The 66,656-nt window shown below is 44.6% G+C and overlaps 5 protein-coding genes, 1 long non-coding RNA gene, 1 other non-coding gene and 1 pseudogene across 10 annotated transcripts; 5 read left to right on the plus strand and 3 right to left on the minus strand.

The window, feature by feature from the left end:
* Window positions 1-4,874: 4,874 nt before the first annotated feature.
* Window positions 4,875-5,013, plus strand: LOC120663166. Its single transcript, XR_005670388.1, has one exon. It is a non-coding gene; the product is annotated as a small nucleolar RNA Z247 (small nucleolar RNA).
* A 4,065-nt stretch (window positions 5,014-9,078) lies between these two features.
* LOC120662710 lies at window positions 9,079-13,853 on the plus strand (annotated as a pseudogene).
* A 484-nt stretch (window positions 13,854-14,337) lies between these two features.
* LOC120660977 lies at window positions 14,338-19,405 on the minus strand. Its single transcript, XM_039939647.1, has 4 exons — window positions 18,547-19,405; window positions 17,633-17,762; window positions 15,439-17,556; window positions 14,338-14,899 (listed from the first exon to the last, which is right to left on the minus strand). Exons 1-4 carry the CDS (start codon window positions 19,311-19,313, stop codon window positions 14,522-14,524), a joined length of 3,393 nt encoding a protein of 1,130 aa, XP_039795581.1. The 5' UTR covers window positions 19,314-19,405; the 3' UTR covers window positions 14,338-14,521.
* A 109-nt stretch (window positions 19,406-19,514) lies between these two features.
* Window positions 19,515-22,570, plus strand: LOC120660978 (protein WHAT'S THIS FACTOR 1, chloroplastic-like). 3 transcript variants are annotated; one of them, XM_039939650.1, is made up of 4 exons: window positions 19,515-20,897; window positions 21,211-21,273; window positions 21,468-21,574; window positions 22,120-22,570. In XM_039939650.1, exon 1 carries the CDS (start codon window positions 19,584-19,586, stop codon window positions 20,814-20,816), a length of 1,233 nt encoding a protein of 410 aa, XP_039795584.1. In that variant the 5' UTR covers window positions 19,515-19,583; the 3' UTR covers window positions 20,817-20,897; window positions 21,211-21,273; window positions 21,468-21,574; window positions 22,120-22,570. The 3 variants fall into 3 exon arrangements, with proteins under 3 accessions (XP_039795584.1, XP_039795582.1, XP_039795583.1); XM_039939648.1 differs by lacking the exon at window positions 21,211-21,273; XM_039939649.1 differs by lacking the exons at window positions 21,211-21,273; window positions 21,468-21,574.
* A 1,321-nt stretch (window positions 22,571-23,891) lies between these two features.
* On the plus strand, window positions 23,892-25,164 carry LOC120660979. The gene is made up of 2 exons (XR_005669778.1): window positions 23,892-24,830; window positions 24,923-25,164. It is a non-coding gene; the product is annotated as an uncharacterized LOC120660979 (long non-coding RNA).
* Window positions 25,165-31,509: 6,345 nt separating this feature from the next.
* Window positions 31,510-42,460, minus strand: LOC120660980 (pentatricopeptide repeat-containing protein At1g76280-like). 2 transcript variants are annotated; one of them, XR_005669779.1, is made up of 16 exons: window positions 42,191-42,460; window positions 42,046-42,100; window positions 41,900-41,957; window positions 41,320-41,510; window positions 41,112-41,219; window positions 40,230-40,412; window positions 39,238-39,649; window positions 38,977-39,143; window positions 38,329-38,424; window positions 37,641-37,820; window positions 37,219-37,446; window positions 36,195-36,338; window positions 35,518-35,706; window positions 35,269-35,388; window positions 34,163-35,181; window positions 31,510-31,713 (listed from the first exon to the last, which is right to left on the minus strand). XR_005669779.1 is itself a non-coding variant. In XM_039939651.1 (15 exons), exons 1-15 carry the CDS (start codon window positions 42,202-42,204, stop codon window positions 34,729-34,731), a joined length of 2,598 nt encoding a protein of 865 aa, XP_039795585.1. In that variant the 5' UTR covers window positions 42,205-42,437; the 3' UTR covers window positions 34,133-34,728. The 2 variants fall into 2 exon arrangements, 1 of the variants encoding a protein (XP_039795585.1); XM_039939651.1 differs by lacking the exon at window positions 31,510-31,713 and having other exon boundaries at window positions 34,133-35,181; window positions 42,191-42,437.
* A 3,505-nt stretch (window positions 42,461-45,965) lies between these two features.
* LOC120660981 lies at window positions 45,966-49,767 on the plus strand. Its single transcript, XM_039939652.1, has 5 exons — window positions 45,966-46,172; window positions 46,296-46,381; window positions 47,569-47,672; window positions 49,180-49,234; window positions 49,305-49,767. Exons 1-5 carry the CDS (start codon window positions 46,047-46,049, stop codon window positions 49,519-49,521), a joined length of 588 nt encoding a protein of 195 aa, XP_039795586.1. The 5' UTR covers window positions 45,966-46,046; the 3' UTR covers window positions 49,522-49,767.
* A 2,272-nt stretch (window positions 49,768-52,039) lies between these two features.
* On the minus strand, window positions 52,040-52,907 carry LOC120658886 (basic leucine zipper 8-like). The gene has a single exon (XM_039937022.1). It carries the CDS (start codon window positions 52,754-52,756, stop codon window positions 52,214-52,216), a length of 543 nt encoding a protein of 180 aa, XP_039792956.1. The 5' UTR covers window positions 52,757-52,907; the 3' UTR covers window positions 52,040-52,213.
* Window positions 52,908-66,656: the final 13,749 nt, after the last annotated feature.

Consider the following 66,656-nt stretch of genomic DNA (forward strand, 5'->3'; position numbering starts at 1 on the left):
CTTCTAAATAAATTTTTTTCTCCTTGAAATATTTTTCGTTTCTCTCCAAAATTTTTTTGAAAAGTTTCCCTGAAAATCTTTTATTCTCAATTTTTTTAATTTTGGATGCAAAATTTTTTCCTCCATGTTTTTTTCAATTTTTTCTCTTTTGAATTTTTCTCCTTGAAATAATTTTCATCGTCTCTCCATTTTTTTTTTGGAAAGTTTCTCTGAAAGCCTTTTATCACAAAACGACAAAAAAATGCCAAAAAAGGAAAAAAATAGCGGTCGGAAAATCGACCGTAGTCCTTACGGTCGCCTCTAAATTAGAATTTCCCAGCCGAGCTGCACGTTGAGCTGGCTGTAGGGATGCAGCCGGCTGGTAGGACCCCAATCTTGCTTTTACGGTTGGCCAGACGAAAGATAACTTACGGTTAATCCGACCGACACACATGGTGGGGTCCACTAAAATTTTACCACTTCCACAGCCTCCTCTCGTTTCTTGCCGCCGGCCTCTTCTTTTTCTTTTTATATCTCTTTCCTCTCTCTGAGCGCACAGCAGGCGATAGAGATGTGCAGGACGGCGGCGCGCTCCCCGGGGAGGAGTAGCGCTGGACGGAGCAGCGCAGCTGGTGCGGGGCGTGGGCGGCGGCGGCGTGGTAGGGTGGAGGCGGAGCAGCGCCGGACTTCCCGGTGAGCTTGGTCCGCGAGCGGCACGGCAGGAGGCTCGCCGAGCCTCGCCCCCTACGGTGGTGGGGGATCTCCCCGGGCGCTCGCCTCTGGCGGTGGCGGCGAGCTCCCCGGGTAGCGGTGTTTTTTTTTCTTTTTTTTGATTTTTGAATGTAAAAGTTTTTTATAAATTTTTTTCCAAGCTTTTTTTCATTTTGGATGCAAAAAATTTCTCTTCAATTTTTTTCAAAACTTTCTCTTTCAAACTCCGGTATCTTCAATTTTTTATTGGAAATTTCTCTAGAAAGTTTTATTGAATAAAAAAATACTGTACAACTTAATATTGACGGAAAAAACTTTTCAATCTTTAGGAGAAAAAAAACTCTTTCAAACTTTTTCAATCAAAGATTTTTCGATCTCTTCATTTTTTTCCTTGAAAAGTTTTTATCGAAAAAGTTATTATTGCAACACGTGAGAAGCTGTTCCGACCCGCTGTCGGAAATCGACCGTGCACAGGTCTTCTTCCGCGCGACCGTAAATTAGATGTGGCCGGGTAGGACCACGCAAGGTGAAAAAACAATAGGTGTTTCTGAATCTATTATTTCTCCCACCTCTCTCGACCCTGACAGGTGGGTTCGGCATGAGGGGTACGGCAGGCTCAACATAGATGAGAAATGTTTTCAATTATTTTCGATCTTTATAGTATAATCTTGTATAATAATTTCGATCTACAAAATTATTGACAAAGTAAATTGACATTCCCAGTGGTGCTATGTTTCAAATCGACAAGGTATCCGGATTTAAATCAGAATTCAAACTATCCAATTTGTATTTATATATGATAAGATACATATTTCTATTTGAATTAAAATATAATAAAAGATGACATCCAAATCCGATTTCATCTGTATCCGATCCGAATCCATCTCTAGCAAGTATTATGATGGGTTGTAAGAAGGCTGAATGCTGAGGTGGATAAGAGAGGAGATCGAGAAGAGAGAGAAATCGGGTTGTAAGCTTGCAGCCAGCTTCAACACAAGAATTAAGAAATTTTGTGAGAGAGCCAAGTGAACCATGTATTAATGATGAAAGCTTAACTATTATACAAGAAGATTCAAAAATGGACCGCAAAAATTCTTACAGCTAGCAGAAAGCTGTATTAGCCTTGCTCCTACCGGCTACCGGCTACCGGCGATGATTTCGTCACGTGGCCAGCTCTCGCTGCTCCTCAATCGGGGGAGGTCGGGCGCTCGCATCACCCGAGGATCCCCATGCCCTTGGTTGGTCGGAGTCGGGCGGCGACGCCGCGACGGTCAGCATGCCGGTCTGACCCCATTTTGCAGGAGTGCCTAGCAGCCAACTGGCTTGTTGGTAGAGATAGGGGGGGAAAGAATATGTTGAACACGGCATATCCTCCAGTCCCAGGGCATAGAGGAAGTTAGAAACTACCCAACTCCAAAGAATTCAAAGACAGTGGGTTACCCTGTCTGCCTGTCGTGCCATTTTAGCATCTGTGAGCTAATGAGAGAACGAAGTAACACTCCAATCTACAAATACATTTCAACTGAATTGATGTGGTTGACAGTGCTTCTCCAACTTTCGGTTACCCTTCCATTTTAGCATCTGAGATTTGGCTTATTGTGATCATGAAGTATACATGCAAGATCACCTGGTCTTTCTCATAGCAGACCAGGCAGGCAATCGTGGAAAAGCAGAACCAATGGTTATTTTTCGCTACTCGATACATGGACCTGTGGATGGTTGTGTATCTATCTATCTCAATATACATCAATATACATCAGGTCATTACACCAAAACTCGCTGTTTGATCCAGCCATCCAGGAGACCAGGAATACAAGCAAGCAAGCAAGCTATATAATGTTGGCATGATAAGGTAACCTGTTCAGACGACGCGTCTACGTCGAGAATTGTGCAGTTCTATCCCTCTCATTCAGATTGGTTTAGGTATAGAAATTTGCAAAGGAAACGCGTCAATGGCCTTCAATTCTGTCCGTCGTCAGCGCAGAGATATTCCACTCCACCAGGGAGAAAAGCACGCACTACCCACCTGGGAGACCCCAACACAAAGACCAACGATAGCGACAGAGATGGCACATCTACATCAAGAACAATAGTGAGCATGCATGATTTGGTGGTACAGGAGCTAGCGGCATGACGTGGAAACCACAAGCTGTGTGCGTGATTTGACCCTCGAAGGAAGGTCAAGGACCAAGGTCAGTGAGATAAGCGTGTGTGCTCAACCAACGTACGTGATTACTATTTGGCCTGCTTGTGAGTGCTTCCTGGGACAAATTGGCGTGCTAAAATCAATGTTTTGTACAGTTCGGTTCGGTTTCGGTCGGACGTCTGCATCAACAGTGATCAATTAAAAGCACTGATCACCATCCGCATGTGTTGAAGTATAGGAAAATTAAAGGTGGTAAGATCAAAGGATTTGCATGGCCAATGAATAGTGACACTTTGACCGCTAATTACGGTGTCAAACAAAGTCAGTTTACAAAACCAACTTCAGAACCTCGCGCTAGTGACCCTGAAGAATTTAATGAGGTCTTTGACCGCGCGATTAGAGGGTGATTACTGTAGTATCACTGTAGCCAATTATCAATTAATTACCGTCATTAGATTCATCGCGAAAAGTTACACCCATCCCTGAAAAAGTTTTACAAATTGACTTCATTTACTACTTCATACATAAAATATTCTCTCGTAGAGTGGAATAGCGCGGCGTGAACCAAACGGGGCCAAAGTGTTGCCACGCGCGCGATCAATTGACAATCAGGGATACGCGATCAGCGCGCGACCCCTTCACCCACGGCTATATAAGCAGATGCCCAGCAGGCCGCCGCCGCCCCGCATGCACCAGTGTCTTCACCACGACACCACGTACACCAGCCGGCCTCTCGCCATGAATTTCTTATTTCTGCTAGATAGGCCGTGCCGGGGACAACCTTGAAGCTAAGCCGCCGGTAACCTTGCCCCGCCGCCATGCTCAATCTCGGCGTGGCCGTCAGGGGCGGAGACAAGGGGGGCGGGCAGGGGCATGGCCCCCTAACATTGGTGTAACTACACATTAACCCCTCTAATTTCATTGCTAAGGGCAGTCCCAATGCAGACTCCACTCATAGAGTCTAATCCTCAAAGACTCCATCACAAGAAACTATACTTCCCAATGTAAAGTGTGTTACTTTAGTTTATATGGCACACTTGTCTCTCTCACATTCATTCTTGATTTGCGTGAAAACTTGGAGTCTTGATTTCTCTCCCTCTCTCTTCCATAAATATACTGCCACATCAGCAAAACACAATAAATAGGAGGCTTAGACTTCATGGTAGAGTCTGGGTTGGGACTGCCCTAATGTTGCTCATTAACAAGGTATGACCCTTTCTAATTATCAGCATTAGTAAATTAGCCCATCTATGTTTCAATCCTGGCTCCGTCCCTTGTGGCCGTTCTGGCCATCCTCGCTTGCTGCTGTTAGAATAAATGTGTCGTATGTAATCCAAACTATTAAGGAGTTGTGTATCGGTTGGTTATTGATAGAGTTAGCTTTTCAAGTTGTATTATACACAACCTAAACCGATTACACCTACCTTCCTTGTAACATCAGGAGTCTTTGGTACTCCTCCCTATATTAACGTGTAACCCGTGTGCTGCTGAGTTTAGCAACCACGGTTCCATCATATCTTTCATGGTAATCAGAGCATCTTCTTCCTAAGATACATCTACAAACTCGACCATGGCTTCCTCGTCAACCTCGTCGTCGTTTCAGCTCGGCCCGACGGTGTCCGAGAAGCTAACTCGAGATAACTTCGTCCTATGGAAAGCCCAGTTCCTCCCCACCATTCGTGGTGCTCAACTCATGGGGATTCTTGATGGGTCTGATCCTGCACCACCGAAGACCGTGGAGGACGACAAGAAGCAGCGTGTTCACAACCCGGAGTACGACTCCTGGAACGCCAAGGATCAACAGCTTCTTGGCTACTTGCTGAACTCCATTACCAAGGAAGTATTGGTGCAAGTAGCAACCGCGACTTCATCTGCTGAAGCATGGGAGTCGCTAGAGACAATGTTCTCAGCGCAATCTAGGGCGCGTGTGACAAATTTGCGCATGCAGCTCGCAAATCTCAAGAAGGGTGGCATGACCATGGAGGCCTACTTCAACAAGATTCGCAAAATCAAGGATGAGCTTGCTGCTGCTGGCAAGCTAGTTGACGATGATGAGGTGGTCTCCTATATCCTAAACGGCCTCGATTTTGATTACAATCCAATTGTTTCAACTATTCTTGGTCGTGCGGAGCCAATCTCGTTGAGTGATCTCTATTCTCAACTTCTGTCCTATGATCTCCGGATGGAGATGTATCAAGATGGCGGCCAGTATCAATCCTCTGCAAACGCTGCTGCTCGTGGGCGTGGTGGTAGAAACCGTGGCCGTGGCAGCAATCGTGGTCGCGGTCGTGGAGGACGCGGTGTACAGATCAGCAATGCTGGTCCAAATACACCGAAGAAGAACATCAAGGTGAGGTGCCAAATCTGCAAGAAGGTTGGTCATGAAGCCCCTAGCTGTTGGTTCCGCTACGACGATGACGAAGAAGATCAGCAGAATGACAAAACAGCAGGAGCTGCCACAGCTGGATATGGCTATGATACAAATTGGTATGCAGACAGTGGAGCTTCGGATCATGTGACCAGCGACTTGGAGAAGCTTACTGTTCGTGACAAGTACACAGGACGTGATCAAGTGCATACAGCAAGTGGAGCAGGTATGAAAATTAGTAATATTGGGCATACAACTTTACATACCCCTCTTAAGGTTTTGCATCTCAATAATATTCTTCATGTTCCTAGTGCTAGCAAGAACCTTGTTTCAGTCCACAAACTAGCCCGTGATAATAATGCCTTCCTTGAATTTCATCCAAATTTCTTTCTTATCAAGGACCAAGAAACGAAGGAAATCCTTCATTGGGGTAGATCCAAAGGTGGCCTCTATCCCTTAGCGCCAAGTTCTTCTAAAGGAGCCTTGAGCAAGCAAGCTTATGGAGTCAATAAGCCGTCTACATCTAGATGGCATAGTCGGCTAGGTCATCCAGCCATCCCTATTGTAGAGAGAGTTCTTAGTTTGAATAATTTACCTTGTGTTAGTGATCAAAATGCAGAGTCTGTTTGTGATTCGTGTCAGATGGCCAAAAGCCATCAACTTCCTTATTCAAAGTCAAATAGTATATCAAGCTCTCCTCTTGAATTAATTTTTTCTGATGTATGGGGACCAGCACCTCCTTCTATTGGTCGGCATACTTACTATGTGAGCTTCATAGATGACTATACCAAATATACCTGGGTCTATCTCCTTCGCAAGAAATCTGACGTATTTCAAGTGTTTCAAGATTTCCAGAACCTTGTAGAAAGGAAGTTCAATAAGAAAATTGTTGCCATACAAAGTGATTGGGGGGGCGAGTATGAAAAACTTAATTCTTTTTTCCAACGAATTGGCATTTCTCACCGTGTGTCATGTCCCCATGCCCATCAACAAAACGGTGCAGCCGAGAGGAAGCATAGGCACATCGTTGAGGTTGGGCTTGCTCTTCTAGCCAATGCTGCTATGCCCCTCAAGTATTGGGATCAAGCCTTCCTTACGGCAACATACCTTATCAACATTCTACCCAGCAAGGTCATTGGCTATGAAACTCCAGTAGCTCGCCTTCTCCATGAAAAACCAGACTACAACTCTCTTCGAATTTTTGGATGTGCTTGTTGGCCCAACTTACGTCCCTATAACTCTCGAAAGCTCTCCTTTAGATCTACCCGCTGTGCTTTTCTTGGCTATAGCGCTCAACATAAGGGATTTAAGTGCCTTGATATTTCTACGGGCCGGATTTACATCTCTAGGGATGTAATTTTTGATGAGACTTATTTTCCCTTTGCTCACCTTCATTCAAATGCGGGAGCTCAATTGAGAAAGGAGATTGTTCTTCTTCCTGATCACCTTAAGAATCTGGGGGATGTTAGTTGTGCTAACCCAAATATTACTAATGCTTCTAGTGATTCAAGTGCTATCTCACAGAAATCTGCAGAAAATTTGGCTTCGGATGGTGCATTCTCCTTCCCGAACAACTTGCCACAGTATCCTCCGACAGACACCGAAGATCACGACGCCGAGTTCCAGGAGTTTTTTGACGAAGACGGCACCGGCGGATTGGGTTCCGACCTCACGGCCGATTCACTGGCCGGACGGGTCAGCCCCGTGCGGTTGGGAGCCAACTCTGGCTTGCCGCGTGGGGGGACAGTGGCAACAACACCAACAGCGCCAGCATCTCCGGCCGCGACAACGACCTCCCCGACAGCCTCTCCAAGCTCGATGCAGCGTGTCCAGACTAGCAACGATGTTCAGCAAGCTGTTCCTGAAGCTGCCAATCCTAGTGTTGTTTCTGAATCAAGTGTTGTTTCTCCACGACGCACAAGACTTCAGAGTGGGATTGTGAAACCCAAGAAGCTTTATGATGGCATGATAAGGTATGGATTATTTAGTTCAACAGGAGAACCTGATTCTTTGCACGAAGCTTTGGCAGATTCATTATGGAAAAAAGCTATGCAAGATGAATATGACACTCTACTTCGCAATGGCACTTGGCATCTTGTTCCTCCTAAGCAAGGTACAAATCTGATTGATTCAAAATGGGTTTATAAAATTAAAAGGAAGGCAGATGGGGGTATTGATAGATACAAGGCTAGATTGGTAGCAAAGGGATTCAAACAACGCTATGGGATCGATTACGAGGATACATTTAGTCCGGTGGTAAAAATTGCTACAATTCGACTTGTACTATCGATTGCAGTAACAAGAGGATGGTGTTTGAGGCAGTTAGATGTACAGAATGCGTTTTTACATGGTGTTCTGGAAGAAGAGGTTTATATGAGACAACCACCTGGGTTTGAAAATGCAAAGATGCCTAACTTTGTTTGCAAATTAGACAAAGCTATCTATGGCCTCAAACAAGCTCCTCGTGCTTGGTATTCAAGGTTGAGCTCGAAGTTAATTAATCTTGGTTTTAAGGCTTCAAAGTCTGATGCTTCTCTCTTCATATATATCAAAGGCCATGTAACAATGTATATGCTTATTTATGTTGATGACATCATTGTTACTAGCTCATCATCAGAAGCAGTCACGGCTTTACTTCAAGATCTCAAGAAGGACTTTGCGCTAAAGGACCTTGGTGATCTCCACTATTTTTTAGGGATCGAGGTTACAAAGTGCAAAGATGGTATTCTTCTAACACAAGAGAAGTATGCACATGATTTATTGACTAGGGTTGGTATGACAAAGTGCAAGTCCTCATCTACGCCACTATCTGCTTCAGAAAAATTATCTCGCCATGAAGGAGAAGCACTAAGTGCTGAAGACAGTACGAGATACAGGAGCATTGTTGGAGCATTGCAGTACTTAACCCTTACCCGGCCTGATCTTTCTTATGCAGTAAACAAGGTGTGCCAGTTTCTTCATGCACCAACTACCTTGCATTGGACTGCAGTTAAAAGAATTATGAGATATGTGAAGCATTCGGTTGGACTTGGCTTGCACATTCAGAAGTCCAGTTCTATGATGTTGAGTGCATTTTCTGATGCTGACTGGGCTGGCAGCATAGATGATCGGAGGTCTACAGGTGGTTTTGCAATATTTCTTGGTGCCAATCTTATTTCTTGGAGTGCTAGGAAACAGGCCACTGTGTCAAGGTCAAGTACTGAAGCCGAGTATAAATCCATGGCAAATGCCACAGCTGAACTGATCTGGCTGGAGTCTTTGATGGCCGAGCTTGGGATAAAATTGAGACAACCTCCTTCGTTGTGGTGTGATAATTTGGGTGCTACTTATTTATCAGCAAATCCAGTGTTCCATGCAAGGGCAAAACACATTGAGATTGATTTTCATTTTGTGAGAGAAAGAGTTGTCAACAAACAGTTGCAAGTTCGACTCATCTCCACTCATGATCAGTTAGCAGATGGGTTCACGAAAGCTCTTTCTGCTGGGAAGTTTGGAGACTTCATCTGCAATCTAAATCTCAAGACAAAAGACAGTTTAGATTGAGGAAGGGTGTTAGAATAAATGTGTCGTATGTAATCCAAACTATTAAGGAGTTGTGTATCGGTTGGTTATTGATAGAGTTAGCTTTTCAAGTTGTATTATACACAACCTAAACCGATTACGCCTACCTTCCTTGTAACATCAGGAGTCTTTGGTACTCCTCCCTATATTAACGTGTAACCCGTGTGCTGCTGAGTTTAGCAACCACGGTTCCATCATATCTTTCAGCTGCTCCATGCCCTTGTCCACAGCCAGCTCCAATGATCCAGTTCCCCATCAGCAAACCGATCGCAGTTCAATCACGTGTGCACGACGTGGTAGATCCCCGCCGTACATGATCGAGAGCTGCAAGAGGTCCTGCGGCAGCGTCAGCATTCCGTATCCATTTGGCATCGGCCATGGGTGCGCCATGGACGACCATTTCCGCGTCGACTGCAGAAACGACTCGCACGGTACTCTGCGACCCTTCATCGGCGACAATCATCAGCTGGAGATTTTGAAGGTCGACGTGGACGCGGGGAGCGTGCTGGTGAAGAACAACGTCTCCCGGCTCTGCTACGATGATCCAGCCGGCGGCCGGATCGGATCTGCTGCCTCGGACTTCAGCAGCAGTACCGACTCCTTCTTGCACTTCTCCGTTTCGGCAAATAAGCTCGTCTTCATCGGTTGCGGCTCAGCCTACATCGAAACCCGCACGGTAACATTCGATCCTTTTGCAAGTATATGCATAATGGTTCATCAATCGATCAGTAGCTTACCTATTCGTGTTTATTAATACGGCAGAATAAGGTCTCGGATAGCCATTCATCTGCGTTCAAGTACTAATACGAATTACTGCTTCTTCCATCCCCAAAATTAATTAAATTAAGAGCTAGATGGATAAATAGGACAGTGACAGTTGTTGATCACCTTCCAAATTAAATTTTTGTCTTTGGCTTGTGCGCATGCAGTCCTACTTATTTTCTATAGCTACGCCATGCCTTATTTAGCATCCCCACTGTTAGGAAGTGAACTTTACTGTTCCATGCAATGCTTGTCAAAACCAACGATGTTACTGTCTGTCTCACCAGCTAGCAGCTCTCAGCGTGCTAATTGAAACAAACCTGCGGCACTCCAGTTACCTCTTACTATATACTACTAAGAGGTAATAGTACTTCAAACAACTAGCTAGTTAAGAAAAAAAAAGTACTTCAAACAAATCTGAACCGTTAGATATTAGCAGAGATGAATTAATTAAACAAGGAAAAAAAACAACCTGCTACCCGGTCACCGTGCACGCGCCGGCACGCACATCACTCCTTGCATCTAGGAGGAAGTGAGGAATGGGTATTGCATTTGCATGTGAACGTGCAGGGTGCTTCATTTTGGTTGCAACCAACGGGTTGACGTGCACACGTTAGTACGTTACGGAAACAACGTTTATGTCAGGTTCCAACAAAAGAAGAAGTTACAAGAAGTCAAGCTGAGATCACGTTTTGTTGTTTTTATGTTACACAAAGCATGTTAATCTCAGCTGCATATCATGTTAAATTAGGTACAAAAGTCAGATCATGCAACACTACCGGACTCACCTTGTTTGCCGAGTGCCTAGGGCACTCGGCAGAGGCCCAAATTAATGCACTTGGTAAAGGCTTAAAATACAGTGTTTTGTCATGCTCGCCAAGCATATTGCTAAAATTATTTTTATTGAGTACAAAGTTAATTTGTTAGCACTGGATTATAAAATTATTTTTATGTCAATATGAAAATTTTCCATTTTGGGAAATCTGGTGGGATTAGACTTTCCCATCTAAGAAAGTTAAAGGCATCTCCTTTTAAGACCAAATGGAGAGATATCTCCATTTAGATTTTACCATTACGACTACTTATCACGAACTAGAAAGTTAGTTTTTTAAAATTCATATACTACAATGTTATTTTTGTAAATTTCACGAAGTATCAAAGGTACTTTCCTTAAAGGCACGAATTCGAAAAAAAGTTACTTTTTCTGATATTAATGTACTATGAAGTTACTTTTTCATCATTTTCACGGAGGACAAAGTTACTTGCTTTGCACTACATCCCTCAAATTATTTTTAAGGTAATATGACTGTTTCTTTTTTGGAAATCTAGTGGAATTAGATTTTCCATGTTAAGAAAGTTTGAGGGCACCACAATAGAAGCCTGCCTCAACATTCAGATTTTACCATTATTTTTAAGGTAAATATGACAACTTTCCATTTTTGGAAATATGGTGGGATTAGAATTTTCATTTTAAGAAAGTTTGAGAGCTCTCATTTTAAGACTAAATGGAAAGTTTCCTTTTTCAATGAAAATGTGAGCTTCCTTTTTCAATGAAAATGTGGTGGATTAGACTTTCCACTTTAAGAAAGTTTTAGGCCTCTCAATTTAGATTACTTTATGAAAATTCATATGCTATAGTGTTAATTTTTCTTAACTTTCAAGAAGAGTTAAGGTACTTTTCTTAATAAAGGCACGAATCCAAAAAAAAGTTACTTTTTTCTATTATTAATGTACTATGAAATTACTTTTTCATAATTGTCACGGAGGACAAAGTTACTTTCTTACCAATGCAGCCCTCAAATTGTTTGTAAGGTAAATATGACCATTTTTCTTTTTTGGAAATACAGTGGATTAGATATTTTTTTAACTGAAAGAAAGTTTAAGGGCTCTGACCAAATGGAAGGAGGCCTCTCCTTCAGATTTTACCGTTATTTTTAAGGTAATTATAACCACTTTCCTTTTTTTTCGAAATCTGGTGGGATTAGATTCTCCTATTTAAGAAAGTTTGAGGGGGCTCTCCTTTTAAGACTAAAATGGATAGGCATATCCATTTAGATTTTACTATATAATATTGTTGAAATTATATATATCTCCTATAACCTTATAGGAGTTATGAGGTAATTTATGATAATAATTATTTAGATCTACCTGAATGGACGGTTCACATTTACTTCGGAGCACCCATAGCAAAGCCCTTGAAATATTAAACAATCGTTCCTATCCTTTGAAGATAGCATATTCTCACCTTGAACATTACTATATTTCATTTCATTATTGTTTTGCAGCATGTCCTCCATGGCTGCTCATCAACTTGCGTACCGGGAGCAGCAGCGAACGACGCAATGGATGGATCTTATCGCTCTGGACAAGCTGGTGGCTGTCAGGTTGATGTATGTGCCCCACGGCATCAGCTCTTACACGACGCACTTCAGCGATGCTTCCGACGACACCACAGGCAGGCGTGCGCATGGAGGTCGACCGTGCCATTACTTGGCCATCATGGCAGAAGCGTCGCTGCCCTCCAACCACAGTGGTGCCACAAGAAGATTCTCCGACGAGATACACTCTGGACAAGTACCCGCTGTGATGAGCTGGCTGGCGCAACGGCACGATTCGTGCCTGGAAGCCCAACGCGACGACTGCTCCTACGCGTGCGTTAGCAGGAATAGCTCGTGCGTGGATTCGGCGGTCAAGCAGGGCTACCGGTGCCAGTGCTCGAATGGCTATGAAGGCAACCCCTACGTTCCAACTTGTCGTCCTTGTTGCTAGTGCTGGTCGTTTTGAAAAGGGAATTAAAAAATTAGTGAGTAATAGTATTGTGATCAAACTAACCCTCGCTTTGCTAATTTCAATTCTCTATCCAGATATCAATGAATGCCTTCACCCAGATATCTACCCTTGTGGCGGAATTTGTGTGAACACGGAAGGGGGCTACAACTGCACATGCCAGACAGGACAGCGGCCGGCCATTGGCGCGCTTGGAAATGGCGGAGCACAGAATATCTGCATAACCCCTGATGATCTGGAATTTATTCAAGGCATTTCTGCACCAACAATACAAACAAACAACCGACACGATGGTATATGTGTGGTTTGTTTTTCAGTTCATTGCGGGTAGTATTGTCCGTAACTGAAACCGAGTTTACATTCATTTACAGATCGGGTAAAGATCATAGTGTTCAGTGTCCTCGGGGCCATGGTGGTTATTCTGGTTGCGATCTTAAACGGTTGTTGCTATGAGGGAAATAAGATCGTTTCGGGCCAAGAAGATTAGAGAAGGGAACTTCAGAAGGAACCGAGGAGTGTTGCTGCAGCAGCTGGTTGACAGAGACATCGCAGAAAGGATGATCATCAGTCTTGAGGAGATCGACAAGGCCACCAACAACTTCGACGAGGTGCGCAAGCTTGGAGGGGGAGCCCACGGGACGGTGTACAAGGGCCTCTTGTCAAACAGCCTGGTCGTGGCGATAAAACGGTCGAAAGAAATCCTGCAGCAGGAGATCGAGGACTTCATCAACGAGGTCGCCATCCTATCCCAGGTCAACCATCGGAACGTCGTCCGCCTCCTTGGGTGTTGTCTGGAGGCCCAGGTACCGATCCTGGTGTACGAGTTCGTCTCCAACGGCACCCTGTCCCAACACCTGTTCGCCGAGGGCTCGCAGCCACTGCCCTGGATCAGCCGGCTCCGCATCGCCGCGGGTACGGCCAACGCACTGGCATACCTCCACTCCTCCGCCTCGACGTCCGTGATTCACAGGGATATCAAGTCGGACAACATCTTGCTCGATGAGCACATGGTGGCCAAGGTCGCGGATTTTGGGGCCTCCAGAGGAATCCCCACCGACCAGTCTGGGGTGGTCACCCGGGTGCAGGGCACGCGCGGCTACCTGGACCCCGAGTACTGGTTGACGGAGCGGCTGACCGAGAGGAGCGACGTCTACAGCTTTGGTGCCGTGCTGGCGGAGCTCCTGACGAGGCGACGGCCTTATCACATGAGACCATTTCTTCTCGGTGCTGGGGGAGGGAAGGCTGCGGGAGATTCTGGACCCGCAGCTCCGTCTCGAGGGCGCGGCGGACGTGGCGCGGCTGGCGGCCAGGTGCCTCAGCATGAGGGGCGAGGATAGGCCCACCATGCTACAGCTGGAATCGGCACTTCAGGATCTCCTACGCACGGAGATGGCCGCTGCCCGGGGCCCAATCGCCGCGCCAAGCCCTAGCATCTCGTCTCTGGAAATCCACGGCGACGATGACGCGGCGGACGGTATGTACAGCAGGCAGTACAGCCTCGAGGAGGAGAACTTGGAGTCGGCAAGCTGGCCACGTTGATATATTGCTGACGATGTTAATACAACCGTACGCCTATATACTCCTTATACAGCAAATTCATACGAGGAGCAGCTGGTGATGAGAGTGTACATGGACAAATATATAGACATACAGATATGTGCGTAAGCCTACAGTAGGAACTAAGTTGTGATGAGTGAAGAATATTGCAGTATATTTGTGTGTGTATACTCCATTTATATTTACATATCATATTAAGTTTGTTCTAAATCAGTTTTGACCAACTTTGACCGGATTTATAGAGGAAAAATAATAATATACTCCTGCTGATTGGCAGATTCTGCTATCCACCGTACTGCAGCAACCTTTCCTTGCTTCGGGATACATACACGGCTATATACTCCAGAAAACTTAAATGAGACAGAAAGTGGATCTGAAAGATACCATCAAGAATCACCTTCCGGCGGCCGGCCAGATCGCCCAAAGAGCTAACCAAAAGCTTCACAAATACCCCACACGGCAATGGTTCTAGCATGAAAACACCTTCCGCCTCAATAATATCTTGGGATTTCAAAGGTCAGCCATTCCTTAGCACAAGGCCTTCATGTTCAAGGGGCTACATACACATCCCAACAATTGCAACTTGACTCATATTAACTAGAAACTAATGGTAAACCAGCCTCAGTTTGGGTTACAACATGAAATGGATCTCAAATAGACGGCCCATTGATGCCAAGATGACCAGAAAATTTTCCCTTGCATGCCGGACAAATGTAGCCAAGAGAATCTGCTTGCTGCTCAGCAACGGTGCCGAAATGCTGGAATTGGCTGTTGCACCACACGCACACAGATTGCAGCACACCGACCATCTTCGAATAGGACGGCCCCCAACCCAACTGGAACGGAGGAAGGCAGCTACCAAGCGGTGGTGCATAGCCTAACATCAGCGTTGGTTCGGGTACAGGCACAGCATCATGCCTGCCCATGTTCCCATATGGCGGCGCTCCAGCAGTGGCCATCCTTAGCTGCTGCTCAAAGCTAGGATACATCTGCTGCTTGGGGCCACCAAATCCAAGTTGCAAATCACACTGTTCAGAGAATAATCAAAGCTTGCTATCAGATAACAGAATCGTAAACAAACTTGATTGACATAGGAAGCAAACATTTAACCACTACAAAATAAGGCATGCTGAGTAAGATATCTAGCACACCTATGACATAAAGATAATCATATGATATAGAAGTAATATGATTCAACTACAATAAAAGCTCCATGAACATAATATATCATGCGATCTCACATATATATAGGCTTCTGTGACAAGTAAAGAAGAATCTTTCTCAAGTTATATATGTTTTAGTTATCAAGCAAAGAACATATTTTTCCACCATGCCATATGGAGAGCACAGCCCACATAATTAGCAATGATTACTCTAATTAAAAGACCAATCAACCAGAGTTTTTTATTTTGAAAAAACATAACTAATATGCGAAGTCCAATGGCATAATAACCCACTGAAAACATAAGCAGGCTAGTCCTAGATTACTCTAGTAAAAAACTGTCAAACAATTATTAAAGAGAAACAATGAGGCAGTGAAGAGTCAAGTGTATCCTGCAAAGTATACCTGATCTTGAAGAATTCTGCTTAGTGGAACATCTTCAACAGCACGAACCAAAGAGGTAAAACTACCAAAATTGGTTTGCATGGACATAAACTCATCAATGTTCCCACTTGTGCCAGCTGCAGGTAGCGAGTCACAAGAAGGACCCGCACCATTGTATTGATTTTCCAAGTCACTGTCAGATTTTTCCAGTGCCTCAAGCATGGAGCCCTTGATATCAAAATCCAACTTGCAATGCTCATTTTGATCAGTGCGACTGGTGGAGCTAACAAAAGAACTCCTCATACCGTGGATGTCAATTTCATCAGTTGCATTACCACCAGTAAGTGTGTTTAGGTCAGATAATGTGTAGCAGCTTGCAAAATCGTTTTTCATATTAATGGCATTATTCAGCTGGGCAAGACTACTTTCCGTGATAGTACTATTGAAGATATCACTGTTATAAGCTTCGACATCAAAACCTGTTTCATTATTTGTCATGTTCTGTGAGTTCACCAATGCTTCTTTGGCATCATCTTCACCTCTGTTGCCATAGTTCTTGATTTCAGGAGTCATCGAACAGGAAGAAGTAAAACAGTCCACGTTAATTTGAGCCGCAGGGATAGAGCCCATGGTCAAATTAGATTGATACACCATGTCATTTTTCTGGTTGACAAAATTTTCACCCTTACCAGCATTTTCTTCATTAGAGTTAGTACCAAAGCATTGGGCAATAATGGATGATCGAATAGCATCATCAGGAGCATTAGATGTTTCATAGTTTCCACCAGAAATAGGAGAGGATATTGCATCCGAACATGAATTGAGGTTTACATCCCTTATTCTGACGCCACTTTTGATCTCATCATCTTTCAAAGAAGTCATTTCACAATCCATAATCATGTTGTCAAGAGGTTTCTCACTTTTGAAGCTTGTGAGATTGTCCACATTAATAGTTATATTGCCATCATCCACCTCCATATCAATTGAATTGAGATCAGCCTCATTCCTGGTTGCTGAATCCAGCTGCTTAAGAAAATCATTTCCTTTAGAACTTCCAAATTTTCCATGCTGTAGATCATATGACTGAGAAACTTGTTCTGCTGGTGTTATGTCAGTAGGGCCCATCAGATCATTTGTGCTTTTGCTTTCAACAGGATCATCTACAGTTGGAGAAACCTCTTTAGGTACACCAAAAGTTTCATCGGACTTGTTGAACTTTTGGGGATAATCTGTATTTGAAAGTTCTAAATCTTTTGAACTGTCATTTTCATGAACATTTGTGAAGTTGCAAGTACTCAATTTGCTTTCAGCATGAACAGAAAGAGAAGCTACAGAATTATCACATGTTCCAACATGTGTTCTATGGTTATCAGAATTGTCAACAGCATCCCGATGATGCCCTGAGGCGGGCTCTCCAGCAGAAGGTCCTTTTTCCAGTTCAGCTGCACTAGTTGTCTCCTTGAGTGGGTCCTTATGATGCTCAGAGATGGTTTCTCCAGCAGCAGGTACTTTTTCCTGTTCAGGAAAGTCAATCGTCTCCTTGGGATCCCTACGATGCCCAGGGATGGGTTCTCCAGCAGCAGTTCCTTTTTCCTGTTCTGAAAATCCAGTCATCTCCTTATGAGGGCCCTGATGATTCACAGGCTCTCCAGCATAAGGTTCTTTTTCCTGTTGAGGCAACATAGTCAACTCCTGAAACCGAAATGGCACTGGCTTCAAGGATGGTTGAACACCTAACTGGCCTGAAACTGTCCCGTCGCTTAGTTCTGCTGGACTCTGACCTTGATACCTTACATCTGTAACACCATTGCTGAAATTGCCAGGTACCTGTCCAGAGGTCTTCTGCTGAGTTTCATATTTTCCATCTATGTCGGGCCCCAGTTCACTGGATTTACTAACCCTGCGCCTTTTAACTTTCCTTTGGTGAAACGACAACTGATGTTGCATATAGGCACCGTGATCATGAAACGTCAAATTGCATTTCCGGCACTCCTTTGGATCCACTTCTATCTGAGCTTCAACCTTCTGAAGATTTTGTAGATGGGAACCACCAGAGTGACTAAACAATGTAACCGAAGGAACTGGCACTGCAAGTTGCCTTTGCTCAATTGCGATGGTTTGCTGGTCAAGACCTGCAGACTAATCAAAAAATAGTTTTGGCTAAAACTGGAACATTCAAGCACGCAAAAATAAGGTTCATAGTCAAAAAACTTACATTGACAGAAAAGCTGTGCACTCCTGCACTGTTAGTCTGTGTGGCAGTTGGCTTTGCCTCTGAATATCCAAGAAGAGACATGAGGTAGGAAGATACTTCTTTGCAAGTAGCAAACTGATGTCCTTTGGGGCTGAAAGTATGATACGCAACTACTGGTAAACAACGATGCTAGGAATATAACATGGCAAATGTAATCTCCTACTAATGAGATCAAGAAATCAATCAAAAAGTGCATATGCTCAGGTAATGAGGAGATGAAGAACTACAAAAGCAAATTCGCAAATGCTTTAGTGGCATACTGTTCTAGCAAACACTTATGTTGCAGTTAAGCTATTCACGAAACAGCTAGAAACTAACACAATCTGCAACATTGAAAGGAAACACACAGACATTTTCACCGAAAGAAAATATATTTTTCATAATTTCAGGTGTCTGTGGTGGGCATCAGACCTGATGCGATGATACTTCATTAATTTCACATGTTCGGGTTTAGCCTGTTTATCAAATTTATGCAGATAATAGTTGTTCAGATATACATAGCTTGTAGCTAATAACCAGTTTTTGCATATGTTTAATCGCTTGAGCCAGGGCATGAACCTGAGGATCACACTAAGTGAGAAGCACATTTCACACACAATTCCAATGTTCCTAATATCAGCTTAGTTTACTGATCTATTGATGAACTGATGTGAAGTCACAAGGATCCTTTTCGGACATCTCCCTGAGAAAGAGTAAAACAGGAAATCTTTCACATGAACTGTGAGGTCACCAGGATCCTTTTGAAAATCAGTGCATACATTCACCTCCCACGATGTAACATTTTGAAACACAATCTGAGTCATAATATACACTCAGAAAATCCATCAACTGGCATCTAATCCAATCAAACAAGTATGCTTGGGTAGACAACAAACCTCACATAACGGCGGCAATTAATCCATGCCATGCACTCCTTCCGCTTGAGCCCAAGAAGCAGCTTCCACCCACGGGGCAGGTGGTCAGCGAACAGGCCAGCATCCACGAACTTCCTCCGACGCCTCCGGCTTCCCCATTGCCCTTCCAGGGCATTCATGAATCCCAGCAGCTCGGACTCCGACCCCAATCCTGCCGTCCGCTGCCGTAGCTCCTCACCATATGGGTCTACCAGCCCCGCGAGCCTCGCCAGATCAACTGCCACCCCTTTTGTGTTCAACAGTTCCCTGTCGGGGTCCGTGGCCGCCGCTGCCGGCAGCAGCCGCGACGGCCCGGGGGGCGCAGGTGATGTTGTCGCGGGCGTGCTTAGGGTTTGCTGTCGGAGTGGAATCGCGGGCGGGGCTGGGTACGAGGGGTCGTCGCGCGCGAAGAGGCGTTGGAGGTGGAACACAATGAGGCTGTTCTCAGAGTCCTCCTCCGCAGGGGCGGCGGCGGCGGCGGCGGCGGCTGGGGAGGAGGCCGCGGCGGTGACGGGGGTCAGGTTGTGGGAGATGTTGGTGGCAGGCCGGTGGCGGGAGAAGGTCTGCTTGCGGGAGCCGGCGCTTTCGTTGAAGACGGCGCGGTCGATCTTCGGGGGCGGGAGGAAGTCGCCATCCCGGCGGCGGCCGCGGCGGGGGTCGACGGCGTACGGCGACGCGGCCGCGAGGGCCACGAGATCCGACTGCAACAGCGCCCCGAGGTCCACGACGGCTGCCACCTCCGTCCCCATTGCCCGCTGCGCCGCCACCGGCGGCGGCTCTGGGCGGACGGGAAGGGGGGATTTGGGGGTTTGGCCCGGAGGAAGGAAACGCAGGACTACGGGACGGGAGAAGTCAGATGTGGCAAGTGGGTGGGATGTGGAGTGGGCCCCATGATCGGACGGTTACAGTGCCTTTAATTTTCGTGCGTCGTTTGATCAAGGGTTAACCCTGGACTGCAAGTACGGAGCCCAGCTAGCCCCACGCGGCCGTCGTCCGCCGCGCCGCCGCCGGCCGCCGCGATGGCGCGCCGCCTTTTCTGCGCCACCAGAGCGCTCCTTCTTCCCGTCCCAGCTCCCGCGCCGGCGCCGGCTCCGGATCCGATATCTTCTGCGGCGGCTGCGGAGGCGGCGGCTTCGCTCCTGCCACTGCTCCCCTGCAAGCGGCGCAAGAAGCTCCTGAAGAAGCTCAACAGCCCGCGGGTTGCGCCCATCGAGCCGGAGGCCGCGCGCCGTGTTCCGGCACTCGACGCCGTACTCGACCGCGATACGGCCTTCCGCTTCCTCCACCGCGCGCGCTCGTTCCTGGCTTCCCTCCCGCCTCCCCACCGGATCCCCCTTTCCGAGGCCGGCAAGCTGCACCGCGAGCTCGGCTTCCCCCGTGGCCGCAAAGTGGCGCGCTCCGCTGCGCGCCACCCGCTGCTGTTCCACCTCCCCGTCGTGGACTCTGTCCCCCACCTCGCGCTCACGCCGTTCATGCGTTCACTCCTCGAGGAAGAGTGCCGCATCCACAACGCCCTCCTCCCGTCGCGGGGGCGCGCAGTCCGGAAGCTCCTCATGCTCACCGCCCACCGCCGCGTGCCGCTCGCGAAGCTCCACCACTGCCGTGCGGTGCTCGGCCTCCCCGATGACTTCCGAGACCGTGTCCGCGACTTTCCGGATGACTTCCGCATCGTCGTCGACCCCGCGGACGGCCGCCATGTCCTCGAGCTGGTGCGCTGGGACCCCGCGCTCGCCGTCAGCGCGCTGGAGCGCGACTTCGTTGTGGACGAGCGCCGCGTCCGGCGCACGTTCCGCTTCGCCGTCCCGCACCGCCGGTTGATGCCGCTCGACGCGGAGGACGCTGATCGCCTCGACGCGGTGACCACGTTCCCGCTGGTCTCGCCGTACACCAACGGCGCGCTGCTCAAGCCATGGACACCCGAGGCGGAGAAGTACCGCGTCGGGGTGGTGCACGAGTTCCTGAGCCTGACGGTGGAGAAGCGCGCGATGATCCACCACATAGTAGAGTTCAAGGAGGAGTTCGGGCTCACTCGGCACATGTACGAGTCACTGAAGAATCAGAACCGCGCGTTCTACCTCGCCGGCACGGAGATGAACTGGGCCCTGTTCCTCAGGGACGCCTACGACCAAAATGGCGTGCTCAAGGAGAAGGACCCCCTCGTGCTGTTCAATGAGAAACTGCAGCGTTATGCCTGCATGACCAAAATGAATTCTGGAGAGGCCATGACTGATGCTTCGGGCAATCTGGCTTGACTGAATAGAATTAGATTTCAGTTTGGTGGCTTGTGCCTTGTTCATCTCCTACTCGACCATTGAACTCGAAGTACATGTCAGGTATACAGTTCTCGCTAGAATTACATTTTTTACTTCAATGCCTATAGATTTTTCACTGTCTTTGATTGGGAAAATTCTTTTTTACCCTGCCTGGTTTCATGTTTTAATCAGTTTCCCTCCTGATGAATGCTCTCACGCATTTGACAATGGTCGGCGTTGAACCATTGTAACAGTGTTCTTGTTAATGTCATCTAAAACTGCTTTTAGAAGTAGCTAGGCTATATCCACATTTACCTGAAGTCTCCATTTGGTCACCAATTACTTCGGTGTAGCTTTCGGACATACACTTCGCTTATATTAGATATTTTGACAGGTGACATGCTCCGATTATGGTTAGTAGCCATTCTTAAGCAGAAAATGTACAAGGCATTTTCAGGTCTGCTGAAAAATTCACCAATCCAAACTCTTTTAGCCAAAGACTCTTTTCGCTCTATAACATGGGCCATCTATATGTTGTGGTTGCTGTATGCTTTACTTGTTTTGCTAAAACAAGAATTGCAGATAATTAGATAATGCATCAGAATATAAAACTGTGATTAGTGCTCAGTCTTTTTTTTCTCGAACACGCAGGAGAGCTGCGTATCTTTATGTTAATAGAGAGGGAGAAGGCCAACCCACACTGTTACACTAAAACAGAGGGGTTGCAGTACAGAAAGATTACAAAAACACCGGTAAAGGTAAACAAATACAACCTCAACAAGGCTACTTAGATTAGCCCGTCCATCCGACCTAGTCCTAGTTCCTGGAGTTTTCGGGCTCCAGCAAATTCCCATATCTTCAGTTTATCCATGAATAGCTATGCATTTTTAACCGATGGAAGAGTGTCATCGAAGACACACCTGTTTCTTTGTTTCCATAAGGTCCAAGCTCCCAAAATGACAGTGCTGTTGAAACCCAACTGGAGCTAACACCTTGTGCCAGAATTGCCGAGCGAAAACACAAGTTGTGATAATGTGCCGGACTGTTTATGCTTCCTGATCAGACAATACACATCCTCAGGATATGGGAAATCTCTCATAGCCAATCTGTCTGCCGTCCAACATCTGTTTTTAATGGCCAGCCAAAGGAATACTTTGCATTTAGATGGTGCTCAGTCTTATAAGTGCATATCATTCTTGTTACTAGTTTGAAATTTGTGTGCTGATTTTCATTCATCTAATTTGCTTTATATTGCCCATGCCCATTCTTGACATGAAAGGCTCTGACCACAATTCTATTGTAGATGTCGTCATGGGAATCATTCCTAGTCCCCTTTCGAATCTGAAGATTACCCATCTTTCGAACCATTGACATCAGGAGATCATATTGGGGTTGACTGCCTGAATACTTTACCCTCTATACTCGTAGAAATCTAATGACATGCACTTTTCACGATAAAAGTTTCAGCGCATGCATTTGCAAAGCTCTGGATTCGAGTGTTTGGCCATATGCTGTTGAAGCAGGTTAGTTCTCAGCATTATGCTTACTGCCTGGTGGGGGCTTCCGGGCTTGCCTCAATTAGATGTCCCCTTTTTAGGAAAATGTGTTTTAAACCCATTTAGTAAGAAAGGTTCCTGATTATATGTATGGTAAAGTGATATACTCCCTCAGTTTATTGATGTATGACATTTTTGTAATTGACATAGGTGACAATAAAAGTACTTTTCACATTGTATTCAGTGATATTATTTTAATATGATCAATCCAAATTCTTAAAATTAGAAATTTAACTGCACGTGTTAGGTCGTAGCTCTCTTTTTATTATCAGACATTGACATATAAAGTTGCGGGGAGCCAGGCGTTGTGCTTCTTCCCAAGGAGACATCTCAGTACTAGCTGGGTGCCTCGACGATGGATGGTGATAGTGGCGGAGCTACATGTCGGCAAAAGAGGGCCATGCCCCCCCCCCCCTGGTCCAAATGAAATCACATAGGTATATACAAAATTTAAACCTTGAAGGCCCATCTCGTGTGCACCCAATCACCTAGGTTGGCTGCCACACCAGAAGTTGCAGACAACAAGTAGCGTCGGAGTGACGGCTACATCGCCGCTCGCACCTCATCGACCCAGACGCCCCCGCCCCCGGTTTGCAGTCTCCATCGTCTGCTGCTCGCAGGCCTCCGCAGCGCGGTCGTGAGATGAATCAGACTCCGGTTGTTGCAATCCGCTAATCTCAACAAGTTTGTGGTTCGTCCAATCCCTAGCGCCACCTACCAAGGACAGACTTCTTCCTCTTCGGTTATTCGGTTATTAGTCACGGAAAAATACCCCCCCCCCCTATAGTTCATTTCTAGCTCCGCCACTGATGGCGAGTTGCATGAAAGTACTTTTCACAATGTATTCAGTGATATTATTTGGATATGGTCAGTCCAAAATTCGTAAAACTAGAGAAATTTAACTGCATGTGTTAGGTCGTAGCTCGCTCTATTATCAGACATTGACATGTAAAGTTGCGGGGAGCCAGGCGTTGTGCTTCTTCCAAAGGAAACATCTCAGTACTAGCTGAGTGCTTCGATGATGGATGGCCAGTTGCATCATAGTTTGGACTGGCATGATCTCCTAGATATGTTGCCTGAGGACTGATGTCCTCTTTATTATCAGACGTCGACATATAAAGTTGCGGGGAGCCAGGCATCCTGCTTCTTCCAAAGGAGACATCACAGTACTAGCTGATAGTTGCATCAGATGTCATGGGAAAAAAGGTTTTCGGAAGAAGCCATCGCAGTACTAGCTGAGTGTTTCCGTGATGGATGGCGAGTTGCATCAAATGTCATCGGAAAAAGGTTTTCTGAAGAAGCCATTTGCGGCAAGCACACGGTTAGGCATGCCCGCTCACCAGGGAATCACTGTAGCCTTGAATTAAATACCATTTTCTTAAAGAATACCTTAATCCGCAAGAGAAAAAAGCGTCGCGTCAATATAGAAGGTATCACACAGCGTCAATATATACGAGAAAAAAATGTGAAAAAAGGCAAAAACGTAATCCGACCGACCTGCCGGATTCGAACAAGCGACCTAAGGATTGGTCTGCGATAACTACAGTCCTCCGCTCTACCAACTTTCTGAATACTCGCCGTCATTTTTGTAATGTTTCCACCATTTTTAACCTTCACAATGTAGGTTAGTGCTTGGTTGAAAAACTCAAATGATACTATTAAAGGGAACTGGAAGAGAAATGATAAATATTGGGGAGCAGTAACTACCATGTTTAATAGCACAACTCAAGTGATCGAACTAGAGAAATTAAGCAATTGAAGGAACAATGGCATCGGGTGAATAGGACTGTCAATGTCTTTCAAGGCTCATGGATGAAAGCACAACGTCTTCGTGCCAGTGGAGAGAGAGTCTGATGAGCAAGTAATGGACAAAGCCATGGCTTTCTATGAAGCTGACTTTGAAGACGGTCAGTTCAAACTCATGGCTTGTTGGAAGGTTCTACGAGATCAACCGAAGTGGCGTGCCTACAATGAGGACCTTAACAGTACAAACAAAAGAAAGAATTCTGAGACAGAAACTGTGGACCTGACATCCTCTACTGATGTGGTGAATGACCTGCCACGACCAGGAGGGTGTAAGAAAGCTAAGGAAGAACGCAGCGGGAAAGGACAGGGGAAGGCTTCTTCATCTACCATGGATGAAATTGACAAGTTGAGAGAAGTTCAGGCCAAATCTAAGGAAGATCGCATTGAGGTGCTGGAGAGACACCAAAGAATTGTTGCTGACAAGAAGGAATCAGCAAGGCTGAAACATCTTGCAGCCCAGGAGAATAAGGAGGCAAAATTACTTGAAAGGGAAGGGAAAATGCATGATAAGGAATCCAAATTGCTGGAAACATATAAAACTCTTCTTACACTTGACACAAGTCTGATGCCTGAGGACTTGAAAGCTGAGCATATGATTGCTTTGAAGAGTATGAGGGAGAAGAATTTTTCCAATCGAGCTTTATGATATGAGGTACATGCTCCTTGTCCAACTGACTTTTTTTTTAAAAAAAAATCAGAACCAATTGCTTCAAGTGTTAACATACAGGTGCTACTTTGTTTCAGGTTTATTCATCATTGCTAGGAGCTTGGAGGATTGCTTACTTTACTTTTTACTTAGGAGTTAAAAATACAGTTCCACATATATGGGTTCAACTTGCAGTCATCAACTTTCAGTTCATCTAGAGCCCATGTGTCACATCTCTTTTATTTGTTTACATATGTATTTGTTTATCTGGACTATTGATTATCAAAACTATGTGCTAGTACTCTGAATAGACGTGCGGCAATATATTTATTTTGGTTCAGTTCAAGTTCAGTACTAGTCTGATCGGACTAGGCGAAAACAAGTTAATACAGTTCCACATATATGGGTTCAACTTGCAGTCATCAACTTTCGGTTCACCTAGAGCCTATGTGTCACATCTCTTTTATTTTTTTACATATGTATTTGTTTATCTCGACTATTGATTATCAAAACTATATGCTAGTACTCTGAATAGAAGTGCGGCAATATAATTATTTTGGTTCAGTTCAAGTTCAGTACTAGTCTGATCGGACTAGGAGAAAACAAATTACGTCAGGTAAAAGGTGAGTTGCACTGTAGCTTGAGTTCAGTACATGGCTTTGGACTCTACTAGCGTGAGAGTTGTATTCACTTCACAACACATTCACGTGATTCCATATCCGAGTCAATTAAGCTATGCTAGTTGTCCTATATAAATATATATATATATATATATATATATATATATATATATATATATATACAGAGGTTGCGACATCTCAATCACATAATCTTGTGCGACAAAAAAGCTCCAGTATGTCGCATCAATCAGGTTCATCTAGCTCTTCAGATGATTCTGATGCGTCGTTAGAGTCGTTAGAGCTAGATGAGGAATATGAAGATTTCATGGCCGAGCAAAAAGCCTTTGACTCTGTTGCTGAAGATATCGAGGCAAAATTGAAGGCACGATATGAAGCGGAAACAGCTGAATCATCTCTCCGTCGAGGAAGCAGCACCAGGATATACATATTGAGGGATCGTGAACATGCCCTATGAGGAACTTGTGTCCCAATACTTCTCTAAGGCCCCTGTCTATACTGACACGATGTTCCGCACAAGATTTCGGATGAGAAGATCACTCTTTCTACAAATCGTGGAAGCCTTAGGTAAGTGGTCTCCATATTTCACTCAAGCAATAGATGCAACTAATCGAGAAGGGCTCTCCCCATTGATCAAGTGTACGGCAGCAATGCGTATGTTAGCATATGGCACCCCTGCAGACGCACCTGACGAGAACTTAAAGATTGGAAAAAGTACAACATTGGAGTGCTTAGGAAATTTTGCGCAAGGAGTGGTTGAAACGTTCGGTCCAGAGTTTTTGCGCCCCCCCCCCCCCAGTTGAAGAAACAGAGCGCATACTACAATTCAACGAGTCTCGTGGTTTTCCTGGCATGCTAGGAAGTATTGATTGTATGCACTGGGTGTGGAAAAATTGTCCTGTTGCATGGAGAGGACAATACACCCGTGGTGACAAAGGTGCTCCTACAATGATTCTTGAGGCTGTGGCTACACATGATCTTCGGATATGGCATGGTTATTTTGGCGTTACTGGGGCTAACAACCATATCAATGTATTAAACCACTCACCTTTGTTCATGCAAGCACTGAAGGGTGAAGTGCCTCAAGTGTACTTTTCTGTCAATGGGACACAATATAATAATGGTTACTATCTTGCTGATGGAATTTATCGAGTGGAGTGTCTTTGTTAAATCAATAGCGGCACCTCAAAGTGAAAAGGACAAGTTGTGCGCACAAGCGCAAGAAAGTGCAAGAAAAGATATCGAGCGTGCCTTTGGAGTATTGCAATCTCGATTTAATATTGTTGATCGTCCAGCATGAAAGTGGAAAAAGGGTAGATATTGGAAAAATCATGCAGGCTTGCATAATTCTTCACAATATGATTATTGAAGATCAAAGACAACCTGGCACAACTTCTTTTGATTTAAACTCAACTCCAGGGTTATCATTTGCTCTACCACCAGAAGTCAGAATTGGAAGTAACATATGCTTTTGTGAAGTATTACGAAGAAATGCTTCAATCCGCGCACGAGAGACACATACCCAGCTTAAGAATGATTTAGTTGAACATATCTGGAATCGTTCTCGGAATAGGTAGACCATATGAACCTTGTTTCAGCGACATGTGGTCCTTTTTTCTTGTACCAAGTAGTATACAGTAAATTTCCATTTGAATATCTATATATATGTAAGATAATTCTTGTGTCTAATTTGCCTACGAGATTATTGGAAGCGGAAGTACTTCGTTGCTAAAACACCACGGTAACATAAAAAAGTTACAAAGTCAAAATATGTAAAAGATCACAACATTGAGTTAGCTCATGCATAAATTTAGAACTCATGAGACAACTAAAAAGACAATCTATTATAGAAGTTGTCTGTTAGATCGTCTCAAGATTATGTGGCAATGCATGAGACCGCCCATTAGATGGCACCAATGTACTTGCCCTGGCAATGTACTCGGTTTCTGCGAGAAAACAATTCTTTATCATTTTTCTAATGATCTACCGTCCGCAACAAACGCACGCTTTGGCCTGGCCCGATACGACCGACAACCTACCGTCGGTGGAGCTCCGTCCTAACAATCCCATCTGCTACGGCTACGGCTCTACTTTGTACCAACTCAGGTGGTGGTACCAACATACACTATCGTAGCGTGTCTGCGTTCCGCCAGACTACCCTCCTCCTCCTGGAAAAAGGCACCAACGTCCCATGGGGCCAGGCCACCCTAGCTCGGAAACATATGATCTGCTCCTTTTAGGTTATCCGGTAAACCCAGAACGAACTCAATTAAACGCCCAGCCAGTGCCATCCATTTTTTTCCCCCAACCGAACCGGCCACAGGAGGCAGGAACGCGGAACAGTTCCATTCCGATTGGACAGGTGGATCTGGTCGGCTCGATCGCAATCGCAGGGCCGGCCCCGGGCATCCACTCCACTAGTCCGGGCGTGGATTGAGGAACATGGCCCGTTTGACGAGCTCCCCGTCCTCCCGAGCACGAGTACCAGCCCGGGCTTTCATCAGGACATTTTGTCCCGTTCTCCTGCTGCGTGCAGCATGTGCGCCGGATGATCCGATCCTAACGGGGAACCGGAGCTCGACATGCCGCCTCAAAGTCGAAAAGGACACCACATCGCGCCGCTCGCTCGTACTCCTGCTAATGGGGCGGGGTTTAACGGATTTTTTGGATGGGTTTTAATACGGGTACTATTGGATGGGTGGAAACAGATGACACTATAAAATGGGTTGGGGCGGGTTGGGTTGACGACACAGACGGGTTGGGACGGGTTGGGGCGCTATGGTAGTAGATCGGCGCGTAAGTCGTATATCATCTTTTGTCGTGACTTCGGGTTGGGACGGGTTGGGGCATTGAGCCGACGGGGTGGGTCGGAGCGGGTGATAGTTAGGGCTTTTGAAATATGGGTAGAGACGGATTTGGGGCGGGGTCAACCCGTTAGCAGGCGTACTCGCTCGGAGGAGGTGCGCGTCGTCCGATAGGCACCCCCGGAGCGCAGGACAGACAGGTCGAGGCGCGTCGCGCCAACGGGCTGTACTTCTTGCACAGTGAAGCGACGGCGACGATTGGGGTTTCGATTTACCACTTCTTTTTCAGAAAATATATATTTACCACTTCCTTGCTGAACATTTTTTTTAACCTTAAGGAGTTAAGATGTGCTCAGCAGTATATTCTACTTTGGAACATACAGTGGAAATAGCGTCGAGTAACAGCTGCAGTGTAAAAAACAAGCTAGACACTTGCGTATGAAGTTGCAGCGCGTGTAAACTTATGCGCGGCGAGATGCGGGATGCGGCCACCATCCAAACAGTTTTAACCTGACCGCGGTAGCCTGCAAATGTTGTTGGGGCAACTCCAACAGTTCCGTAAAACTGCTAGCTAAGTTTAGCTAGAATGAAGCTTTGCAAAAAAGCTAAGGTCTCCTAAAACAGTGGGTACGTAATCCAACGACCTATCTATTTTCCACTCTTTAAATCCCCTCGAGACACACTGACGTGAGGGCCCGCCTCCTCTCCGCCAGCGCATCTCTGGCCACGTGGGAGGAGGGGCTGGGTGCGGGAGGAGGGCCTGGGCGCGCGCTACGAGGGGATGGCGAATCCGTCCAGCTCTGGAAAGAAAGCGAACGGGGCGAGGAGTATTGCGAAGGAGATGGCGAGCCGAGCAGTTTAGCGATGTTGTTGCATGTTTGGTTTTGGTACCTTTCTTTTTTTTTACCGATACAAAACAGATTTGCAAAATCTGTTGGAGTTGCTCTTATGGTCGTCTTTTCTCTCTTTTTCTTTATCATGTACGCAGTTTCTTACTTTTATCGTTTTGATGACAGTCTTCCAAAGCTGCATACTCATATTTGTTCAGGATTTAGCCAATAAAGTAGCATGTTCTTGCACCATTCGTTAAAGAAAAAAAGGAAAACTGACGGGAGGGACGAACAAGGCGCAACACGAGGGCAGGTTCAGTCAGCTGGGCTCACATGACAATATCAGACAATGCAGCAAGTTGCGGCTCAGCAATTTTCTTACGAGTGCCGCAAGCTCTGGCCCCTGACAGCCTCTCACTTCCTGAAAAACTTACGGATCAAGTCAGTCAGGCAGAGGCAGGCTTGTTCGTTCCTCGAACTTGGGGGAAAGGATGCCAAATGATCAAGTTAGGCATCTGCCGATACACATATAACAACCAGGCCAGCTGAATGCTGATAAAGCATTTAGCCTATCAGATTCCAGCATATCTACGAATCTATCCATGCATTACAACCAAGTTTCTGCATCTCACTGCAGACTCAAGAATCCTCAAACAAGAATGCAGCTATTGATTATTTTTTCGCGACTGTGGCTGAGTACGTTTTTCATTAAGAGGGAAAGAGAATGAAATAGAAACTACAGGGTGCTTTCGGAGAAGTGAAACCAACCCTTCACTTGTCACGACGCTACACAGGCCCAGAGGCGCGACCTATAGACCTGCCTAGGGATGACAAACAACATTCCAGGCTGCCTAAGAATACAGCTATTGATTATTACTGCAAAAAAAAACACATACAGCGCAGGGATCTAATGACTTTGAGCCCAATTGGCCATTGTCTGCATGCAGATGCTAAAGCAAACAAAAGACATGTTCACGGTTCACCTGGTCCTGCAATGCAAGGGAGATTTGTCATAAACAAGTTACGCATTTGCATGACAGACGGACACAGCAGCGACAACAAGCCTTTTGAGCTATGCCAGCCTCATTCTGACCTCCCAATCCTACCAAACCATAGTCTAACCCATGCACGTTGTTTTTACCACCATTTTACGAATCTAAACACAGCCCAAATGTTTTACACCTGGCTTTGGTAGCAACAGAAGGTACAGAAATAGTTGATAAAGTTATGAGAAACAGTTGGAAGGATAGGCCGCCTTTCCCATTTAAAGGGCACTGCCATCCTTTCTGCAGCGTGCAGCCCCATGACAAGCTTCCACACAGAGACACAAGCAACCAACCCTTGCAAAGTTCTTTGTGTGGAAGATGGTTAGCTGCCCTGTGAAGATGGTTAGCTGTTGAGAGAGGGAGAGGGAGAGGCTTTGGTGCTCTTCTCCGACTTGGATGTTGGATTCTCGGATGTTCTGAAGAAGCATTAGCGTGTGTGTTCCTTCGGTTGTTTTGTAGTCTCATCTTCCTTTCTTTGTGTTGTCTTGGCTTCTCTTTCTGTGTCTCTGCACTCCCGTGTTATGGAATCCTCCCAGATTACTGGGGATGATGGTGAAGAGTGCAACAGTAATGAATCCGGATGGACAATGTACCTGGGCTCCCCGGTGAGTATTGATGATGTCAAATCCAATGAAACCGAAGGAAGCAATGTTGGAAGTGTCTGCAGCAATGGCAGAAGCAAACCCGACGCAGATTATGATGATGGAGATTATGATTCCTTGGCTTCCGATGCTTCCACAGGACCAGCTCAAGTGAAGATTCGTAATGGCAAAGAAAAGAAAGATCATGATAAAAATGACACTATCAGAGATGAGCATGGTAACGTTGAGCAAGAGGAGATGCATACCAAGCTCCCGACCAGCTGTGACAAAAAGCCAGGAAAGATGAAGAAAGGGGAAGATAAGACCACTAGAAGAAGCCACAACAAGAGACGTAGTTCGTCAAGAACAGGCTTCTTTTGGTAAACACTGTAATATCCTAGTAGGATGTATCTCAACCACTATCATCTAGCTAATATCCTTGTAGAGCATGGGGAATGCAAGGCTTTTGGGAGCTTGTGCACATATTGTACCCCTTAGATATTCTTACCATCCTCCTAGTATCATATTAAAAAATGCATGTATTTATATAGTATTAACTGATAGTTCTATGTCCAGATATACTTCGAAGGCTGTTCTCTATTTATGGTTGCTTTCTACTGTTCCTAGTATGTATAGAGTTTGAAATGTCTGTATGTGATTGCAAAGGAACAATTAGAGAGAGAGGGAGAGGGGGAGAGCGAGAGCGAGAGGGAGAGGGAGGGTAAGAGAGTACAATCTATAAAGGCGAGGAATATTATTTTTTTTCAAAATCCGCTATGAGAGAATGAGATACAACAATTTTCAATAGTCCTGAGAAAGAGCAATTACAAAATCTACAGTACAAACAGCTAATTTACAAATCAGCATAAGGAAACATACATATGTGGTACAAGAGCCTCTAGCTATCATCTGATGTGTACAAAATCAAATATTCTTTGCATCTGCAAGTGCTCTAAAGCAGCCCTGGCGTCGATTGAAGCAGCTCCTTCCCTACACTCGATGTGGAGGTAATTAGATCAGCAACAGCACTATCATCTCTAAAATAGAACAAGAAAGCCGTAGTAAGGGGAATGTAATCTGCTGACACACTTGATTGAACTCGTAAATACAAGGTGAAGCAAACACTAACCAGCATATCTAAACCACTCACTAATATGAAAGATGGAAGCCGATACTGACACTTTATGGACATACAACAAATCTACAATGTGAAGTGTCATGATGGTTGATAGATGCTAGCTAGTTCATGATCACTCTGCTCAAACTCAAAAGTGTGTGCCTACTGCCTAGTTGCATATGGCTTTCCAAGGAAGACTTGAACATAGAGAATTCAATCAAAAAGGAATCTTCATATAGCAAAGTTATCCAGAGAGGATCGTCTGAATAGTCTCTGAAAAAAGATGAATCTAGAGATATCACAGTCCTCAACTGGTAAGCAGGATCTGTAAAGCTCCTTAGGCACAATCTTCAGTGAATGTCAAGTCAGGAGCTTTCACCCTGAATCATCTGCTTGAGAACAGATCTTCAGTGAATCACAAGAAAGAAGATCAACACAACATCCCAACCTACTAGCTTAGTTTGTGAAATTGTTCAGAAACTCTAACCATATGTACACATCTGGCAGCAGCTAAAACCTAAAAATTTCCCGGTCAATACGACTATAGATTCTAATGCAAGGCAGCACAGTACACACTCAATACGCTTGGGAGATAGCGGTTAACATTTCTGAATGACCTCATGTTTCCCATCTACAGTTTCGAAGCATAACCCCGCGCGCATTGTTCAGCTCCACACAGAATTAACCAACGGTAGCGCATGCGAATTGGTAGTACCGCAATCCAGCATAGTGGCCACGAAATGAACCCAATCAGATCGAGGTGACGCGCGTGAATGACAAGGAATGTACCCAGAGGTTGCGGCGGCGGTAGTGGCGGGGCCGCGGCCGGCGGCTAGGACGCCGCGGCGGGCTTGGAGTGGTGGAGGAACGCGGCGGAGCAGAGCACGGCGGTGACGAGGGCGAAGAAGGCGAGCGCCACCGCCAGCGACATCCCGGCCACCGCCAGATCCAGCGCCAGCTGCGCGCCGTGGAACACCACGCCCAGCGCCATGCTCCTCCCCTCCCTGCCTCCCGTCGTCCTGCTCTAGCATGCGGTGGGGGACCCCCTGCGCGCTCCTCTCGCTCGAGCCTGCGTCTATGTCATCGCGGCCGCGGGGCGCGAGAGGTACAAGAGGCGGTGGGATGGGCGGTGGGGTGGAAGAGAAGCGGCGAGTGACACGCGGAGCGGCGAGAGGGCGGGAGGAGAGGCGGCGACGCGACCACCTGGAAGGCTGGACCTGGACCTGGACCTGGACCTGCGCGAGACGAGAGAGGCACGCCCGTGTCCGTGTCCGGGTCCGCGTCGCTTCTCTTCCGAGTCGTGAGCCCCCGTGGCGAGTGGCGAGGCGACCGAGAGGCGAGAGCGGAGGGGGAGAGCCGGAGAGGGAGGCAGGACCGGCGTGCGACCGAGAGCAGACGAACCGAGCTTCTGAGATGGACCTGAATTCTGGCATGGATGAACCTCGGTCATTCAGCTGCCTGCGGGAAACAGCCCATTTACGCCGAAACTCTGGAGCTGGACTCTCGGATTTCTCATCCTCTATCCCCCCCCCCCCCCCCCCAAAAATGATGGCCGGAGATTTTGACCGTTTGGAGCACGAAATTCTCTAAATTTCCTATGGACATAAGTTCATTCATTACAGAAAGAAAAACAAAAGGATCCCAAAAATGATGCTTCGCAACATGCCAACATAGGTGCCAAAAACAGGCGGTAAATAGGGGGGAAGAGAAACCATGGGGAGATACTACTCGACATGATTGATATATGTTATTTGTGGAATCATGGAACGAATGTACATAAGTGATGTCATGTTGGATTGCTATTCGCCTAGAAAGTGAACAAAAAGGCTGTTAGAAGTGATGTCATGTTGGATTGCTATTCGCCTAGAAAGTGAACAAAAAGGCTGTTAGAAGACAACTAATGAGGGTTGTTTGGTTCCAAGGACTAAACTTTAGACAATGTCACATAAAAAAGAATCTTAGTATTTAGAAGTATTAAAATCTAATTATAAAACTAACTGCAAAACCCTAAAACTAAATTGCAAAACGAATCTAATGAGATACTAATCCATAATTAGCGGAGGGTTACTGTAGCATCATGGATTAATTAGGCTCATTAGATTCGTTTCGCAAATTAGCACCCATCTGTCAAAAACATTTTATAAATAAATTTTATTTTTTTGAAAAGCTTAAATAAATTTTATTTGATACTCTAAATGGCAAGATTTCTTTTGATGTGATAGAGGCTAAAAAAAGATGGAGGAAACAAACAGACCCTGAAGCACCAGTACATAATGTACAACAAAGACCAACTAGTAAGCGATAATATGTCAATTAGTATACCTCATTCTTCTCCATACTTCTTTAATCCACCTCTGTCAGACCAAGTTATAACAACATCCATATTTCTCCAGAATAACTAGAACAAGTTGTTTTGAGGTGCTACAACCCAGCTTCCAGCTACTGTTGAGTTGTAACCTCTTATTTATCCGTCAGTGCCACGTGATTCAATCTTCGTCACCATCAAATATGTTTCAACAAATTCCACAGAATGCTCCTGATACAATTAGTAATGGTTAGAGCTAGATGAATAACAGGTAAGCAACCTATCAAGTAATGTTGGCCTAAAAGCTGTCGGCCCAGAAAGCTCAAAAAGGTGCAACAGGCCAACAGACCAGCCCCTCGCAGAACAAATTTCATGACCAAGCTTCAGGATGGGTGGTGATGAACAAGCAGGCAGGTCCAACCATGGTGTTTAGGTAAAAGGAAGTCCACCTACTGGATACTTTCCAGCAAAAGAAAACATGATGTAGTAATCATGCCTAGCAGAGAGATTCATTTGGTTCTGCCTACCACTAGATTGGGACAATGACTCTGTTCTGCCTCCATTAGTTTCCTTATCCTGATACTCAGAAATAGGATTTCCTTCCCCAAGATTGGGGGACTTCCGGGGGGCTTATATGTGGTCTCCTGTTATCATCGTACGAGGATGCCAGCCTCCATGCCCAAAGACTCTCCTCTGGTGACCAAGATATGGTGGCACCCATTATCGCACACCATCTCAGGTTCAGTAAAGCTGTTGCAAGAAACTCTTCACCTGCTTCGAATGTCCTTATGATTCTCAGTTCAGCATCTGGCTCTTCACTGAGGATTATATCTTCAAAAACAGTTATTTTCTCGCTACAGATGCTGACATCCTCAGATATCATTCTCATGCTGAGTACTTGCAATGCCTCAATTGCAGTATTGTAAAGTTCATGCTCCTCGTACACACAAAATGTGTACCAGAGTGTTGATGGATCAGGTTGGATTTTTGCTCGATGTATACACTCCACAATGTATTCGATGACATGAATTTGACCCTGCGAAGAATGTTCAAAAAATGAGCTAAACTTCAAAAATCATTTTAGCTGGGGAAGAGAAATAGATCATTATTATAACAAACATACTTTATAATATGCATGTGAGAGTACTGTATTGAACATCTGTATATCAGGCTCAATTCCTTCAGTTTTGCATGTATCAAGCAGATCCAGAGCCCCCTCAAAATCATCTTTTGCTAATGCAACCTATCATATCAAGAAAAATAGACATGAGACCAAGTAAATGAATATGCAAAAGTCAACTCAACTAACAAGTAATCAGTAGTATAATAATCTAAAGGGATGTGCGATGCTCCTATGCTTAGCCAGATTTACCTTCAGGAGAGATGTATAAGTCACGACAGTTGGATGGAAGCCATCTCGGAGCATCAAAGACAGCAATGCCCTAGCTGATTTGAAACATGGTAACCATTTGCAGCACTCTATCATGGTAGTATAAATTGAAATATCGGTTGGAATGCCGCATGATCTCATGATTTTGAAAATCCTTATTGCTTTGTGACTCTACAAACCAGACAACATGGATCAAATTTGATAATATGTCAAGTTCAATATCTGCTAAGTGTAATCATGCAATGAATTTTCAGTTTGGCACCAAACCAGCATGAACATTTCCTACCAAACCAGCATGAATCATTTCTTATACAAAAGAACTGATGATGTTGTCTATGAAGTGCTGTGGCATACTTTAAATTTTCAGCTACAAACTCAAAGTGTGTTAAAATTTAAGAAAAGAAAAGCTAAATGTGCTATAGAATTCGTAGCACAGAATTAATTTGAACCTGAAATTTTGTAAATAAGAGTAAAGCGGGTGAATCTTGAATCATTTAGAACTTCTTAGTATTAATTTCACGCCCAATTCAAAAGTAATTGCATAACACCATGACTACAACTTAAAGGGTGGTTGCATTTACATCTTTTTACAAACAAAAGAGAGAAGAATTCATCATTATGTCACATCAAAACAAACTTAACAGGTTGTTGACACATACTTCCTTGGCTTGGACAAGAGCATGCAACACAACACTGTAGAGATCACTCTTCTGATAAGAATTTATGTTCCACAAGGTATTTTCAGCTACATTCAGGTACCTCAGCATTTCCTCTATCATCCCCTCAGCTCCATAAGCTCGTATCTGAAATAGAATCATTAGAACATTAAGAGTTCAAAGGATTTGTCATGTTAAGAAGCACTGAAGATGGGAATGACAAGTGAAATCACAACCAAAACCACGATTTTTTACAGATGGCTTTTTGATGATAATTAGTGATCCAGTGAGTAAACTTTTAGAGAGGATTACTTTCTATTCATCTTTACAACGTGTATTCTTTTTCTTTAGGAAATTTTTGACCAACAAATACTTCATTAATGCATATCATTAGATTCATAGTTCATACTTATGATTTTAAATTTGTATCACATAAATGACATACTGATGGAGTAATTGTTGGCCAAAGCCTTGTCCTAACAATACAAAATAAAACTTTGTAATATCAGAGTGAACAAAACAATACAAAATAAACCTTGTAATATAAAGTGACCTTGTAATATCAAAGGTTTTGGCGTTATGACAGAGGTTTCAGGTTATAAACTTATAATATTCAGAGACTTTTCACAGACAACAATGAAATGCCCTATTCAGGTTAACTAAAATACTGCTCCCAATTACCATAAATTGTAATGAATTAACCACTGAAAATATTAGTGGATTTGGTGCCTTGAAATAATAAAGATGTCACAGGGAATTCTTGATAGAAAACAATAAGTTCAAAGACAGGCATAAAGAGTTCTCAAAACATGATGTGGACAAAGTGAAAAAAAAAAACCAAAGAATGGCATACTTTTTGTTCCCCACTTTAGCAGAAAAGGACACATTGAGTATCCCAAAACCAAGATATTCATGTGAATTTTTCTCAAATTTGTAACAATAGAAAAAAAATGATACTTTTTGTTCCTTATAAACCGGACCCAGACAGAATACAAAGATTTATATATTAAATGGAAAGCAAGCTTACTAAGTTCTTCATAGACACAAAACTGTGTTGGATTCCATTATTTAGCATGTCCATCTCAATTATGCTTATCCTTTTGGAAACCTCAACATGAGAGAGCACATTTCCGTCTTCATAAGGAACATTGATATTGCCAAACAGAGAAAACAAAAGTTCATACGTCCTGAGAGTTGCCTTCATGTTCACTTGCTTCATTTTAGCTAGTATGCGCACAGCTCTTTCTGGTTCATTCTGCAGAAATTTTGAAGAGGATTATTTCATGCTTCGTATTAACAAAACAGAACCTTTAATTTGACAGACTGGTGCAGTGACAGGTATGGAAAACTATTTCTTGTGGATATGATGTAGAGCATCAAGCATTCCAAGACAGCAGGGCGCACAGAAATCCAATATCCTAAGATCTAAGTCCAGAGTGAATGCATTACCATAATCTCACATCCAGAAAGCAAAGCATTAATGGCACGTATATGCTTTGGTCGTATCTCTGAAATTCTTTCCAAAAAGTCCTCAGCCAAATCCAACTGTAATTTTTTGCTATAACCCTCTGAAAGAGCAGCAAGTGTATCATTGTAAGGTTTAATGCCCCTTCTCTCCATCACTTCAATCTGAAAAAACAGATGAATCTAAGATATGTACCAGAAATAATGCTATATCCGAACTAAAATTGATAGTCATAGGATTTGTGGAGTCAAAAACTTACATAAAAATACTTAAATTTGTCCCGTGAAAAAGATATTGATAAATTTTTCGTGAAAAGTGCTACTACATTATGGTTTTATTGTCGATAACAGTATAACACAGATTTGGTAACAGTTAGACATGTACATTGGAGATGGTATCGATATCTTAAACAAGTAAAACAGACCAGAACTAGAGGTAGTAACAGTACAGGTACAGTTCAATTTTACATAGAGTTTTTGAAGTATTTTATGCTTAACATCGCAGCACTCTTAACAATAATTAGTCTAAATTCTTTTTTTCACGAATACACATGAGAGCTGCATATTATTGCACTGTATTGCTTTGATAAAAAAAATGACGTGTGTTATCATCATGTTATTGAGATGCCCTTTCAAGTAACTGGAACATAAACAGTAAGTTACTGGTGCAGACCACTTTCATGGCATATGCAACTCCTTTGCCAGCTATCACAGTCTTGACAAACCCATCATACGTAAATTTTGATGGCCGCAATCGAAGTTTTTGCATCTGGAGAGAAAAATTAAATTACCAACACAGTCTGTGAGCATATGGGAATCTTTCAGCTAAAATGCTTTCACCATTAAACTAACTGAAAATTGCAGTCCTTACCTTTTATGCTAATAACATTGGATAAACATATGAAAATGGCACTAAAATGCACGATCACATGTTACAAACTAGAACTTTAAATCAAATCTCTCTGCAGGACCAAAATTAATGGCAGAGTAATGGTTCGTATAAAAATAGATTTTATCATCTATGTTGGTGACAATCCTTGCAGGTGAAATCAAACATAAATTAAAAAAACAAAGGTCCAGTAAACATGACTGAAACAGATCAAGTTAGAAATGGCATCCCTCCTATTCTAAGATCAAATACAGTGCGGAAGATGAAACGAATCAAGTTAGAAAACTAATTGTTGACACACTGTACATGCACATTTACCATCCAGAAGAAAGAAATTCTTGAAGTTTCAGAGAAATATTCAAAGTAAAATTTAACATGAAGATTGCATGGTAATGATACAGATTACACAGTCAAGAAGTATACATTTGTTACCTCTAGAAATAACTGCTCAGCTAACTGACAGTTGTTAAATTGTACACATGCATGCATAAGATCGTTGAACGACCATCTCAGAATTCTCCTTACTGCACTTCCCACAAATCTCAATGCATCTGGAACACTCCCATTCTCTAGTCCAACCTTATCAGCAAGATCGTTGCCTAGAACAAAACTGAAACAAAATAAGTTTATATCTCATTGGGATGAGTAATCTAATATGGCGGATAGTGTATGCAAATGGAATGGAGATCAGACCTTCAGATAATACATCAGCTTTCAATTCAACAATTTCAAATGACTGAGTTTTCTCCTCAAATAACTCAGGCTGAACATCAGCTGAATTTTCACCAGTAGCCAGCTTCCCTTGAGATGGTTGCAGGTTACAGTCTGGTAACAATTTGAGATCTTCCGATTCACTCAATGCAAGTACAGGAATGTCTAATCTTGATGATTGGTATCTTCTTTTAGAAGACAACCTCAGATGGCCAGAGCTTTGTGCAGCAATGACTACCATATGCTGCAAGATGTGATATGCAGATTGGAGGTCACCAAACGTGGTTAACGCCCTCAAAATTTTCCTTTGCATAATAATGCTTGGGCTATAATATCTAGTGCAGTCCTTCCAAATATCATAAACTGCAGGCAGATTTCCCTGTAAGACTGCAATCTAAAACATATACAAAAACAATAAGCAAAGCTGTCACAATATTAGATCAAGAATGAATAAATGACATGAACCGAGAATGTAACAGTCAAGCTGAAAGTTCAAATAAGCAAGCTGTCACAACATCAATTATAAACCATGAGAGAATATGTGGTAAGGGCTACTATATAAATGAAATATAATATTGCACGAGATGAAACGAATGTCCTAACATGATGCGAGAAGAACAAAACATAAGATACACAAAGCAAAATGACGTGTCAATTTTTCACAAGAGAAAACTAAAGTTCGTCAACAACATTACTAAGTTACTAAGAAATGAAAGTGAGAAACAAAATATGGATTTGCAGTCATGTATAGTGATTTATTCAGGAGGTTCAATTCACACAGACAAAACAATGTGCCTAAAGGGAACAGCCTAGGCAGCGACAGCATGTTAAGTTTGAAAAAAAAGGACCAAACAGGAAGCTTTATAACGAACAAGGCATGAATACAGGCTTGCAACTACAATAGACAAGTCAGGTGAGTTGCATATAAAAAAAGAAATTTAAGAACAGCAATATTGAACATTTCTTCTACAAACCTTCAAAAGCTCATAGTACGTTATTTCAGACTTCCCCAGAAGATAATTTTCCATTATCTCTAGACAGCATTCAGCATCCTTCAGATTTCCACTACTTCCACAGGAGTTTAGAAAGATATTAAAAAATGGCAAAGTGGCATGAGTGCTTTCTTTCTCCCCTAGAAGAGTCAGCCAGTGAAGTGCCTACATAGGAAAGAAGATTCTAAACTTGCAGATTGCGCGTAGCTGAAGTATTCAATAAGCTGATAAATATATAGCACATATGAAAAAAAATGAATTCCACTCAACCCAACTTGTAAAGAAGAAAAAAATAAGTAATCAACTTAATCAAATCCAATTGAATTATCATCGAAATAACACATAAACCATGCATCTATCTTGTATTTCAAACAGTAATATAATTGTAGTGTACTTTTTTTTCCATAAACCAGCCTCTGTGCCTCATACTTGTTTGCTAATTTTATGGAATACTTGCATTAGCAGAACATACAACACTTTCTCCAATTCACCACTCTCCTATAAATAAAAATTATATAATGCATAAAACAATGCCTGCGCTATCAGTGAACATGCAAACACTTGCAGACATACCTGTGCACAAAAGAGTCACAACTACAGCAACAGCAACAACAAAGACTTTTAGTCCCAAGCATGCTGGGGTAGGATAGTGTGCTAGAGTGGACAAGGCACAAGTATAACGGACCCACTCCAATCAGTACCAAGAAACTGGGTCTGTTATCTATGGTCCACTGTTAATGGCATCTGGACTAAGCCAGTATCACAAGGAAATGGAAAGTTTACTGTGGTCTCTTTATCATTAAAAGAGAATATATTATGCTACTACCATTGCTGTTATATTGAGAAATGAGGAGCATCGCATACCTCCTTCGAGTATCCTCCTCTGCTCAGGGCACGAATGACATATCTGTAGATACCCTTACTCATACCAATAGCCTTCTCCTCCATGAATTCCAAAGTTTCCATAACAAACTATAAGTATTGGAAAACATCGATGGAGTAATAGTCAAAACAAATGTATTAAACCTTAAGCTCTTGTAAAATTTTAAAAAACATGTAACAGTAACTTTACCAAAGGATCAGGTGCTTCTGCGCAATACTCCAATATATAAGAGAAATCATCTTTAGTCAATGCCCAATCAGTGTTTTGAAAGTTTGAAAGAATCATTGATGCCCGCTGCCGATCACCTCTACGGAGAGCATTGACAATGTCTGCTTGCATAGATCTGACCAAACTAGTCTTCCATGTCAAATTATCATATTCTGCAATCATTACAGCACTGCTTACATATTGATGTGCACAAAATTCACACAGTAACTCTGCTAATTATGGGAATCATTAAGATCAGCCAGACAAGGTGATAACCCAAGTCAGGAAGCGTGGTACAAGTGAAACTTGCTGCAGGAGAAGGACAATCATGGAAACAACAGGAAGTAAGCCAAGTCTCAAAAAACTAAAACACGTGCGTCAAGTAGGCAACTACAAGGCATTTACCCATAGCAAAAAGTTGATCTGATAGCACCAATTCCAGATCAATACCATGAAAACATGGCAAAACATGCTAACCATAGTGCGCAGAAACAACAGCTACAGGCCTACAACATTCCGTGCAAAACAATAGCAAAAACAAAATGACTAAAAATACACTTACCATTAGAACAAGTTGGAGCATCTTCAGAATGAAGTCCGCTTGCCACATTCGCCTGCGCCTGCAGGAACCCCGTAGCATTAGCATCTAAAGCACACGCAAGTGCACGAAGCAACACGGAGGGTACAGAGAGAAATTCTGCGTATTACGAGTGGGGATTTGAATGCCGCCGAGGAATTGGTGCAACGGCGAGCAGCCCTCGATCTGAATGACGCAGAAATGAACATGACTGTGAGAACAGAAGGGTACAACATGACCCGCCCGAATCATTCATTCCATGGATAGTTCGCTTACAGTATCCTCTGCATCGCAGGCGACGACGAGTTGGAGCGCGCGCGCCTTTCAGCGAGAGGGGGGGGGGGCGCCCGCCGGGCGGGGCGATGATCTCTGGGCCGACCGCCGCACGAATCCAGGTCCCGCGGAGGACGCGTGGGAGGTGGGGCGCGGCCTAGGAAGTGGAGGCGGACGAGAGCGGGGCCGGCGGCGGCGGCGGGCGCCACGGCGGAGGGCGGAAGGGTTTTTGGTGAGGGGAATCTGGCTGCGGGCTGCGGCCTTGCGGGCGGGAGCGGTTCTACATCACCTACGGCGATGGTTCGGACATCTATCACCCGAAGAAATATTTTTCACTTTTAGTTAATGGACTGCCAGCCCAATAATCTAGATGCAGATTTAATCCGCTGCTCTCATTCATGATAGAGAACAACCGGTGCATACATGCAAAAAAGATAAAACTGGTGATGTCATCCCGCATGCAAGAAAGTTTAAAACTTAAAAAAAATTATAAATCTTGAACCGTGTATCCAAATTAAATTTGAATTGTATCATTAACTTTCTTATGATAAGATCTTCAAAACAAGATTCACACTTTGCCTATGTTTGCATGATATTTTTTTTTAAAAAAAAATTAATACTCAATAATTAATTTCGGCTACTGCGAACAAATATTTTAACAACACGAACAAATATTTATTTTTCACGAACAAAGAGTTAAACGTAGCGAGCAAATAATAATATACAACGAACAAAATATTACACATAGCGAACATTTGTTTGTATAGGATAAATAATAAAAAGGAATATCACGAACAAATGAGTCAATATGATAGAACAATTTAATTGACAAAGCGAACAAATAATTTGGTGTTACGAACAAATTATTTACACGCGGATAAATAATTTTACATGAAGACAAATGCATCTACATCATAAAAAGTTATTTTTCTAAGTATATATACACGCTAAAAAAGTTAGCATATAAAGAAAATAAATTATTTTGTACCCCAATTTATAAGTCTACAATACAAATAAATTAATATACGGTTAGCATGACTCAATCGTAAATGTGAACAAATATTTATACAATAATAATAGTTACGTATACATCTATTAACATTTGAAACAAACATGGTTGATATCAATTATAAAGGATAAAAAATCAAATATAGATTAGGTTCATAATAGAAAAGAAAGAACGATTAATAAATAGAAACAAAGGACTAGACAAAAGTGCAAGAAAAGAAATAGGAAAAAGGAGAAAAGAATTAGAGAAATAAATTTATGGAAAAATAGATAAACATATGAAGAAAGAGAAAAGAAGTAAAAATAATGTACAAATGCATTTTGAAGCATCAGAGATTATCCAAACAAAATAGATAAGAAACAATAAAAATAGTGTACATATGGCTATTTAGTGGATATATTTGCATTTAATGTCAGCGTGCATGTCTAAAATAGTAAAACACATGATAGAAAAAAAACAAGAAAAAGATGGTTGGATCATTTATTGCTCCACTAGGTGTCAGGTGAAAGCACGAAGCATGCTGCCTTATCTACTGCATGCGTTTTTGGTATAGACTGTCACCTACTTAGAAGGTTAAACTGCTATTGGGTCAAATAAGTCCGCAGAGAGCCCACTACCAGCTTCAGGCGATGGTTTTGATGTTTGTAGCCCGAGCGACATATAGTCGCAGCACTTGCGGGCGGGTAGCAAGTTGCCGTGCGATGCGAGATTTGATCGGCCTTGCTTGAATCTGGGCCGTTCGTATAGAGAACCACAGTGATACTTGTCCAAAATAGACAAACATATTACGGATACGGAGATAATAGAAAGTACAATTATACAAAACGTGATGTTATGAAAAACAAAACTATAAAATTTTCATCAAACTAAGATTTTCAGTGCACGTCTTGGGGCGGAAACGACCAAGGTTTCAGAAAACGGCAGCTCAAAATCAAGTGTATGTAACAAAATAATCGAAATTCTCCCACAAAGCTTTGAATTTGGTAAAAAGAAAGTACCAAAATATGTTGATGCTGTATACTCTCCCATCCGTTTCACGATGTTTGCCTGGTCCGCATGTCAAAGTGGTAGATTACCTGTATTTGATTAAGAGATTAATTGAAAACATGTCAAATCCATCCAATGAGACGGGAACATCACGATTTTGTCAAAGTTTATTTGCTTAGAGTCTCCTAAGTATATGGACCAGGAAAACAGTGTGAAAGGGAGATAGTACATGCTATGCTAAGGTCTTGTTTAGTTCCATTCAAAATTCTACAAGATTTCATAGCACATTGAATTTTTGAACGCATGCATGAAGTATTAAATGTAGTTAAACAAAATAACTAATTACATAGTTTGTCTATAATTTGTGATGCGAGACGAATCTTTTGAGCCTAGTTAACCCATGACGGAACAATAATGACCAAATACAAATGAAAGTGCTACATTATTTTATAGATTCACTTTTATGCATCTAAACAAGCGTGGGTGTTTAGTTGGTGAAAAGTTTAGATTCTGGTACTGTAGCACATTTTATTGTTATTTCATAATTAATGTCCAATCATGGACTGATTAGGCTTAAAAGATTCGTCTTGTATGAATTGGTTAAACTGTGTAATTAGTTATTTTTTTACTGCATTTAATGCTCCATTCATGTGTCCAAAAATTTGATGTGACACGTAATTTGCAAAAAAAATGGAACTAAACACCCTCGGATAAATAACCTCTGGAAGTGCTAGTTTAATGTGCAGATTTGTCTTAGATCTGGTGAAATCATCTATCACCTTCTAAATCTATCTTTAACATGCCGTAGCCCAGCTTCCTGCATTCTACGAAATTACTAAGAGCAATGTTAACGTTCTGCCACCCTTATTTCTTACACAAGATTAGAACTAATCAAATAATATCTTAAACGGGCTGTTCATGTACTTGATGAGGTTCCAATTTGCAGTTGAACGCTAAAACATTAAAAAAAGCTAAAAAAACATAGAGCCATTTGAACGTTGCTTAAAGTTCAGTTCAAACTACCACCGAATCTTTATTCCAGCTGCCATAAACTGGTGTGCACAGTTGGCTCTTGCGAACATCAAGCTAAACAAGCATATATGTTTGCAAAGAAAAGGCACTCGTGAGCATTGCGACAATATTATTTAGGGAACAAAAGCCCAACATATTCATATAAAGAACTTTATTTATTGTGAGGAAGTGCTATCATGTATCGATGTTTTTTCACATGACGATTTTCTATATTTGGCCTGATTGGTAGGACTCTAAAACCGGCTCCAGCTAGAACCTACCAAACGGTTCATTGTGGAGCAGCTCCAGTCAAGGAGTCGCATCTAGAGCCCCTTCCGGCTTCCATTGTAGAGGTGGAGCCACGAAATATGGCTCCAAGCGGCTCCGTGAGTAGACATCAATACTAGAAACTATTTTGCCAAACGTTTTTCAAAACGGCTCCAGCTCCATCAGAGACTTGCTTCACTAGATGAGCCAGAGCTGGAGCTATTTTTGAAGAAGTCAGAGCCCTACCAAACAGACCCATAATTTTATCATGCTCGTAAGTCATAAGATCCACAATTTCTTGTTATTTGTGTTGCTAACAAACCACTTGTCTATCAAAACTCGCTCTAGAAGAGGATTAACATTTATAATAACTGCTGTACCTCTTCTTAGTAAATTTGTCGTCGTAAATTCAAATCTGGCTTCTCAAATTTTTAATTTCAGATGGGAGGGTACCCTGCGCAGCATGTGCGCCCAAAATAAAACCAAGGATACCGGCAGGCACCCCTCGCACTCTCCATCGATTCACCAGCAAATTTCTCAGCGCCGGCCTCCCGGCAGACCGGCGGCCGCATCACTGCGTAATCGATGGCTTCCTCCCCGTGGCCGCACACCGCTGGTACCGCCCCCGCCCCGCCGCCAGAAGCAGCAGCAGCTGCTGCTGCTACCGCCGCCGCCGCCCCCGCCCCGACGTCGGAGCAGCACCTACTCAAGGTCCCCCCCACAATCCCATTTTTTTTCCTCCATCGCTCGCTATTGGCTCGTTGCCTCTGTATCTTCAGGTTGAGTCTGCTCCCTGCCCCCCCTCCAAGCTGAGCTCCTGACTGGTGCGTGCAGGAGGGAGAAAGCGCTGCCGCCGCCACTGTCCCGCAGCAGCAGGAGGAGGAGGCCAATAAGCCCCACTTGGCGCGGGATGATGACTCGTAATTGCGATCTCCCTTGCCTCTGTTCCAGCAATGCATGCTCTGTCTTTGCGTAATTCTCGATAGAAACGCGGCTTCACTTACGGTGACATTGTTTTATGCGTGAACCCATTGGACTAGATGGGGTAGAATTAGAATCTGTGACTGCGTTGTTGTATAGTCGATAGCGGTAGATGTGTGTTACGAGTGCATGGATGAGATGGGATAGTTACCCTGGTCCCTGTTACTGGTAGCCCTATAACAATGCACAGTAGATTAGTGTTATATATACCAGAAACAGGAGTACCACATCAGTCACCCCATTTGTGGTTTTGGCGTTTTGCCTTGTGAACTAGGAGTGGTGCTGTGGACTGTGGTGGAGCCAGAACCGAAACCGTTTTGGCACATCATCACTAATATTTTAGGACTTTAACATATTTGTTTGTAAGCAAAGTTTGGCAAAAGATATACTACTTTGCAAAAACCTCTGGGCCTGGTATGGTGCACAGATGAGTATCTCATGTGTGACAGTGTTAGGCATGTGAACAGGACATGATTAGACTATATGCCGTCGATAGTCATGTAAAACTAATGGGCGAAAAGAATAAAGTTAGGGTAGCTTTTTCAGAAAGTGTGTCAAGGTCTTAAGGTAACAATTTGCTCAATATATTTTCTCCAAATTTTGTGACTCCCTCAGCATATCTGGTTCTCTGGGAGAAGAAGAAAAGATAAGTTTCTGTCCTCTAGTTGATGACACAAAAGTTTGGTTTGGTCTTGACACATTTATTCTTTTTCATCTGTAGTGTCATGTATTCTACCTTGTAGAGTTTAGGTCTCTCAATTGGATTTTGTATCAGGATCCCATGATTGACAGGCAGATTTGGACAATTTTGACTTTGTAAGGTGTACGCTGAACTGTTTGACTAGTTACCTTTCGGAAGAGGACCTCAAACCTTAGATTTTTTTTCTTATTATTAAATACACTTGTATTTTGAACAGCTTAATCGGTCCTTACAAGTCTAGAACATTACAGCTTACATACATTTGCGATTTGGAGGGAGTAGAAATTAGAACATCTTAATCCTGTAGGACCATGATTGAAAGAGCAAAGTTACTCCTTTGCTTTGAACTTTGGATTCTTCTTATTGTCACTGTGTGAAGCTTTCTAGGTTGCAGTAAAATTCAAGCATCGTATTTGATATGTGCAGAGAAGCAGTAATCCAAGAGCATGAACAGAAAATCAACAGATATCAAGCAATACTTGCAGCCCGTTTGAAAGCTAAGTTCTTCTCTAAAAAGGCTTTTAATGGAGGTACTGATGCACTCTTCAGCTTCTTGCAGTATCCAGAGTCACCTAATATCTAGTGCATGCCATTTTTTATTTGTTTTATCACAGACAAGCAGGCCATTTTGCCTGGCTGTAGCGCTCTGCCATCAAATGAAAAATGTGTTATACTTCTCTCAGGAATGTTCTATGTACATAAGTAGAATGAATGAAAGTTCGGATGACACTCTTCATGTTGTTTTTGATGGATTCCATGACTCAGTTCTCTAACACAGTAGTTGCAATATGTAAGTCAAGGGCATAACTCTCTTCCAAATTGGGAACTCCTTAAACTTATTTGTTGTCAGTTCTAATGTGATAGCTGTATGTACTCAAGTCTACATTTTATTTGAGCTTGGCCGAATTTGAATGTGATCCAGTTTAGTATCATCACAATTCCTTTCAGATACTAAACTAGAAAACTAGTTTTTCTCTTTTCACCTTCAGCTCAAACTAGTCTTAGATTTGTTTAGCTGCCTGAAGATGAGAACTAACTCGCTACTGCATCTTCCCATGCTAGGCAGAAGGTATCAACAACATGAAAAATCATTCCTCCATGGATCCCAAATATTGAACTTACTGTCGATCCAGTAGCGACAGATACCATTTTACCATTGATATCCTTACATATATATTGCTCCTGAAGCTTCTTATAGTTTATGTATGTGCTTAGCTTGTCACTCGTTATGGAAAATGATCCATTGTTACATCAAAGGTGGCCAAGCATATTATTTGTTAGTCAGCACTGAGTAGGCATGATATTGATATATGGCTATCTTTTATGTATGAACCTTTTGTGTTAATAATTCATTTGATCAACATCTTCAAGCACTACAAATCAATGTTTATGGGAGCACAGTATTGGACTATTAACAATAAGAATGTACTTTATGTTTACAATTATCTAATGAGCTGCCATTTCTTTTCTGAATTTCAATTTACTTTACTGTCTTCCACTAGCCAACTCCTAGAGAAATGGGATTCTCTGAGGAGAAAAGGAAAGGATGGGAAAAGACAACTTTACTGAATGGACATTGCTAGCATGATCTTTATGCTCAATTCGGATGTGCCTTTGCATGACAATGCTGGTGCAAATATTCTAGAAGCCTCCGCAAATATTAGACATATATAGCCTGTATTGTGCAATTGTACATGTGTGATATACTCGTATGTATTCTTGTACTCCAAGCCTTATGAAAGGGTCCCCCCCCACCACCAAAAAAAAATCTAGGGGGTGCGGTGTTTCCCATCTCTCTACAGCAAATAACTAGAAACTCTGTATTTCAAATGCAGTGTATTGTTTAATGTCTCTGCTTGTAAGACCTGTTACTGTTTACTTGATTGATAGTCTCATTGTTTCCCATGTGTTTTCTAGTTGGGGACTGTTCCCTGTGGATTAACAAAATTTCATTTTGATTGATTATAAGTTTGAATCAGCCCTAGCTCTCTTTTCTTAGGCCTTTTACAAAAGTTATGTTCTTTATCATGTTAATAGGGAACATCTTTGAAGCAGAAACCACTGTTGAAGGTGAAACAGTTCAGTCAAGCAGGTATGTTTCATGTAACCATTTCAGGTTCCAATATAGCAAGATTGCAAATCTTATTTCCCCCCCCCCTTAGGTGGCCCTGTACAAGATCATTTGCAAACCCAGAGTTTTCTTTTCGGGACAAGAACAGCCATGAGAAGGGAAATTATCCGTCTTCAGCAGCAGATTCCTCTGCCAAGAACAGCTCTCCACCTTTAGCAGGTGATGTCTCACCAAAAAATAATGCTAGTGCTTTGGCCACAGAAAACAATCTAACGCCTGGAAAGAGACAGCAATCCAAGAAGACTTGACTTGATGCATTAACGGTAGGCAAATCAGGTTGTCTGCTGTTCCTCTGTAGTCCGGGGTATGCAACCTGAAGTATGTAAGCTATCATGAAAGAAAATTGACTCCAAAAATGTTTGTAACCTGCTCTAAATTCAGTTTGTTGAACCTGTTCCAGAAGCATCTGTAGCAAGGAATAATGTTTTATTCTTGATATTCAAATTGATGTACTATAGACTATCTCTAGTGATCCATTAATTGTTGTTCTTTAATACTTTGGATGTCATTGTGCGACTTAATTTATTTTTGTGTGGCGATACACAAGCGGATGAAATACGAAGCTACCTTTTTCACATGGTGATTTATAACTCAAGAAAGCATGCTGATGGCCTGCTACCGATACTTCACAGTAATTCTTTTTGTTATGAGTATATTTATCTTGTTAATGTCCATATCTTCAATGTTTGTATCTTTTTATCCCCAATTTCCTCATTGCCTAGGCCCACACTTGTAGCAGTGTCATTTGGTTTTACTACTCTCTAAAGCACATTCATTTTCATACATTTTCCCAGAGCTGAATTGTTGGAAATGTTTCTGCCGTAATTATTGGGGGGGGGGGGGTAAAATGTTCTTATCTACAGATTCATACTACTGATCGTAATTCTGTACACTGTTTCTATCTACCTGCAGCTGGAAATACACTGTTTGTATCTCAATATTGGCTCTTTTGACAGCTTGTTGAAATGCTGTAGTACTTTCCAGTTCTTATCCTGTTATATGGAAAGCTGCATCAACAACACTGCAGAGGTTTCTATTGTTGTTGGCCTTGCCTGCCAGCCTGTGTAAGTATGTATCGAGACTCTTGCTTTCTAAACACTCTGCTTGGTCCTCGTGATGTGAACAACTCACAGTATTCTGTCTTTGCATTTTATATTCAAATGCTCACGCAAGTTTAGATAGCATGATGTGATGGCACACTTGCCACTTGCAAATTTCAGATGCATCCTTATATCAGTTTCTTTGTGCTATTTTTATCGACACTAATTTGACACCCACATTACTGGAAAGGTAATGAACCTGGTATATTATTGCCATGTTACTGCCTTAGGTTATCTCCAAGTGAAATAAAAATAGATTCAGCATTTCTGAAATTATAATTGAACTAGTGCACATGCATCTTAAGTGGTTTCTATGTCCAAATTTGGCATTGAAAGAACACGTGTAAGCATCTAGATTCTAGAATTATTTATATCTGTCTGGTCAGGTCCTTAAGGGATTGAACTCCATCATAATTCTTAATTCTTGGAGCCTGGAATTTATGGAATTACCCCAATCGATGTGTGTTTGAGGGCGCTTCTCCTAGTATCTCTAACATCATCTCAACCACCCTTGAAGATCTGCAGCAGTGGTCCTTGGCCGGGCCTAGAGGAATTTCCTTTCTCCTCGCCCTGGCATCTAGAGGCAGTTAATTTGTCAGTTTTTTGGTCCAATCCTGGTCTAGTTTTTTCAAAAAGCAAGTCAGTGTAGTTGTAATTCAGGGGGGTTACAGCCCCTTTTCATCTGTAACTTCTTTTTTTTTTTGGGGGGGGGGGGGGGGCTTTTCTCCTTAATATAATGATTGCACAGTTCTCTTGCGCATTCGAGAAAAAAAAAGATGTTCATGTTACCTGTGGGTTCAGTAAATTCGATATGTTAGCCCGTGCATTTTCTTGATTTTTTAATCCACTCTGTTAGTTACTAGCTATTCCTTTACCAAGGCTTCTCACGGCAAAGTGATGAACTATGGGGTCAATCGAAACCTTGTAACCGGCATGGCTTCGAAGCTGAGGTACTCTTCTTTAAGACGAAATCATACTTATGTCTATCCCTCCGGTCGAGTTTTTACTGGCTATTCCTTTCATGATTAAGTCTGTTTCAGTATCATCCTTTAAAAAAACTGTTCTATTGGAACAACTAAACAAAATATATTCACATCTGAATTTTCTTTTTCAGACAACATTTTAAAGTTTATGTATCAAATTCCGATTGGAAATTAAATCGAGGATGCAAGTTCACATATTTATTTGTTCATCTTCGAGAGAATTAAGTTCAATAGGCATCTGAATTGATTTTATTGCTTGGTTTGTGAATGAACCAATGCTACCTTTTCTTTCCTTTTCCTTTCGAAAATACAGCTTCTGAAATACTACCAAACAAGCGCTGAAGAAAGCTTAAGTTTACAATACCCGGCAACCCCACTCACAGGGGTGGTAAAGGGCCATACTTTTTTGTCTAGATAATCTAAGGGCCGGACCCTAAAGGGATCGGGATCTAATCTTATTCAATTTTGAGCTAAAAAATTTAAGGGCCAAGTAGGATTGTGAAGAGAGCATTAGGGCCATGGTCCATTACCACCCCACATCATTTTCAGTGGAAAGCAGCATTTGTTTGGAAGAAACCAATCGTAAGGCTTCTTATCCCTTGATGGTTTTTTGGAAGTTTCTTGTTTTTTCATCTATGTGCTGTGTTGTTTCTGTCCTTTTGATAGTAACGTGCTAGTACAACTGATCCAAATTTATCTTAGCCAGCTTGACAAAAAGATATGTCATAATAGGTAGTTAGAATATACCTGCAGACATTAAAAAGGCAAAAAAAGGCCAAATAAACCACCTCAAAACATGTTTTATTTGGTATACTAATAACAATCGTCGTAGCTAAAATGTGAAGATAAGAATGAATTTATTCAGTAGCCGTGTCATCTCGCGGCTCTGACGAGGAGCTTGGCGTGGTGTTGTTCTGTGCTTGCATGAGGCGCTCGAGCTTGGCACTGAGCTCAGCCTTCTCTTTCTCGAGCCGGGCGTTCTCGCAGCACATGTCACTGCAGTCCCTCATTGCGTGGTTCAGCTCGTCAAGGAGGCGACGGCTGGTGCCACGGAGGTGAACGACCTGTGCCCACAGCTCGGTGAGCTGCCGCTGCTTGCGCATGCGCGACCGCCTGGCGGACTCCCGGTTGGAGACCATCCTCCGCCGCCTCCGCTCGTCCTCTGCCATCACCATGCGGCCGCCACAGGCATCATCAGCACTGCCAGAGCCGGCTGGACTGTTGCCAACAGCCGGTGCTTCGTGGGTAGGTTCAAAGGTAGAAGGCGGCAACTGGAAGGGAGTGGGCGGCATGGCGATCATGTTGCTATGGCAGTGAGCGTGGAATGCTGGGTTCGGAGATGTGAGGCAGTGAAGGTTGGCCATGGCTACTTCTCCATGGTAATGGTGCTGGTGCAGCATGGCTGCTTCACTTGTTTGCCCAGCGGACTCTTCAAGAGCGAGGTAGGAGTGGGATCGATGTGGCTAATCCGGCCTCTGGTTTGGCTGGGCCTCTTGGTCGATTTTGCTCTGGGTGAGCGGAGGAGGCACTTGGTTGGTGAAGGCCTTTTATAGCGTAGCAATGGTAGTTTTGCTTGCCTAAGACAAGAGAGAGAAGCCACCTTCTCTCGCCCCTCTTCCTTTTTGTAGAATTTGGTAACTTTAGTTTATTGATTTGGTACATGGCCATGAGGAGCGAGCTTTCGCCTTTTATGCGCAGCAATATCCAAACAGCATGCCACTTAACCCTGTACTCCTCTTGCTAGCCTTGCTTTTCAAGAGAACATTACATTGCGAGTTTATTTACCCTCTTGTGTGCATCCATGACTTGACTTGCGTGAGTAGTCTTGTCTAAGGGTAAAAATTATTCCAGTTCATCCGTGCCAAACCTTGCTTTTTGCTACATGCATGTAATGTACTCTCCCCCAAGATGCTCGGCCTTTGGCCTCTGTCGTCAAACAAATTGGTCTATAGATAAAAATTCTTTCACCTGGTTAGAGTGTAGCATGAACCTGCTGGATGTATGGATAGATATGTAGCTTTACCTACTGAAAGGCACTGTGGGAATAAACAGGTTGACATTTTTAGGCCACGGCTGCCTTTATAAAACTAATGTATAGGCTTGGCCCCCGCGTGGGCGATGGGCGACACGGGCGGCACCTTCGGCGGCGGCGCCGCCCCCCGCCTTCCTCCCTCCCCCCTCCGCCGCGCCGCCGCCGGAAGCCCGCGCGGCTTGCAAGGACGGCGGCGGCGGGGCTGCCTTCTCCTCCCTTTTCTCCCAGCTGGCGTGACCGCCGCGGGGGGACGAAGGGAGCACCTTGGGGCGGGCGTCGCTGGCGCCGGTGAGGCCGGATCCGGGGCTGCCGAGGCCGGATCCGGTAGCCCAGGTGGTCGATCTGCTGCCAAGCGCAGTAGCGGTGCGACGGGCCGTCCCGCAGTCAGTGGCAGCGGCGGCGGGCGGCAAGGCGGGGCTCGGGAAGAACGCGCCGTGCGGAGGCGTGTGGCAGCTGGGCGGATCGATGCCGACGCCGGCGTTGCGCCGCCCGGGGAGAGCCCCGCCCTGTGCACTAGGTTCTACGGCATGTGAGCGGCCGTCGGAGGCGCTTGCCTCCATTCAAGTCGAGCACGAGCGCGTTCTTGCGGAGGCGTCTGTTGGCTTCGCGGCGGCGCGGGTGGCGGCTGGTCGGCGTTGCGGTCGTCGCTGTCGTGCAGCCTCGCGCTGGGGCAGTGCGCCGTGGCGGCGGCTCAGGCTCCGAGCCCTCGCTCTGGGCGACGTGCCAGGGCCTACGATGGGTACTGGCGGCGTTCTTCCTTTCGGCGGCTTGTAGCACGACTTCCCCTGCGGCCGGCGGCGGGGAGCCTGCCGGTGCTAGTGCGGCACGCTGCTTCGGCCGACGGCGGGCGCTACGGGTCCGGCCCGTGGTCGTGGAGGCGGCAGGTGCGGCGGTCCTCGTCGTGGGGCTGTGTTTTGGTCCGCGGCCAATGGCGGCACCAGACTTCATGGCGACGCGAGAGGCCGCACACGGTGGCCGTGGGGTGGTGCTGGCCGTGGGGTGGTGTGAGGTGGATTGGCAGCGTTGAGCGGCACCGCGACTGTGAATGGTGCGGCGCGAGAAGGTGCGAGTTGACCATGGCGTGTGGTGGCACGGCTGCGCCACCAGCGGTGGGGGACTTCTTGCTTTGCTGGGCCGTGGACGTGCAGCTAGGACGGGATTCTCCGGGCGAAAGCCTTGCCGGCTTCCTGCTGGTGGTGATGACAACTATGTCTGAGGGCGTCGTTCTCCCTGTTGGGAGTGTCATCTCGGAGCCCATCCCATCTACGCGGGTTTCTACGGGTGAAAACCCTGTCCACTTGTTGGACGAGCAACGGCGGCGTCTTTGGCGTCGCTACCTTGTTGAAGGTGTTGTTGGTGGAGACATTTCTCGGCCAGGCGGTGGAAGGACCGCCACTGGTGTGGCGGTGCGGCTTGGTGCAGGTGGCGAGCTTAAAGGGGGTTGTCGAGCTCATGCGGCGGCGACCAACGTCGTGCTGGCGACCGGGGGTTGCCTCATATTTGTTGGGTTGGCTGCTTGCAGCAGACTGCAGCGGCTGGCACTGCTTTGCAGCTGTCAGTGCGGTGTGGGACAACGTCGGATGGCGGCGCTTGCGGCAACGACAAGGTGGGACGACTTGACTTGCAGCAGATTGTGGCGGGCGGTCCAGCTACGTTGTGGCTACTCAGGTGCGGTCCATCGTCGGAAGATGGCGCAAGTGACAACCTGGCTTGTTGGCTTGGCGACGGAGGCTGCTCGTGCGAGTAGGGCAACGAGATGATGTTGCTTGATGGGCGCGACGCCGCTGTTTGATGGAGATTTGGAAACAGGGCAACCCCTTGCATCATCTTGATGACGATTTTATATACGAATCCGAGACACGGAGTACTGAGGCGGAAGTGGCGAGGCCCCCGCGTGCGATGTCTTCGACGTGGCGACGAGAGCGAGGAGGTGTCCAACGGCGGGCGTGGCGAGGCCCCCGCGCGTTGTGTTTTCGCGGTGGCGACTGCGAGGCAGCTGGCGTGAGGTTTGGATTCGGCGATTCCACTCTATCGGATGGTGTGTGGCGTTGCAGCGGTGCTACAGCGACAGGTCCCGCATGGTGGTGCCTGCTCGGTATGGAGTCGTCTGCTTCTCTCTTCTCCCTTTCGGCGCGGGTTAGTGCCTTATGGCAACTACATGTGTAGATAGGTCGTTGGTCGCGACAGCTTGGTCTCCTTCTATCTGTGTCGCGTGTTCCCTCCGCATTGAGCGGTTGAGTCCCCCGTGTTGATGTCCTAATCTATCCGGGCGAGTTGAGTTGTTGAGTTTCCGGGGTTGACGTCCCAATCCAACCGGGAGAGTTTTTGTTTTCTATTTTCTTTTCCTTTTTTCCTGGCTACGACCTTCCGGGGCTGCAGCCTTGTACTTTTCTGCTATATCAATGAAACGCGCACTATTTTGTGTGGTTCGTTAAAAAAACATTTTTAGGCCACTAGCTATATTATGAAGCAAATCGGCTATGCATATCGTGTATAGATTTTACATCTAGTATGCACCGTGCAAGTCCGACACCCATGAGTTTGATCGTATCTCGCAAGTGCTTTTTGAGCCTTTGATTAGTAACAACTTTACATTACTACCATATAGGTTCGACAGCTAAGAGGATGGATTGATACCTCGTTCCTTTTTTCACTGTAGCACTTTAATGTGTATTGTAATTCCTTTTCTTTAACAATTTGGATGCTGATATAGTAGCAATTAATATGAGAGATCATATATATTACGGCTTTCCAAAATATTGAACATAGCCAAATCTATATATGTTATAAGTTGAGGATCTGAGCCTTAGCCCTTTACTTAGGTCAGTCTTTTGGTGGCGTGGGTGTACACCCCAACCACCTTGGGCTTTCTGACTAAGAAATATTGCTCACCCTCCAAGAGTGGTACAATTTGCAAAAAAAAAAAAAACAATTGCAAATTGACTACTCCAAACCATAAATAAATAGATGAACCATGTAGCCAATTTGGAGAAAGAGGGTGCCGCAAACATGCCTTTCAGCTCTGCTCCTCATCCTCTTTTAGTTTTCCTTTTCTTTGGAAAAAGAAAATAGGAGGAAGGTCCCCCTACAAATCTTTATCTGATCAACTGTATAGGATCATCAACTGAAACTGGAGGGCAAGCCCTGTGAAACCTTTATTTAACAATAAAGGAAAATAAACGAAATCACATGTTAGACACACATAAAACTCGAAGTTCAGCAAATGCATGTATTTCACTTTTGAATTTCCTTGAAATATTTAATCAGTGATACAACTAGAGCATACCCCTTTTAGGCTGGTTTTGAGGAATGTTGAGTACTCTATCCTGCTTGTGATGAGTGAATTGTCAACCGTGCGGTGTGATCGTGCGCTTGGTCTTTGGATTGCAGGTACACGGGCGTCGAGTGTCGACGGGGAGCTGCCGTGGAGGTGCTGTGGCCGATGGACCATGCGGTGGACGGCGGTGAAGGGCAGCCAGGACCGGAGCTCGGACCGGGCGGCAGCTGTGGCGTCCACTCCTGGATCGAGGGCGCAAGCGGCGACGGAAGACGGGTTTCTTGGTTTGCGCCACAAAACCAAGGAGGCGGACGGCGGTTGAAGACGCCAAGTCGTGGAGGCACGGGCGTCGGTCTCGGGACTGACGGAGGCGACGGGCGTCGACGGCGTCTAGGGCCTCGCTGCGGGCGAGGAGGTGATGGGCGTCGGGCGGCGTCTAGGGCCGTCAGAAGGCCGAGGCGGGAACGGCGTCTAGGGCCACGGCGTGGAGGCGGGAATCTTCCCGCGCGTGAGGTTTTGGCGGTTTTCTCAAAACCGGCCATCTACCCGGGTTTCGCGGACCCTCCAAAACTGCGGACTGGATCTTCATCAAGACGGCGGCATCGCGGAGAAGACTTCGTTTCGAAGAAAGAACCTCGGCCGTCGAATGAGATCATGTACAGGGGGTGCTGCAGGCCAACCGGTCTGACCGGTCCCTGGCACCGGTCTGACCGGTCTAACCAACCGGTCTGACCGGTCCAGCGCACCGGTCTGACCGGTCCCGCGGGTATAAATACCCCTTCACTTGTGTTAGGTTAAAGGCGGCTTTTGTAATCTGTTCGTGGACTTTCTGTTTCTCCAGGCCGCCGCCCCTGCGTCTCCCTCCCTCTATTCCTCTCGTTTGAGTTGATTTTGTCCATGGATTGTTGAAACCTTGTAAGGGATTTGATTTGGAAAGGAGGCTCTATCCTCCTCGTGCCCTCTGGGCTTTTGATTTGATTCAATCCCCTGGTTTTGTGCCTTGTGCAATGGATTTTCGATTTCGTTTTTGGCACACTTGATTGAGAGGAGACCTCGAGTTCTTTGCTGTGATTCCCGTGCTCCCAACTCTGACCTAAACCCTCTGGAATCACTGGCGTGTTCGAATTCGAGTTCTTGAGTGTTTGAGAAAACCCCAATCCCTTTTGATCTCCCCCATAATTCTCACGATTCGTTGATCCTTGGGACGAGATCTTTTGGGGATTTGCTCACGGGGTAGGGGCGAAGCAATGCCCCAAGTTTCATCGGTTTTTGTGGTCGTTTGCTCAGGATTCACTGTTTGAATCCAATTTCTCGGGGGTTTTCTGGGTGCTACCTGTCAGACCGGTAGGCACGACCGGTCAGACCGGTCCAGCGCACCGGTCAGACCGGTCCAGGCAGACTAGTTCTGCAGTTTTCCCATTTCGCTTCCGATTTGCTTCGTGGTTTCGCTCGCTCGTTCGAGGCCTTTTGTGTTGGTTTAGCTTTTCCATAGCTATTCCAAACTTTGGCCAGAACGCTTGAGGGCTTGGGTGATTTTCGGGATATAGGACGACGGTTTGAATTTCGGAAGAAATTTTGATCGGCTCCCATTCACCCCCCCTCTGGTCGCCGGCTTCGGTCCCACAATTGGTATCAGAGCTTGGTTGAGGTTTTCAGTACCTTAACCGGCTCGAAAACCACTCGGCGACCATGGCGAGTCTTGGTAAGATCCCGGTGTTTTCCGGCGAGAACTATGCCTGCTGGAAGGTTCGCATGAGAGCCTTCCTGCAGAGCATGGGAGCCGATGTCTGGGAGATTACCACGAACCAGCTCTACGAGGTGCTGGCTGTTCGCACCACGCCTCTTCAGGTGACCCAGCACGAGGCTAACGCCAAGGCCGTCAATGCCTTGTTCGCTGGCGTTTCTCGTGCGGAGTTCTCACGCGTCCAGGGTTTTCAGGAAGCTCACAAAATTTGGACGTGCCTTGAGAACTACCACGAGGGTACACCTCAGGTGAAGGCCAGACTGTTCGAGACTCACCGGCATGAGTATGAGAACTTCACACAGGAGCCGGGTGAGAGCATTGACCTGATGTTCAGTCATTTTCAGTCGATTGTGAACAAGGTCAATGCGAACAGATCTGCTGGTGCCCTTGAGTACACAGAGCACGAGAAGGCTCTCAAGTTGCTTTACGCACTTGACCGCTCTGTGTGGGATCTCAAGGTGAACACGATCATTGAGTCTGCAGTCTATGAGACTCTGACCGTGAACGAGCTTTTCAGCAAGCTCAAGGCCACGGAGGTGGATAACCAGACACGAGCCAAGCTCAATGGTGCCCCTCCTTCCAAGAGCGTCGCTCTTGTGACTGGCCCAGGTGGATCGAGCTCTAACGCTAACTCTGCTCTTGGCTTTTCTCTTGCCTCTTTGCCTTCTGTCTCAGATGAGCAGCTGGAGACGCTGGGCGACGACGACTTGTGCCTCCTCATCAGCAAGTTCCAGCGCGTCTACCACAACAGGCAGAGGAAGAAGAACCCCGGGTGCTACAACTGCGGCGATCTGAACCACTTCGTCGCCGATTGCCCCAAGAAGTCCGGCGGTGGCCAGAACAACTCATTCGACTACTACCGCCACCGCGACCGCGACGAGGGAGGCTCCAACAAGGAGCGTCGGCGCCACAAGCACCGCAGTCGTGACCGGGGAGGACGCTTCGACAAGGAGTCGCTCAAGAAGCGCTTCCAGTACAAGGCCAAGAAGCGGGAGAAGGCCTTCCTGGCGCAGCTCAGCGACCTCGACAAGAGCTCCGACACCGACCGCTCTTCTTCACCGACCTCCGACGACGACGACAAGAAGAAGAAGAAGCGGGACAAGGAAGCCACCGGCTTCATCGGCCTTTGCTTGGCGGCCGGTCGGCGCAAGAGCTTCTGCACCATGGCGGGCGAAGCCGATGGTGCTCGTGCGTCTTCAGGTGGACATGCTACACCGACGCACTCCGGCTCTTCTCCTGGATCCGAGAGCGATTCAGAGGTAAACTCCACGATCGACCTGCTTGATACAGAGGTTAGGGAGTTGTACGCCGCTCTCGACAACCAGAAAAGGCTGCTTAAGGAAGCAGCTAGAGAGCGTAGAAAGCTTAGGGCTGAGCTGGCTTGTGCTAGGGAGAAGTCTAGTGAGGATGAGTGCGCTGGCTGCATATCTCACATGAATGATCTTGTTGCTCTCCGTGCCAAACATGATGAGAATGTCGCGAACTTCGATGTTGTTAAGATTTCGCTTGCTGACGTGTCTCATGAGCTCGCTAAGGCCAAGCATGAACTAGAACTGGTTAAGGATGCTCCTATTGTTAGCGATGTGCTTGAATGTGATGAGTGTCCTATCTTCAAGTCTGATCTAGTTTCTTTGCAGTCCAAGTTTGCTACTATTGTGTGCGAGCTAGAGGAGATGAAGTCTAGGCCAGTTTTGCTTGGTGCTTGTAAGCTTTGTCCCACGCTTAGGTTGGAGCTATTGGAGAAGAACGCTTTGATCAAGTCTTTTGGAAAGACTAAGGTCGTAGAGTCTAGCCCACCTATTGACTGCTCTGTTTGCCCTGGTTTGATTGCTGATTTAGATAGTCTTGCGGTAGAGAAAGCCAACTTAGAGAATGAGAATACCTATCTTAGGGCGATTCTGAGTTGGGTCTCTAGCAGTGAGCCGCAGTTGGGCATGATAATTAAGCAGTTCAAGCGTGGTGATGGGTTTGGGGTCGGTTACACATACACGAAGTCAGACTTTGACAGGTTGTATGGTAAGATTGGCAAGGCTGCTGGAAACACTGCCAGCACGAGCACACAGCCTTCGCTTGTTGACCCCGCGGATGGTGTGCTTAAAGAACCACCGAAAGCACCTCCGCAGAAGCAGGTTTGGGTTCCAAAGCCCAATGAGCTGAGGAACTCCCTCGACACGCTCCCTGCTGCCACAGCCCAGGTTGCCCAGAAGAAGAGGGCTGCTCCTCCCCGTCCGCAGGCTAGGCCTTCACCTCCCAAGCGTGAGGTGAGGTACCACTGCGAGTTCTGTGACAGGGAAGGTCACCTGGAGGGGTTTTGCTTCAGGAGGAAGCGGGCTGTGAGGAGAGAGCAGGAGAGACGGAACGCGGACATGTACTCTGCTCGGGTGCATGGTCCTTCTCGGCGTGGTGATAGGCAAGATGCTAAGGCGCGCCGTGTAGGTGGAGGTCAGGGAGACGGTGGTGGTTACCGTGCTCCAGCAGGTGGTCGCTTTGCTGGCCGTGCTCCTGGTTGTTTTCAGTACGGCTATGGACCACGGGACCGAGGTGTTGGAGGAGGTTTTGAGACTCCACGCTTTCCTCGCGGTGGTGTTCGTCAGTCACGCGGTAGACGGGACGGGGGATACGCTTTGTCTGGTTTTGCTAACCCTTCTGTAGAGCAAATGGCTCGACACTGGTTTGCTTCTCACTTTGCTAACCCCAGTGTTGAGACATTTGCTCACCATTTGTCTCACTACTGATGTGCAGGTCGGAGGCTTGGAGAACAGGTGGATCATGGACTCCGGTTGTTCACGCCACATGACCGGAAATGACAAATGGTTCTCCAGCCTCACCCCGATGCGCTCAAAAGAGTACATTGTATTCGGGGATAATGGAAGAGAAAAAGTACGTGGACTTGGCGAGTTTCTGGACATGGACATGGACACAGGTTTTGAGGCATACAAAAATCGCCAGCTCCTGTGGCCAAAGCAATAAGCTTTCAGCATTGTCGATATGCATGCATCGGCATCTCCATTTCCCGTTGTCCAAAAAGCTGGAATACTGTTGCATTATTCGCGGCAGCAACGACTGCCAATCGGATCGATGGCTGACGCCATCGGAGCCGCGTGCTTTTGCAAAAGCAGGGCCCCCGCCTAGCGATTGAGACGGATTACTTGCGCGCCCATTCTAGCAGTAGAGTGGCAGCACTAAGCGGACACTTAACCACAACCACAAAGAACAAACTAAATCATATATAAAGCACTTGCTAGCCAACTTTAGTTCTTGCCTCTTGTGATGCCCCTGTCAAATGCGTCGTTTTCGTTTTTTTTTTTGGATTCTGTGTATATACGATCATGTGGCTGGGAGATCTGACTTTTTTGTGAACCCAAACAGTGACATACTTTTTTTTGTGGGTGCATCAAACTAAGGGTGAAGGAGATGACAGCCAAGAACTCAAGGCAAGCACCAGTGCATGCTGTATGTTTCCCTAACATCTCCAACTCAATTCATTTCTCATCCAAGTCATTTCATTGGCAGTTTCAAGTACTATCAGCAGCTCAACACAAGTTCCATCGCAGACCGGAGATCTTCTGTTCTTTATTTCAACGAACCAGCAAGCGGTTGTGTCAATTTCGTCGATAAAGAAGAGAACGAAGCAGAGGTATCTGTTGAAGATAGATCAAGCACGCGACAGTTAAAAGTGCCATCCCCCTGGATCCTCCGTGAGGCACGGTCGAAAAAATACCTTCGTCGATGTTTCGGGCTTTGTGCTTGGTGGGAGCCTTGTCCCCTCCTGGGATTATTCTCAGTCTTGGCTTTGTAGGCCAGATGTGTTCTTAGGACTCGACTTGTTCGTTTGACATTGATGCAACAAGGCGGTGGCAGAATCTGTGCTCCGAGTCGGTGTGATGTGAGGCAAGCACAAGCCGTTCATGTTTTTGCTTGCCAAAAATGGGGCCCGTCTATTGACTAGGCATTTCTGGGAAGAGAAGCCTCAGGTGAATGGGATTCTAATTGTGCAGTTGAAGAATTAGATGCAGATTTGCGGATAAAAAGCTCGTGATTGGACCTGGGAGGAAGTCGGACACCGTGAACTGGAGATAATTAGTATGCGTTTGCGTTTTTATAAATGTAGCGAAAAGAAGGTGGTGGCCGGCCGGCAGACACAATGAGAAAGGTAGCACTTTCTGGTTATGGAACAGCTTCTAGTTCTTATCACAGACATAAGTTATGGCTTTGTAGAGTTTTACTCGTGATTGTATACCTTATGGAGAAATAAAAGGGAGTCGACCTAGCTGGAGGTGCTTCCTAACTTGGTACTTTCCGACACAATGAGCTTGTCATCATGCTCTTATGTTCTGTATGTGAGGATGTCTGATTGTCATGCGGAGATAATAGTACTGAAGAAATTCTTTCCATTGGCACATGAGGGGATTTATTGCTCATTCATTTCTTTACCCATCATTTCCCAAAAATGGGATTAATGTTGTCCACAAAAATTGGTAGATATATATATGCATACAGCTTGCTTTGAGGAGGCACAATTGCTTGCCATCTCCTTCGGAACAAAGCTTTAGCTGACCATGAGGGAAGAAAAAGGTGAGCTTTCCTCATCAGCTCGAAATGATAAGTTGGGAGTCGTCGTGCTGCTGTTGCTGCTGCATGTGTTCTTGAATGGCTCATTTAGCTAATACCTTGCCTGCGCCATATGTTAGGGCCACATTATTGAAACTCTTGCATGATAACCTCTGCTTTTGATTTCTCTAAAGAAAGCTCCTACTTTCGTTTCCCTCTCTCTGAAAAGAAAATTATTCTTTTTCGAGAAAAGGGGAAATTTTCTTTTCACGAAAATGAGGTTTGCTGTTCAAATGACAACATAAAGTCCAATCATGGATCGAGGACATGTCCTTAATACTGTAGTTATACTTAATTCAGAAATTTAGACGTCCTCAATGCGCGCATACATAGGATATAAGTCAGAAACAAAGTGTATAAATTAAAAAGCAATAAATTTCAACAACATCATCCCGGCCGTGTGATACTTCGTTTCTTTCAAACGGCATGGTGCAGGAGATTGCTATCCCAAATCCCTGTTCTTAAACAATGGTCTCCATAATCCATAGTGATCCGAGTTGGGAGCACATGCAACATGCATGCCCGCTCACAAGAAAAAGTTTCGCGGCTACTGCCTCCAACCCACTACTAGCTAGGCAAATCTGCTCGAGCTATGGTGCTATTATGTACAATATACCACGTCATGTGCTCTTGGGGCTTTGGATGCGACGAACACAAGCAAGCTCCTTTTTTTTTTTCGCTCAATCCACATGTGCCGATACAGTTTCCATGGACGAATGCAAGACCAAACAACAGTTGAGAATACATGGAGGCTGATCGAACTGTGGGATTTGTGACCGGGACTGATCAGTAAGAAAATCATTTGCTTTTCGGCGAGTGCATACATACACTGGATTAGCAGGGATTAAGCAGAAGATCCAGAATGAAAAGGCACATGATCCGTGACCTAAAACCTGCAATATAGATCGGGGAAAGTGAGCAGCAATGGGGCGGTCAAATCACAGGCATAGGCGGCCAAGTGGTACGCTGAGTTCAGAGAGAGGAGATGGAATTCATCACTAGACCTAGACGGGGCATGTCACCGGCATTGGTCACAAGTTGCAACCAACGGCGGCCTGTGGTGTGACAATTTCAACACTTCCTGTTCCTCTGAGTAAGGATTCGTAGACGCTTTTTTTCTGAAAGAAATATCTAGCGAGAATCCAGAAATAATATAATGGCCTTAAAAAAACGGAAAGTAATAAACAATTGGATGGTGGCTGATCAAATCGCACTAGAATAAAATTTTCATACCTAATATCTCTATATATGTTATTGAATGATTTTCCACCAAAACTCTCCTATCCAGAGGAACTTATAACCGTTCGTTTGGGAGTACTCCCTTGTTTTTGTTATGGAATGAATGGAAATGAGAGAGAACTATATTGTATTGATGGGGAGAGATCTTTACATATATACTCTGCTAACAGACATGGAAGTGGCCCTTTCGAGGCACCCCTTCGGGGTGGCAGTTCCCCTTTGTAATTACCTACTAATTACTAGATTAAATAAATGATTACAATATTGATCACTAATTAATCTAATTTTTCTTCAACACTCCCCCTTGATCAATTTGTTCTTCTGCAGTCTTGTAATTTGTGTAATAACTCCTTGAAAACCCTATGGGAAGAATCAGGAGATGTGTATGTATATGTCATGGGAAAAACTCCTTAAACCCCTTTGGGAAAATAGGAGAAAATGTTGATATGACATATATGTATTGGTATTCCATTAAAACTCCTTTAAAACCCAGTGGGAAAAATATAAGGAGAAAATGATATGGAATATCATTAGTTGCAAACTCATATGAGGAAAAACCTTAAAAGGAAAATTCATAAGTAAGTTGCAATGTATTATAATCTGTTGATCATATATGAACTTATTCTCCCCCCCAAAACCCGATGGGAAAATATGAGGAGAAATTATATCTTGGATATCTTCTTAAAAACTCTGCTGATAAAACAGAAGATATGATATATATAATATGTCTTGAATATCCCTTCAAAAACCCTGGTGGGGAAAATTTGAGATATGACACAGAATATTGCCTCATTAAAAACCTAGTATGAGAAAAATCTTGATAGAAAAACTCATTTAGGAAAAGAGTACAATATATAATCAGAGGATTAAAATCAAAGGTTTACTCCCCCTAATGCTTGCAAATCCTTAAGTCTTCTCATACCAATCCCGAAAACATATTTTTGAAATAATGATGTAGGGAAAGACTTTGTGAATAAATCTACATGATTATCACATGACTTTGTTTGCAAGATTTCTATCTCTCCATTTTTCTGGAGCTCGTGAGGATAGAATAATTTAGGAATTGTGTTTTGTGATATTGCTCTTTATGTAACCTGCATTCATTTGTGTAATGCAAGCTGAATTATCTTCATAGATAATTGTTGGTTTCGTAATTGAACCAATATCACATGAGTGTTGTATGTGATTAATCATTCTGCGAAGCCATACACATTCACGTGAAGCTTCATATAATGCAATTATTTCAGAATGATTAGTGGATGTGGCTACTAAGGTTTGCTTGGATGATTTCCATGATATAGCCGTTCCACCATGTAAAAATACAAAGCCTGTCTGAGATCTGGCATTGTGGGGATCAGAAAGATAGCCAGCATCTGTATATCCAATTATTGATTTATCTTGGTCAAACTGATAGAATAAACCAAGATCTATTGTACCTTGGAGATATCTGAAGATATTCTTAACTCCCGTCCAATGACGTTTTGTTGGAGCTGCGCTATGTCTAGCTAGTAAGTTTACCGCAAATGCAATGTCAGGCCTAGTGCAATTTGTGACATACATTAGCGCTCCAATGGCACTTAGATATGGAACTTCAGTTCCCAATAATTCTTCATCTTCGTCCTTTGGTCTGAATTGATCCTTATTTATGTCAAGAGATTTGACGACCATAGGTGTCTTTGATGGATATGATTTATCCATATTGAATTTTTGAAGAATTTTCTGGATATATGCAGACTGATGTACTAATATCCCTGATGGGAGATGGGAGATGTGAGATGTTCGAGCTGAAAGCCTAAACAAAATTTGGTTTTACCCAAATCTTTCATTTCAAATTCCATCTTTAGATGGTTGCGTGCTTCATCTATATCTCGTGTACTCCCAATGATATTGAGATCATCCACGTACACAGATATAATGCAGAATCCACTTAAGGATTTTTTGATGAATACACATGGGCAATCATCATTATTGGAAAAACCTTTCTGAAGAAGGAATTCCTTTAGTCGGTTGTACCACATTCTTCCTGACTGCTTCAAACCATATAATGATTTCTGAAGCTTTACACAATACATGTTGCGTGAATGATTCTTATTCGGAATATCAAGCCCTTCAGGAACTTTCATATAAATATCCGAATCTAGTGACCCATAAAGATATGCTGTCACTACGTCCATGAGATGCATGGATAGACCTTTCTGTGCTGCCAATGATATTAAATATCAGAATGTTATGCCACTCATAACTGGGGAATATGTTCATCATAATCGATGCTGGGTCTCTGCGTGAACCCTTGTGCTACAAGCCTCGCTTTGTATCTCACCACCTCATTGTTTTCATTCCTTTTACGGATGAAAACCCATTTTGATCCCACAGGAAAAATGTTTCGAGGAGTAGGTA

This window comes from Panicum virgatum, chromosome 2N (genome assembly GCF_016808335.1).
Source record: "Panicum virgatum strain AP13 chromosome 2N, P.virgatum_v5, whole genome shotgun sequence".
Taxonomy (NCBI): domain Eukaryota; kingdom Viridiplantae; phylum Streptophyta; class Magnoliopsida; order Poales; family Poaceae; genus Panicum; species Panicum virgatum.

Bases quoted from the DNA above. Each gene is read 5' to 3' on its own strand.
- LOC120660977 (XM_039939647.1), bottom strand. From the start codon at position 19,313: ATGGGGACGGAGGTGGCAGCCGTCGTGGACCTCGGGGCGCTGTTGCAG. The intron at 17,763-18,546 runs GTTTGTTGTCTA...TCATACTTTCAG, and splicing joins AATTGCCGCCGTTATGTGAG to CCCCAAAGGACATCAGTTTG. The intron at 14,900-15,438 runs GTATACTTTGCA...TTCTCTGAACAG, and splicing joins GCAGAATTCTTCAAGATCAG to TGTGATTTGCAACTTGGATT.
- LOC120660980 (XM_039939651.1), bottom strand. The intron at 41,958-42,045 runs GTAATACGCAGA...GGGTTCCTGCAG, and splicing joins CGGCATTCAAATCCCCACTC to GCGCAGGCGAATGTGGCAAG. The intron at 37,447-37,640 runs GTAATGCATTCA...AAATTTCTGCAG, and splicing joins TTTCTGGATGTGAGATTATG to AATGAACCAGAAAGAGCTGT.
- LOC120658886 (XM_039937022.1), bottom strand. From the start codon at position 52,756: ATGCTGCACCAGCACCATTACCATGGAGAAGTAGCCATGGCCAACCTT.
- LOC120660981 (XM_039939652.1), top strand. From the start codon at position 46,047: ATGGCTTCCTCCCCGTGGCCGCACACCGCTGGTACCGCCCCCGCCCCG. The intron at 46,173-46,295 runs GTCCCCCCCACA...TGGTGCGTGCAG, and splicing joins CGGAGCAGCACCTACTCAAG to GAGGGAGAAAGCGCTGCCGC. The intron at 49,235-49,304 runs GTATGTTTCATG...CCCCCCCCTTAG, and splicing joins GAAACAGTTCAGTCAAGCAG to GTGGCCCTGTACAAGATCAT.
- LOC120660978 (XM_039939650.1), top strand. From the start codon at position 19,584: ATGGCGCGCCGCCTTTTCTGCGCCACCAGAGCGCTCCTTCTTCCCGTC.